The sequence below is a fragment of the Electrophorus electricus genome, chromosome 9 (assembly GCF_041902795.1).
Source record: "Electrophorus electricus isolate QZ-2024a chromosome 9, ASM4190279v1, whole genome shotgun sequence".
NCBI lineage: Eukaryota > Metazoa > Chordata > Actinopteri > Gymnotiformes > Gymnotidae > Electrophorus > Electrophorus electricus.
Window position 1 is genome coordinate 28,225,222 of NC_137505.1, and position 72,089 is coordinate 28,297,310.

The following is a 72,089-nucleotide window of genomic DNA, read 5'->3' on the forward strand; positions in this document are numbered from 1 at the left end:
CGAGCGGCACGCGGATCGAACCCACGGTTTTCACGCTATGATTTTTTAAAATGTGTTGCGCGGCGGAGAAAATGCGCGCGTCGGACGTCATTTCGGCTTAATATCTCGTGTCTCCTTGGGAGTAGAAAGTCTTTTCATGGCTCTTTGGAAAGGGCTGCATTTCCCTTGTAATCGCCTTTAAGCGGCACGCGGATCGGACCCACCGTTCTCACGCTAAGATTTTTTAAATGTGGTGCGCGGCGTAGAAAAGACGCGCGTAGGACGTATTTGCGGCTTAATATCTTTGGGCTCCTTGGGAGTAGGAAGTCTGTTCATGGCTCTTTGGAAAGGGCTGTATCTCCCCTGTAATCGCCTTCGAGCGGCACGTGGATCGGAACCATCGTTATCACGCTACGATTTTTTAATGCCGCCAGGGACGGGCCGAAAGCGTGGCAGGTGGCGTTCGTTAGGGACCGTCATGGAGGTGATGCGCACCGAGTTGCAGGCCATTTGGACCTGGCCCGGCCTAGATGTGAGCGTTCAAAGTCAGCGCGTTTGTTTAAACTTTCTCCTCCAATTCGTTGCAATTGTACAAGCGTTTCTCGCTCATCCGACTGGAGCGTAACGCTTTATCTGTTAATATCTCTGGTCTCCTTGGGAGTAGAAAGTCTGTTCATGGCTCTTTGGAAAGGGATGCATCTCCCCTGTAATCGCCTTTAAGCGGCACGCGGATCGGACCCACCGTTCTCACGCTACGATTTTTTAAACGTGGTGCGCGTCGGAGAAAATGCGCGCGTCGGACGTCATTGCGGCTTAATATCTCTTGTCTCCTTGGGAGTAGAAAGTCTGTTCATGGCTCGTTGGAAAGGGTTGCATCTCCCTTGTAATCGACTTTAAGCGGCACGCGGATTGGACCCACCGTTCTTACGATACGATTTTTTAAATGTGGTGCACGGCGTAGAAAAGACGCGCGTCGGACGTCATTTCGGCTTAATATCTCTTGTCTCCTTAGGAGTAGAAAGTCTTTTCATGGCTCTTTGGAAAGGGCTGCATCTCCCCTGTAATCGCCTTTAAGCGGCACGCGGATCGAACCCACGGTTTTCACGCTACGATTTTTTTTAAATGTGTTGCGCGGCGGAGAATAGACGCGCGCCGGACGTATTTGCGGCTTGATATCTCTTGTCTCATTGGGAGTAGAAAGTCTGTTCATGGCTCTTTGGAAAGGGCTGCATCTCCCCTGTAATCGCCTTCGAGCGGCACGCGGATCGAACCCACGGTTTTCACGCTATGATTTTTTTAAATGTGTTGCGTGTCGGAGAAAATGCGCGCGTCGGACGTCATTGCGGCTTAATATCTCTTGTCTCGTTGGGAGTAGAAAGTCTTTTCATGGCTCTTTGGAAAGGTTTGCATCTCCCCTGTAATCGCCTTTAAGCGGCACGCGGATCGGACCCACCGTTCTTACGCTACGATTTTTTAAAATGTGGTGCGCGGCGTAGAAAAGACGCGCGTAGGACGTATTTGCGGCTTAATATCTTTGGGCTCCTTGGGAGTAGGAAGTCTGTTCATGCCTCTTTGGAAAGGGCTCCATCTCCCCTGTAATCGCCTTCGAGCGGCACGCGGATCGAACCCACGGTTTTCACGCTATGATTTTTTTAAATGTGCTGCGCGGCGGAGAAAATGAGCGCGTCGGACGTCATTGCGGCTTAATATCTCTTGTCTCCTTGGGAGTAGAAAGTCTTTTCATGGTTCTTTGAAAAGGGTTGCATCTCCCCTGTAATCGCCTTTAAGCGGCACGCGGATCGGACCCATCGTTCTTACGCTACGATTTTTTAAATGTGCGCGGCGTAGAAAAGACGCGCGTAGGACTTATTTGCGGCTTAATATCTTTGGGCTCCTTGGGAGTAGAAAGTCTGTTCATGGCTCTTTGGAAAGGGCTGCATCTCCCCTGTAATCGCCTTCGCGCGGCACGCGGATCGGAACCATCGTTATCACGCTACGATTTTTTAATGCCGACAGGGACGGGCCGAAAGCTTGGCAGGTGGCGTTCGTTAGGAAAAGTCATGGACGTGATGCGGACCGAGTTGCAGGCCATTTGGACCTGGCCCGGCCTAGATGTGAGCCTTCAAAGTCAGCGCGTTTGTTTAAACTTTCTCCTCCAATTCGTTGCAATTGTACAAGCGTTTCTCGCTCATCCGACTGGAGCGTAACGCTTTATCTGTTAATATCTCTGGTCTCCTTGGGAGTAGAAAGTCTGTTCATGGCTCTTTGGAAAGGGATGCATCTCCCCTGTAATGGCCTTTAAGCGGCACGCGGATCGGACCCACCGTTCTCACGCTACGATTTTTTAAACGTGGTGCGCGTCGGAGAAAATGCGCGTAATATCTTTTGTCTCCTTGGGAGTAGAAAGTCTGTTCATGGCTCTTTGGAAAGGGCTGTATCTCCCCTGTAATCGCCTTCGAGCGGCACGCGCATCGTTATCACGCTACGATTTTTTAATGCCGCCAGGGATAGGCCGAAAGCGTGGCAGGTGGCGTTCGTTAGCGACAGTCATGGAGGTGATGCGCACCGAGTTGCACGCCATTTGGAGTTGGCCCGGCCTAGATGTGAGCGTTCAAAGTCAGCGCGTTTGTTTAAACTTTCTCCTCCAATTCGTTGCAATTGTACAAGCGTTTCTCGTTCATCCGACTGGAGCGTAACGATTTATATGTTAATATTTCTGGTCTCCTTGGGAGTAGAAAGTCTGTTCATGGCTCTTTTGAAAGGGATGCATCTCCCCTGTAATCGCCTTCGAGCGGCACGCGGATCGAACCCACGTTTTTCACGCTACGATTTTTTTTAAATGTGTTGCGCGGCGGAGAAAAGACGCGCGTCGGACGTCATTTCGGCTTAATATCTCTTGTCTCCTTGGGAGTAGAAAGTCTTTTCATGGCTCTTTGGAAAGGGCTGCATCTCCCCTGTAATCGCCTTCGAGCGGCACGCGGATCGAACCCACGGTTTTCACGCTATGATTTTTTTAAATGTGTTGCGCGTCGGAGAAAATGCGCGCGTCGGACGTCATTGCGGCTTAATATCTCTTGTCTCCTTGGGAGTAGAAAGTCTTTTCATGGCTCTTTGGAAAGGTTTGCATCTCCCCTGTAATCGCCTTTAAGCGGCACGCGAATCGGACCCACCGTTCTTACGCTACGATTTTTTTAAATGTGGTGCGCGGCGTAGAAAAGACGCTCGTAGGACTTATTTGCGGCTTAATATCTTTGGGCTCCTTGGGAGTAGAAAGTCTGTTCATGGCTCTTTGGAAAGGGCTGTATCTCCCCTGTAATCGCCTTCGAGCGGCACGCGCATCGGAACCATCGTTATCACGCTACGATTTTTTAATGCCGCCAGGGATAGGCCGAAAGCGTGGCAGGTGGCGTTCGTTAGCGACAGTCATGGAGGTGATGCGCACCGAGTTGCACGCCATTTGGAGTTGGCCCGGCCTAGATGTGAGCGTTCAAAGTCAGCGCGTTTGTTTAAACTTTCTCCTCCAATTCGTTGCAATTGTACAAGCGTTTCTCGTTCATCCGACTGGAGCGTAACGATTTATATGTTAATATTTCTGGTCTCCTTGGGAGTAGAAAGTCTGTTCATGGCTCTTTTGAAAGGGATGCATCTCCCCTGTAATCGCCTTCGAGCGGCACGCGGATCGAACCCACGTTTTTCACGCTACGATTTTTTTTAAATGTGTTGCGCGGCGGAGAAAAGACGCGCGTCGGACGTCATTTCGGCTTAATATCTCTTGTCTCCTTGGGAGTAGAAAGTCTTTTCATGGCTCTTTGGAAAGGGCTGCATCTCCCCTGTAATCGCCTTCGAGCGGCACGCGGATCGAACCCACGGTTTTCACGCTATGATTTTTTTAAATGTGTTGCGCGTCGGAGAAAATGCGCGCGTCGGACGTCATTGCGGCTTAATATCTCTTGTCTCCTTGGGAGTAGAAAGTCTTTTCATGGCTCTTTGGAAAGGTTTGCATCTCCCCTGTAATCGCCTTTAAGCGGCACGCGGATCGGACCCACCGTTCTTATGCTACGATTTTTTTAAATGTGGTGCGCGGCGTAGAAAAGACGCGCGTAGGACGTATTTGCGGCTTAATATCTTTGGGCTCCTTGGGAGTAGGAAGTCTGTTCATGCCTCTTTGGAAAGGGCTCCATCTCCCCTGTAATCGCCTTCGAGCGGCACGCGGATCGAACCCACGGTTTTCACGCTATGATTTTTTTAAATGTGTTGCGCGTCGGAGAAAATGCGCGCGTCGGACGTCATTGCGGCTTAATATCTCTTGTCTCGTTGGGAGTAGAAAGTCTTTTCATGGCTCTTTGGAAAGGTTTGCATCTCCCCTGTAATCGCCTTTAAGCGGCACGCGGATCGGACCCACCGTTCTTACGCTACGATTTTTTAAATGTGGTGCGCGGCGTAGAAAAGACGCGCGTAGGACGTATTTGCGGCTTAATATCTTTGGGCTCCTTGGGAGTAGAAAGTCTGTTCATGGCTCTTTGGAAAGGGCTGCATCTCCCCTGTAATCGCCTTCGCGCGGCACGCGGATCGGAACCATCGTTATCACGCTACGATTTTTTAATGCCGACAGGGACGGGCCGAAAGCTTGGCAGGTGGCGTTCGTTAGGAAAAGTCATGGACGTGATGCGGACCGAGTTGCAGGCCATTTGGACCTGGCCCGGCCTAGATGTGAGCCTTCAAAGTCAGCGCGTTTGTTTAAACTTTCTCCTCCAATTCGTTGCAATTGTACAAGCGTTTCTCGCTCATCCGACTGGAGCGTAACGCTTTATCTGTTAATATCTCTGGTCTCCTTGGGAGTAGAAAGTCTGTTCATGGCTCTTTGGAAAGGGATGCATCTCCCCTGTAATCGCCTTTAAGCGGCACGCGGATCGGACCCACCGTTCTCACGCTACGATTTTTTAAACGTGGTGCGCGTCGGAGAAAATGCGCGTAATATCTCTTGTCTCCTTGGGAGTAGAAAGTCTGTTCATGGCTCTTTGGAAAGGGCTGTATCTCCCCTGTAATCGCCTTCGAGCGGCACGCGCATCGGACCCATCGTTCTCACGCTACGATTTTTTAAAATCCGCCAGGGACGGAACGAACGCTTGGCAGGTGGCGTTCGTGACGGACAGTCAAGCAGTTAATGCGCACCGAGCTGCAGGCCATTTGGACCTGGCCCAGCCTAGATGTGAGTATTCAAAGTCAGCACGTTTGTTTCAAAGTTCTCCACCAATTCGTTGTAATTGCGTGTGTGCGCGTGAACACCAGGTTTGTGGAGGAGTTCGTCCTTGGACTGTACAAGGGGAGACAGTGTGTGGCCTGGCTGCGTGAGGTTGCAGTTTGCTGGGCATGAGAGATTGGCATGTGGTGCCCTGGAGGTGTGGTTGTTCCAGGACGGGCAAGGTGGGGTAGTGTGGCTGGGTGACGGTGCGCTTCACTGGGGATGTGGTTGTGAGTTGCAGGCCCATTCCTTTGAATGACAGAAAGGATCTGATTTGTTTCCAGGTTTAAACGTACTTTGCTGGGTATGACTGTGACCTCTTGGGCCAGGAAGTCTGTTTCTAGTTTTATTTAAACGGTCAAACTGCGTGAAGTGTGCCCAGGCCCAGAGCTACTTTGCTGGGCATGGCTGTGTGACCTCTTGGGCCTGGAAGTCTGGTTGTAGTATGATTTTAAAGGGTCAAATGCTCTCCATTGCGTGTCCAGGTTTAAGGCTACTTTGCTGGGCATGTGATTTGGACCCATCGGGTACGGAAGCCTTTCCGTCACGTGCTCGTTTTCCACGCCTTCAGCGCAGGTAGCCTGCGAATTTAAAACCGACGTGCATTTTATTCTTTTCCCCTTTTATCCTTTCATATCTCTCCGCTACCTTGGAGAAGAGAGACGCACGCGGGTAAATAAAATGTAAATATCTCTAAATATCTGTATAATATGTAAATAAAAGGAAGATGTGGTTGTGTAGTGTAGTCGTTTGATTATAAATAATCTCATAATAATTTTATCCACAAATTCTTATACATTTATACATGTTTATCTCTCTCTTTGTGTGTGTGTGTGTGTGTGTGTGGTTCTGTGTCACTAGTGGGGCCTGTGGCCCGATTGGAGTGTTTGCGGTGTGAGAAGGAGGAGTTGGAGAACAGTTTGTTTGAGCAGCTGAAGGAGTTGAGGTTGCAGAAGCAGAAGGAGCTGCAGGTTCTTCAGGAGATGCTGAAACACAAGCAGCAAGAGGAGACAGAGCTCCTGCAGAAACAGCAGGAGGAGGAGGAGCATAACAGGTCCATCAAGAGTAAGTACTATGGAAATGCAATAATACTAACATAACTAATAATGAATGTTAGCCTTTAGGCTCCAATAAAAGTGACACTAATATATGTATAGTACTATATATATTATATTTTATATATTCAGTAGTAATTATGTAGTATATACAATCTGTGTTATTTCCAGCAGTAATGATACTTGCTCTGGCAGATATGAAAATGGCCTGTGAACAGGAGAAGAAATCTCTGGAGGAAGAACTTGAGAAGCTCAGACTGTCACTGCAGGTAGAGATCCCTTATAGTGTCAGTACACATCCACCAGTACCTCCACCTTTCACTTATAACGTCAGTACACATTCAGTACACATTCCCACCTTTCCATTGTACTGGCTGTAGTGATGATTCGTGTGTGTGGGTTATACCAGCCCATAGAGGAGGACATTATGAGTCTGAAAGTGGCGCTGGAGATGAAGAACCAGGAGATCAAAGATCAGCACGATCTTTTGGTCAAACTATATACTCTGTATGTATACTATATACTCTGTATGTAGTACCTGGTTTAACACTATATCCTCTGTATATATACTATATACTGTTTATGTAGTACCTGGTTTAACACTATAACCTCAGCTTACTCTAGTCTGCAGATGTGAAGAAATTTAAACAGAATGTGTATCTGTGTATATGTGCGCACCTGTATGTGTCTGGTTGTAGTATTATTTAAAGGGTCAAACTGCGTGAAGTGTGCCCAGGCCCAGAGCTACTTTGATGGGCATGATTCTGTGACCTCTTGGGCCTTGAAATGTGGTGCTTTGAATGATTTAAAGAGTGAAACGGTCTGAAGTGTGCCCACGTTTAAAGCAACCTTGCTGGGCATGACTGTGTGACCTCTTGGGCCAGGAAGTCTGTTTATACTTTTAGTTAAACGGTCAAACTGCGTGAAGTGTGCCCAGGCCCAGAGCTACTTTGCTGGGCATGACTGTGTGACCTCTTGGGCCTGGAAGTCTGCTTGTAGTATGATTTTAAAGGGTCAAATGGTCTCCATTGTGTGTCCAGGTTTAAGGCTACTTTGCTGGGCATGTGATTTGGACCCATCGGGTACGGAAGCCTTTCCTTCACGTGCTCGTTTTCCACGCCTTCAGCGCAGGTAGCCTGCGAATTTAAAACCGACGTGCATTTTATTCTTTTCCCCTTTTATCCTTTCATATCTCTCCGCTACCTTGGAGAAGAGAGACGCACGCGGGTAAATAAAATGTAAATATCTCTAAATATCTGTATAATATGTAAATAAAAGGAAGATGTGGTTGTGTAGTGTAGTCGTTTGATTATAAATAATCTCATAATAATTTTATCCACAAATTCTTATACATTTATACATGTTTATCTCTCTCTTTGTGTGTGTGTGTGTGTGTGTGTGTGTGTGTGTGTGTGTGTGTGTGTGTGGTTCTGTGTCACTAGTGGGGCCTGTGGCCCGATTGGAGTGTTTGCGGTGTGAGAAGGAGGAGTTGGAGAACAGTTTGTTGGAGCAGCTGAAGGAGTTGAGGTTGCAGAAGCAGAAGGAGCTGCAGGTTCTTCAGGAAATGCTGAAACACAAGCAGCAGGAGGAGACAGAGCTCCTGCAGAAACAGCAGGAGGAGGAGGAGCATAACAGGTCCATCAAGAGTAAGTACTATGGAAATGCAATAATACTAACATAACTAATAATGAATGTTAGCCTTTAGGCTCCAATAAAAGTGATACTAATATATGTATAGTAATATATATATTATATTTTATATATTCAGTAGTAATTATGTAGTATATACAATCTGTGTTATATCCAGCAGTAATGATACTTGCTCTGGCAGATATGAAAATGGCCTCTGAACAGGAGAAGAAATCTCTGGAGGAAGAACTTGAGAAGCTCAGACTGTCACTGCAGGTAGAGATCCCTTATAGTGTCAGTACACATCCACCAGTACCTCCACCTTTCACTTATAACGTCAGTACACATTCAGTACACATTCCCACCTTTCCATTGTACTGGCTGTAGTGATGATTCGTGTGTGTGTTATACCAGCCCATAGAGGAGGACATTATGAGTCTGAAAGTGGCGCTGGAGATGAGGAACCAGGAGATCAGAGATCAGCACGATCTTTTGGTCAAACTATATACTCTGTATGTATACTATATACTCTGTATGTAGTACCTGGTTTATCACTATATCCTCTCTATATATACTATATACTGTTTATGTAGTACCTGGTTTAACACTATACCCTCAGCTTACTCTAGTCTGCAGATGTGAAGAAATTTAAACAGAATGTGTATCTGTGTATATGTGCGCACCTGTATGTGTCTGGTTGTAGTATTATTTAAAGGGTCAAATGGTCTCCATTGTGTGTCCAGGTTTAAGGCTACTTTGCTGGGCATGTGATTTGGACCCATCGGGTACGGAAGCCTTTCCGTCACGTGCTCGTTTTCCACGCCTTCAGCGCAGGTAGCCTGCGAATTTAAAACCGACGTGCATTTTATTCTTTTCCCCTTTTATCCTTTCATATCTCTCCGCTACCTTGGAGAAGAGAGACGCACGCGGGTAAATAAAATGTAAATATCTCTAAATATCTGTATAATATGTAAATAAAAGGAAGATGTGGTTGTGTAGTGTAGTCGTTTGATTATAAATAATCTCATAATAATTTTATCCACAAATTCTTATACATTTATACATGTTTATCTCTCTGTGTGTGTGTGTGTGTGTGTGTGTGTGTGGTTCTGTGTCACTAGTGGGGCCTGTGGCCCGATTGGAGTGTTTGCGGTGTGAGAAGGAGGAGTTGGATAACAGTTTGTTGGAGCAGCTGAAGGAGTTGAGGTTGCAGAAGCAGAAGGAGCTGCAGGTTCTTCAGGAGATGCTGAAACACAAGCAGCAGGAGGAGACAGAGCTCCTGCAGAAACAGCAGGAGGAGGAGGAGCATAACAGGTCCATCAAGAGTAAGTACTATGGAAATGCAATAATACTAACATAACTAATAATGAATGCTAGCCTTTAGGCTCCAATAAAAGTGATACTAATATATGTATTGTACTATATATATTATATTTTATATATTCAGTAGTAATTATGTAGTATATACAATCTATGTTATATCCAGCAGTAATGATACTTGCTCTGGCAGATATGAAAATGGCCTGTGAACAGGAGAAGAAATCTCTGGAGGAAGAACTTGAGAAGCTCAGACTGTCACTGCAGGTAGAGATCCCTTATAGTGTCAGTACACATCCACCAGTACCTCCACCTTTCACTTATAATGTCAGTACACATTCAGTACACATTCCCACCTTTCCATTGTACTGGCTGTAGTGATGATTCGTGTGTGTGGGTTATACCAGCCCATAGAGGAGGACATTATGAGTCTGAAAGTGGCGCTGGAGATGAAGAACCAGGAGATCAAAGATCAGCACGATCTTTTGGTCAAACTATATACTCTGTATGTAGTACCTGGTTTAACATTATATCCTCTGTATATATACTATATACTGTTTATGTAGTACCTGGTTTAACACTATACCCTCAGCTTACTCTAGTCTGCAGATGTGAAGAAATTAAACAGAATGTGTATCTGTGTATATGTGCGCACCTGTATGTGTCTGGTTGTAGTATTATTTAAAGGGTCAAACTGCATGAAGTGTGCCCAGGCCCAGAGCTACTTTGATGGGCATGATTCTGTGACCTCTTGGGCCTTGAAATGTGGTGCTTTGAATGATTTAAAGAGTGAAACGGTCTGAAGTGTGCCCACGTTTAAAGCAACCTTGCTGGGCATGACTGTGTGACCTCTTGGGCCAGGAAGTCTGTTTCTAGTTTTATTTAAACGGTCAAACTGCGTGAAGTGTGCCCAGGCCCAGAGCTACTTTGCTGGGCATGACTGTGTGACCTCTTGGGCCTGGAAGTCTGGTTTTAGTATGATTTTAAAGGGTCAAATGGTCTCCATTGTGTGTCCAGGTTTAAGGCTAGTTTGCTGGGCATGTGATTTGGACCCATCGGGTACGGAAGCCTTTCCCTCAAGTGCTCGTTTTATACGCCTTCAGCGCAGGTAGCCTGCGAATTTAAAACCGACGTGCATTTTATTCTTTTCCCCTTTTATCCTTTCATATCTCTCCGCTACCTTGGAGAAGAGAGACGCACGCGGGTAAATAAAATGTAAATATCTGTAAATATCTGTATAATATGTAAATAAAAGGAAGAAATGGTTGTGTAGTGTAGTCGTTTGATTATAAATAATCTCATAGTAATTTTATCCACAAATTCTTATACATTTATACATGTTTATCTCTCTCTCTGTGTGTGTGTGTGTGTGTGTGTCTGTGTGTGTGTGTGGTTCTGTGTCACTAGTTGTGCCTGTGGCCCGATTGGAGTGTTTGCGGTGTGAGAAGGAGGAGTTGGAGAACAGTTTGTTGGAGCAGCTGAAGGATGTGAGGTTGCAGAAGCAGAAGGAGCTGCAGGTTCTTCAGGAGATGCTGAAACACAAGCAGCAAAAGGAGACAGAGCTCCTGCAGAAACAGCAGGAGGAGGAGGAGCATAACAGGTCCCTCAAGGGTAAGTACTATGGAAATGCAATAATACTAACATAACTAATAATGAATGTTAGCCTTTAGGCTCCAATAAAAGTGATACTAATATATGTATAGTACTATATATATTATATTTTATATATTCAGTAGTAATTATGTAGTATATACAATCTGTGTTATGTCCAGCAGTAATGATACTTGCTCTGGCAGATATGAAAATGGCCTGTGAACAGGAGAAGAAATCTCTGGAGGAAGAACTTGAGAAGCTCAGACTGTCACTGCAGGTAGAGATCCCTTATAGTGTCAGTACACATCCACCAGTAGCTCCACCTTTCACTTATAACGTCAGTACACATTCGGTACACATTCCCACCTTTCCATTGTACTGGCTGTAGTGATGATTCGTATGTGTGTGTTATACCAGCCCATAGAGGAGGACATTGAGTCTGAAAGTGTCGCTGGAGATGAAGAACCAGGAGATCAAAGATCAGCACGAACTTTTGGTCAAACTATATACTCTGTATGTAGTACCTGGTTTAACATTATATCCTCTGTATATATACTATATACTGTTTATGTAGTACCTGGTTTAACACTATACCCTCAGCTTACTCTAGTCTGCAGATGTGAAGAAATTAAAAAGAATGTGTATATGTGCGCACCTGTATGTGTCTGGTTGTAGTATTATTTAAAGGGTCAAACTGCGTGAAGTGTGCCCAGGCCCAGAGCTACTTTGATGGGCATGACTGTGTGACCTCTTGGGCCAGGAAGTCTGTTTCTAGTTTTATTCAAATGGTCAAACTGCGTGAAGTGTGCCCAGGCCCAGAGCTACTTTGCTGTGCATGACTGTGTGACCTCTTGGCCCTGGAAGTCTGGTAGTAGTAGTATGATTTAAAGGCACAAAGTGATTGAAGTGTGCCCAGGCCCAGAGCTACTTTGCTGTGCATGACTGTGTTTGACCTCTTGGGCCTGGAAGTCTGGTAGTAGTAGTAGTATGATTTAAAGGTACAAAGTGAATGAAGTGTGCCCAGGCCCAGAGCTACTTTGCTGTGCATGACTGTGTGACCTCTTGGGCCTGGACGTCTGGTAGTAGTAGTAGTATGATTTAAAGGTACAAAGTGAATGAAGTGTGCCCAGGCCCAGAGCTACTTTGCTGTGCATGACTGTGTGACCTCTTGTGCCTGGAAGTCTGGTTGTAGTATTATTTAAAGGGTCAAACTGCGTGAAGTGTGCCCAGGCCCAGAGCTACTTTGCTGGGCATGACTGTGTGACCTCTTGGGCCTGGAAGTCTGGTTGTAGTATGATTTTAAAGGGTCAAATGGTCTCCATTGTGTGTGCAGGTTTAAGGCTACTTTGCTGGGCATGTGATTTGGACCCATCGGGTACGGAAGCCTTTCCGTCACGTGCTCGTTTTCCACGCCTTCAGCGCAGGTAGCCTGCGAATTTAAAACCGACGTGCATTTTATTCTTTTCCCCTTTTATCCTTTCATATCTCTCCGCTACCTTGGAGAAGAGAGACGCACGCGGGTAAATAAAATGTAAATATCTGTAAATATCTGTATAATATGTAAATAAAAGGAAGAAGTGGTTGTGTAGTGTAGTCGTTTGATTATAAATAATCTCATAGTAATTTTATCCACAAATTCTTATACATTTATACATGTTTATCTCTCTGTGTGTGTGTGTGTGTGTGTGTGTGTGTGTGTGTGTGTGTGGTTCTGTGTCACTAGTGGGGCCTGTGGCCCGATTGGAGTGTTTGCGGTGTGAGAAGGAGGAGTTGGAGAACAGTTTGTTTGAGCAGCTGAAGGAGTTGAGGTTGCAGAAGCAGAAGGAGCTGCAGGTTCTTCAGGAGATGCTGAAACACAAGCAGCAAGAGGAGACAGAGCTCCTGCAGAAACAGCAGGAGGAGGAGGAGCATAACAGGTCCATCAAGAGTAAGTACTATGGAAATGCAATAATACTAACATAACTAATAATGAATGTTAGCCTTTAGGCTCCAATAAAAGTGACACTAATATATGTATAGTACTATATATATTATATTTTATATATTCAGTAGTAATTATGTAGTATATACAATCTGTGTTATTTCCAGCAGTAATGATACTTGCTCTGGCAGATATGAAAATGGCCTGTGAACAGGAGAAGAAATCTCTGGAGGAAGAACTTGAGAAGCTCAGACTGTCACTGCAGGTAGAGATCCCTTATAGTGTCAGTACACATCCACCAGTACCTCCACCTTTCACTTATAACGTCAGTACACATTCAGTACACATTCCCACCTTTCCATTGTACTGGCTGTAGTGATGATTCGTGTGTGTGGGTTATACCAGCCCATAGAGGAGGACATTATGAGTCTGAAAGTGGCGCTGGAGATGAAGAACCAGGAGATCAAAGATCAGCACGATCTTTTGGTCAAACTATATACTCTGTATGTATACTATATACTCTGTATGTAGTACCTGGTTTAACACTATATCCTCTGTATATATACTATATACTGTTTATGTAGTACCTGGTTTAACACTATAACCTCAGCTTACTCTAGTCTGCAGATGTGAAGAAATTTAAACAGAATGTGTATCTGTGTATATGTGCGCACCTGTATGTGTCTGGTTGTAGTATTATTTAAAGGGTCAAACTGCGTGAAGTGTGCCCAGGCCCAGAGCTACTTTGATGGGCATGATTCTGTGACCTCTTGGGCCTTGAAATGTGGTGCTTTGAATGATTTAAAGAGTGAAACGGTCTGAAGTGTGCCCACGTTTAAAGCAACCTTGCTGGGCATGACTGTGTGACCTCTTGGGCCAGGAAGTCTGTTTATACTTTTAGTTAAACGGTCAAACTGCGTGAAGTGTGCCCAGGCCCAGAGCTACTTTGCTGGGCATGACTGTGTGACCTCTTGGGCCTGGAAGTCTGGTTGTAGTATGATTTTAAAGGGTCAAATGGTCTCCATTGTGTGTCCAGGTTTAAGGCTACTTTGCTGGGCATGTGATTTGGACCCATCGGGTACGGAAGCCTTTCCTTCACGTGCTCGTTTTCCACGCCTTCAGCGCAGGTAGCCTGCGAATTTAAAACCGACGTGCATTTTATTCTTTTCCCCTTTTATCCTTTCATATCTCTCCGCTACCTTGGAGAAGAGAGACGCACGCGGGTAAATAAAATGTAAATATCTCTAAATATCTGTATAATATGTAAATAAAAGGAAGATGTGGTTGTGTAGTGTAGTCGTTTGATTATAAATAATCTCATAATAATTTTATCCACAAATTCTTATACATTTATACATGTTTATCTCTCTCTTTGTGTGTGTGTGTGTGTGTGTGTGTGTGTGTGTGTGTGTGTGTGTGTGTGTGTGGTTCTGTGTCACTAGTGGGGCCTGTGGCCCGATTGGAGTGTTTGCGGTGTGAGAAGGAGGAGTTGGAGAACAGTTTGTTGGAGCAGCTGAAGGAGTTGAGGTTGCAGAAGCAGAAGGAGCTGCAGGTTCTTCAGGAAATGCTGAAACACAAGCAGCAGGAGGAGACAGAGCTCCTGCAGAAACAGCAGGAGGAGGAGGAGCATAACAGGTCCATCAAGAGTAAGTACTATGGAAATGCAATAATACTAACATAACTAATAATGAATGTTAGCCTTTAGGCTCCAATAAAAGTGATACTAATATATGTATAGTACTATATATATTATATTTTATATATTCAGTAGTAATTATGTAGTATATACAATCTGTGTTATATCCAGCAGTAATGATACTTGCTCTGGCAGATATGAAAATGGCCTCTGAACAGGAGAAGAAATCTCTGGAGGAAGAACTTGAGAAGCTCAGACTGTCACTGCAGGTAGAGATCCCTTATAGTGTCAGTACACATCCACCAGTACCTCCACCTTTCACTTATAACGTCAGTACACATTCAGTACACATTCCCACCTTTCCATTGTACTGGCTGTAGTGATGATTCGTGTGTGTGTTATACCAGCCCATAGAGGAGGACATTATGAGTCTGAAAGTGGCGCTGGAGATGAGGAACCAGGAGATCAGAGATCAGCACGATCTTTTGGTCAAACTATATACTCTGTATGTATACTATATACTCTGTATGTAGTACCTGGTTTATCACTATATCCTCTCTATATATACTATATACTGTTTATGTAGTACCTGGTTTAACACTATACCCTCAGCTTACTCTAGTCTGCAGATGTGAAGAAATTTAAACAGAATGTGTATCTGTGTATATGTGCGCACCTGTATGTGTCTGGTTGTAGTATTATTTAAAGGGTCAAATGGTCTCCATTGTGTGTCCAGGTTTAAGGCTACTTTGCTGGGCATGTGATTTGGACCCATCGGGTACGGAAGCCTTTCCGTCACGTGCTCGTTTTCCACGCCTTCAGCGCAGGTAGCCTGCGAATTTAAAACCGACGTGCATTTTATTCTTTTCCCCTTTTATCCTTTCATATCTCTCCGCTACCTTGGAGAAGAGAGACGCACGCGGGTAAATAAAATGTAAATATCTCTAAATATCTGTATAATATGTAAATAAAAGGAAGATGTGGTTGTGTAGTGTAGTCGTTTGATTATAAATAATCTCATAATAATTTTATCCACAAATTCTTATACATTTATACATGTTTATCTCTCTGTGTGTGTGTGTGTGTGTGTGTGTGTGTGGTTCTGTGTCACTAGTGGGGCCTGTGGCCCGATTGGAGTGTTTGCGGTGTGAGAAGGAGGAGTTGGATAACAGTTTGTTGGAGCAGCTGAAGGAGTTGAGGTTGCAGAAGCAGAAGGAGCTGCAGGTTCTTCAGGAGATGCTGAAACACAAGCAGCAGGAGGAGACAGAGCTCCTGCAGAAACAGCAGGAGGAGGAGGAGCATAACAGGTCCATCAAGAGTAAGTACTATGGAAATGCAATAATACTAACATAACTAATAATGAATGCTAGCCTTTAGGCTCCAATAAAAGTGATACTAATATATGTATTGTACTATATATATTATATTTTATATATTCAGTAGTAATTATGTAGTATATACAATCTATGTTATATCCAGCAGTAATGATACTTGCTCTGGCAGATATGAAAATGGCCTGTGAACAGGAGAAGAAATCTCTGGAGGAAGAACTTGAGAAGCTCAGACTGTCACTGCAGGTAGAGATCCCTTATAGTGTCAGTACACATCCACCAGTACCTCCACCTTTCACTTATAATGTCAGTACACATTCAGTACACATTCCCACCTTTCCATTGTACTGGCTGTAGTGATGATTCGTGTGTGTGGGTTATACCAGCCCATAGAGGAGGACATTATGAGTCTGAAAGTGGCGCTGGAGATGAAGAACCAGGAGATCAAAGATCAGCACGATCTTTTGGTCAAACTATATACTCTGTATGTAGTACCTGGTTTAACATTATATCCTCTGTATATATACTATATACTGTTTATGTAGTACCTGGTTTAACACTATACCCTCAGCTTACTCTAGTCTGCAGATGTGAAGAAATTAAACAGAATGTGTATCTGTGTATATGTGCGCACCTGTATGTGTCTGGTTGTAGTATTATTTAAAGGGTCAAACTGCATGAAGTGTGCCCAGGCCCAGAGCTACTTTGATGGGCATGATTCTGTGACCTCTTGGGCCTTGAAATGTGGTGCTTTGAATGATTTAAAGAGTGAAACGGTCTGAAGTGTGCCCACGTTTAAAGCAACCTTGCTGGGCATGACTGTGTGACCTCTTGGGCCAGGAAGTCTGTTTCTAGTTTTATTTAAACGGTCAAACTGCGTGAAGTGTGCCCAGGCCCAGAGCTACTTTGCTGGGCATGACTGTGTGACCTCTTGGGCCTGGAAGTCTGGTTTTAGTATGATTTTAAAGGGTCAAATGGTCTCCATTGTGTGTCCAGGTTTAAGGCTAGTTTGCTGGGCATGTGATTTGGACCCATCGGGTACGGAAGCCTTTCCCTCAAGTGCTCGTTTTATACGCCTTCAGCGCAGGTAGCCTGCGAATTTAAAACCGACGTGCATTTTATTCTTTTCCCCTTTTATCCTTTCATATCTCTCCGCTACCTTGGAGAAGAGAGACGCACGCGGGTAAATAAAATGTAAATATCTGTAAATATCTGTATAATATGTAAATAAAAGGAAGAAATGGTTGTGTAGTGTAGTCGTTTGATTATAAATAATCTCATAGTAATTTTATCCACAAATTCTTATACATTTATACATGTTTATCTCTCTCTCTGTGTGTGTGTGTGTGTGTGTGTCTGTGTGTGTGTGTGGTTCTGTGTCACTAGTTGTGCCTGTGGCCCGATTGGAGTGTTTGCGGTGTGAGAAGGAGGAGTTGGAGAACAGTTTGTTGGAGCAGCTGAAGGATGTGAGGTTGCAGAAGCAGAAGGAGCTGCAGGTTCTTCAGGAGATGCTGAAACACAAGCAGCAAAAGGAGACAGAGCTCCTGCAGAAACAGCAGGAGGAGGAGGAGCATAACAGGTCCCTCAAGGGTAAGTACTATGGAAATGCAATAATACTAACATAACTAATAATGAATGTTAGCCTTTAGGCTCCAATAAAAGTGATACTAATATATGTATAGTACTATATATATTATATTTTATATATTCAGTAGTAATTATGTAGTATATACAATCTGTGTTATGTCCAGCAGTAATGATACTTGCTCTGGCAGATATGAAAATGGCCTGTGAACAGGAGAAGAAATCTCTGGAGGAAGAACTTGAGAAGCTCAGACTGTCACTGCAGGTAGAGATCCCTTATAGTGTCAGTACACATCCACCAGTAGCTCCACCTTTCACTTATAACGTCAGTACACATTCGGTACACATTCCCACCTTTCCATTGTACTGGCTGTAGTGATGATTCGTATGTGTGTGTTATACCAGCCCATAGAGGAGGACATTGAGTCTGAAAGTGTCGCTGGAGATGAAGAACCAGGAGATCAAAGATCAGCACGAACTTTTGGTCAAACTATATACTCTGTATGTAGTACCTGGTTTAACATTATATCCTCTGTATATATACTATATACTGTTTATGTAGTACCTGGTTTAACACTATACCCTCAGCTTACTCTAGTCTGCAGATGTGAAGAAATTAAAAAGAATGTGTATATGTGCGCACCTGTATGTGTCTGGTTGTAGTATTATTTAAAGGGTCAAACTGCGTGAAGTGTGCCCAGGCCCAGAGCTACTTTGATGGGCATGACTGTGTGACCTCTTGGGCCAGGAAGTCTGTTTCTAGTTTTATTCAAATGGTCAAACTGCGTGAAGTGTGCCCAGGCCCAGAGCTACTTTGCTGTGCATGACTGTGTGACCTCTTGGCCCTGGAAGTCTGGTAGTAGTAGTATGATTTAAAGGCACAAAGTGATTGAAGTGTGCCCAGGCCCAGAGCTACTTTGCTGTGCATGACTGTGTTTGACCTCTTGGGCCTGGAAGTCTGGTAGTAGTAGTAGTATGATTTAAAGGTACAAAGTGAATGAAGTGTGCCCAGGCCCAGAGCTACTTTGCTGTGCATGACTGTGTGACCTCTTGGGCCTGGACGTCTGGTAGTAGTAGTAGTATGATTTAAAGGTACAAAGTGAATGAAGTGTGCCCAGGCCCAGAGCTACTTTGCTGTGCATGACTGTGTGACCTCTTGTGCCTGGAAGTCTGGTTGTAGTATTATTTAAAGGGTCAAACTGCGTGAAGTGTGCCCAGGCCCAGAGCTACTTTGCTGGGCATGACTGTGTGACCTCTTGGGCCTGGAAGTCTGGTTGTAGTATGATTTTAAAGGGTCAAATGGTCTCCATTGTGTGTGCAGGTTTAAGGCTACTTTGCTGGGCATGTGATTTGGACCCATCGGGTACGGAAGCCTTTCCGTCACGTGCTCGTTTTCCACGCCTTCAGCGCAGGTAGCCTGCGAATTTAAAACCGACGTGCATTTTATTCTTTTCTCCTTTTATCCTTTCATATCTCTCCGCTACCTTGGAGAAGAGAGACGCACGCGGGTAAATAAAATGTAAATATCTGTAAATATCTGTATAATATGTAAATAAAAGGAAGAAGTGGTTGTGTAGTGTAGTCGTTTGATTATAAATAATCTCATAGTAATTTTATCCACAAATTCTTATACATTTATACATGTTTATCTCTCTGTGTGTGTGTGTGTGTGTGTGTGTGTGTGTGTGTGTGTGGTTCTGTGTCACTAGTGGGGCCTGTGGCCCGATTGGAGTGTTTGCGGTGTGAGAAGGAGGAGTTGGAGAACAGTTTGTTTGAGCAGCTGAAGGAGTTGAGGTTGCAGAAGCAGAAGGAGCTGCAGGTTCTTCAGGAGATGCTGAAACACAAGCAGCAAGAGGAGACAGAGCTCCTGCAGAAACAGCAGGAGGAGGAGGAGCATAACAGGTCCATCAAGAGTAAGTACTATGGAAATGCAATAATACTAACATAACTAATAATGAATGTTAGCCTTTAGGCTCCAATAAAAGTGACACTAATATATGTATAGTACTATATATATTATATTTTATATATTCAGTAGTAATTATGTAGTATATACAATCTGTGTTATTTCCAGCAGTAATGATACTTGCTCTGGCAGATATGAAAATGGCCTGTGAACAGGAGAAGAAATCTCTGGAGGAAGAACTTGAGAAGCTCAGACTGTCACTGCAGGTAGAGATCCCTTATAGTGTCAGTACACATCCACCAGTACCTCCACCTTTCACTTATAACGTCAGTACACATTCAGTACACATTCCCACCTTTCCATTGTACTGGCTGTAGTGATGATTCGTGTGTGTGGGTTATACCAGCCCATAGAGGAGGACATTATGAGTCTGAAAGTGGCGCTGGAGATGAAGAACCAGGAGATCAAAGATCAGCACGATCTTTTGGTCAAACTATATACTCTGTATGTATACTATATACTCTGTATGTAGTACCTGGTTTAACACTATATCCTCTGTATATATACTATATACTGTTTATGTAGTACCTGGTTTAACACTATAACCTCAGCTTACTCTAGTCTGCAGATGTGAAGAAATTTAAACAGAATGTGTATCTGTGTATATGTGCGCACCTGTATGTGTCTGGTTGTAGTATTATTTAAAGGGTCAAACTGCGTGAAGTGTGCCCAGGCCCAGAGCTACTTTGATGGGCATGATTCTGTGACCTCTTGGGCCTTGAAATGTGGTGCTTTGAATGATTTAAAGAGTGAAACGGTCTGAAGTGTGCCCACGTTTAAAGCAACCTTGCTGGGCATGACTGTGTGACCTCTTGGGCCAGGAAGTCTGTTTATACTTTTAGTTAAACGGTCAAACTGCGTGAAGTGTGCCCAGGCCCAGAGCTACTTTGCTGGGCATGACTGTGTGACCTCTTGGGCCTGGAAGTCTGGTTGTAGTATGATTTTAAAGGGTCAAATGGTCTCCATTGTGTGTCCAGGTTTAAGGCTACTTTGCTGGGCATGTGATTTGGACCCATCGGGTACGGAAGCCTTTCCTTCACGTGCTCGTTTTCCACGCCTTCAGCGCAGGTAGCCTGCGAATTTAAAACCGACGTGCATTTTATTCTTTTCCCCTTTTATCCTTTCATATCTCTCCGCTACCTTGGAGAAGAGAGACGCACGCGGGTAAATAAAATGTAAATATCTCTAAATATCTGTATAATATGTAAATAAAAGGAAGATGTGGTTGTGTAGTGTAGTCGTTTGATTATAAATAATCTCATAATAATTTTATCCACAAATTCTTATACATTTATACATGTTTATCTCTCTCTTTGTGTGTGTGTGTGTGTGTGTGTGTCTGTGTGTGTGTGTGTGTGTGGTTCTGTGTCACTAGTGGGGCCTGTGGCCCGATTGGAGTGTTTGCGGTGTGAGAAGGAGGAGTTGGAGAACAGTTTGTTGGAGCAGCTGAAGGAGTTGAGGTTGCAGAAGCAGAAGGAGCTGCAGGTTCTTCAGGAAATGCTGAAACACAAGCAGCAGGAGGAGACAGAGCTCCTGCAGAAACAGCAGGAGGAGGAGGAGCATAACAGGTCCATCAAGAGTAAGTACTATGGAAATGCAATAATACTAACATAACTAATAATGAATGTTAGCCTTTAGGCTCCAATAAAAGTGATACTAATATATGTATAGTACTATATATATTATATTTTATATATTCAGTAGTAATTATGTAGTATATACAATCTGTGTTATATCCAGCAGTAATGATACTTGCTCTGGCAGATATGAAAATGGCCTCTGAACAGGAGAAGAAATCTCTGGAGGAAGAACTTGAGAAGCTCAGACTGTCACTGCAGGTAGAGATCCCTTATAGTGTCAGTACACATCCACCAGTACCTCCACCTTTCACTTATAACGTCAGTACACATTCAGTACACATTCCCACCTTTCCATTGTACTGGCTGTAGTGATGATTCGTGTGTGTGTTATACCAGCCCATAGAGGAGGACATTATGAGTCTGAAAGTGGCGCTGGAGATGAGGAACCAGGAGATCAGAGATCAGCACGATCTTTTGGTCAAACTATATACTCTGTATGTATACTATATACTCTGTATGTAGTACCTGGTTTATCACTATATCCTCTCTATATATACTATATACTGTTTATGTAGTACCTGGTTTAACACTATACCCTCAGCTTACTCTAGTCTGCAGATGTGAAGAAATTTAAACAGAATGTGTATCTGTGTATATGTGCGCACCTGTATGTGTCTGGTTGTAGTATTATTTAAAGGGTCAAATGGTCTCCATTGTGTGTCCAGGTTTAAGGCTACTTTGCTGGGCATGTGATTTGGACCCATCGGGTACGGAAGCCTTTCCGTCACGTGCTCGTTTTCCACGCCTTCAGCGCAGGTAGCCTGCGAATTTAAAACCAACGTGCATTTTATTCTTTTCCCCTTTTATCCTTTCATATCTCTCCGCTACCTTGGAGAAGAGAGACGCACGCGGGTAAATAAAATGTAAATATCTGTAAATATCTGTATAATATGTAAATAAAAGGAAGAAGTGGTTGTGTAGTGTAGTCGTTTCATTATAAATAATCTCATAATAATTTTATCCACAAATTCTTATACATTTATACATGTTTATCTCTCTCTTTGTGTGTGTGTGTGTGTGTGTGTGTGTCTGTGTGTGTGTGTGTGTGTGGTTCTGTGTCACTAGTGGGGCCTGTGGCCCGATTGGAGTGTTTGCGGTGTGAGAAGGAGGAGTTGGAGAACAGTTTGTTGGAGCAGCTGAAGGAGTTGAGGTTGCAGAAGCAGAAGGAGCTGCAGGTTCTTCAGGAGATGCTGAAACACAAGCAGCAGGAGGAGACAGAGCTCCTGCAGAAACAGCAGGAGGAGGAGGAGCATAATAGGTCCATCAAGAGTAAGTACTATGGAAATGCAATAATACTAACATAACTAATAATGAATGTTAGCCTTTAGGCTCCAATAAAAGTGACACTAATATATGTATAGTACTATATATATTATATTTTATATATTCAGCAGTAATTATGTAGTATATACAATCTGTGTTATATCCAGCAGTAATGATACTTGCTCTGGCAGATATGAAAATGGCCTGTGAACAGGAGAAGAAATCTCTGGAGGAAGAACTTGAGAAGCTCAAACTGTCACTGCAGGTAGAGATCCCTTATAGTGTCAGTACACATCCACCAGTACCACCACCTCTCACTTATAACGTCAGTACACATTCAGTACACATTCCCACCTTTCCATTGTACTGGCTGTAGTGATGATTCGTGTCTGTGTTATACCAGCCCATAGAGGAGGACATTATGAGTCTGAAAGTGGCGCTGGAGATGAAGAACCAGGAGATCAAAGATCAGCACGATCTTTTGGTCAAACTATATACTCTGTATGTATACTATATACTCTGTATGTAGTACCTTGTTTAACACTATATCCTCTTTATATATACTATATACTGTTTATGTAGCTCCTGGTTTAACACTATACCCTCAGCTTACTCTAGTCTGCAGATGTGAAGAAATTAAACAGAATGTGTATCTGTGTATATGTGCGCACCTGTATGTGTCTGGTTGTAGTATTATTTAAAGGGTCAAACTGAATGAAGTGTGCCCAGGCCCAGAGCTACTTTGATGGGCATGATTCTGTGACCTCTTGGGCCTTGAAATGTGGTGCTTTGAATGATTTAAAGAGTGAAACGGTCTGAAGTGTGCCCACGTTTAAAGCATCCTTGCTGGGCATGACTGTGTGACCTCTTGGGCCAGGAAGTCTGTTTCTACTTTTATTTAAACGGTCAAACTGCGTGAAGTGTGCCCATGCCCAGAGCTACTTTGCTGGGCATGACTGTGTGACCTCTTGGGCCTGGAAGTCTGGTTGTAGTATGATTTTAAAGGGTCAAATGGTCTCCATTGTGTGTCCAGGTTTAAGGCTACTTTGCTGGGCATGTGATTTGGACCCATCGGGTACGGAAGCCTTTCCGTCACGTGCTCGTTTTCCACGCCTTCAGCGCAGGTAGCCTGCGAATTTAAAACCGACGTGCATTTTATTCTTTTCCCCTTTTATCCTTTCATATCTCTCCGCTACCTTGGAGAAGAGAGACGCACGCGGGTAAATAAAATGTAAATATCTGTATAATATGTAAATAAAAGTAAGAAGTGGTTGTGTAGTGTAGTCGTTTGATTATAAATAATCTCATAATAATTTTATCCACAAATTCTCTATTTTATCGTTTTTTCCTGATCAATAATAGAAAAAAAGAAAAAAAAGATGAACAGCACCCTCTAGCGATGAACCTCAATTATTTCAAGATATCTGTAAAACATGGCTAGGTTAAGTCGGCGTTAGAACAAAAAATGCTCAGATTAACTTGTGTCTCATGGCACGCAGCTGAGTTTAAAATTAAACACAATGAAATCAAATTAAATTGACCCAGCTGCAACAGGCTCAGCAACCACATTTTATTTCACTGATTGGTCAGTTAGCCAGGCTATACAAAACAGGCTATTGTTAGAAATTCTGCACATGTGCTTCGCTTAGCTTCACATCTCACACTGCTTATAATTATAAGATAACGTATCCACGTTCGTAATAACGTGGTGAAATCTGCCAAAAATGGTGAGACTGAGCATAATAAGTAATAAGACAATCTGAGCACTTAGTCCACATATTTCTAAATGAGAAGAAAAAGTTCCTCCAAACAATATAAGGCACACAATTCTATATGGGAAAACAGTTACAGTTGTCATTAAGAGAAGCACTACTCATTACACAGATGTCAATAACCGTCCTAATATTAATAGTTCAACAGTCTTCCTCTGTCTATTATACGCACTGTACACATGTTAAATATCTGCCTTGAAATGACAATGAAATGACTTCCGGGCGCACTGAAAATTGTTATATACACACACAGACACCCCCATACCAACATAAGCATAGTGCAACTCTTTGTTTACGCACCAGAGATTGAGTGGGCAAGTGCGTGTATATGCGAGTTTAAATTATTATACACAAATGTAAGTAGTAGGCTATTTATGTGAAAATGTTTCATATGTATGTACAAGTAGTGTTTCCCTGATTTCTCCCTAAATGGCCCCTCATAGTTCAGCAGTAATGAGGCTAGTTAGATTTTGCTCAGAATTAAGTACACTTTGGGATGTTATACGTATCACAGTCTCCGGTGAGCCGTACATGGTTGATCAATCCAGGTTGAGGTAGAGTCACTGCATTAATGACACGTCTGTTTGCATTGCCAGTTGTTGCTATGGCAGCAATGAAATTAGGAAATTCAAAGAAAAACAACTCATCTACGCTCTTGGAACTTTAGAACCCCATATGTCCTGTGGCCCGATGTCACACGTGAGGGGAATCCCATGAACACCTTTACAGATCAGTCTGTGGAAAGACACTGAAGAAGACAGAGGAAAAATGAGGCGTTTCTGGAGATGGTGTGCTGGACGCATCGAGGACGAATACACAGACACAAAGGATGTGGAGGGTAAATGTAAATATAATGCCACTCACACCTGCGGTTGCTGGTGCTGGCACTCATACCTGTGGTTAAAATTCCTTTTTTGTCTTTAGCGCTGCATTGTCGCCTCTATCTCCCAATAATTCATACTCGAGGCTTTAGAAATCTAAGTTTTTGGGGGGTATATGCCATTTCCTGTTATTTGTGCAGAATACACACACTTTCACTTTGGAATCCACAAAGTTTTATAAATGAGGTCCCTGAATAACATCTATCTATTTCTACACTATATGGCTTGCTAATTTGTGTGTGTGTGTGTGTGTGTCTGTGTGTGTGTGTGTGTGGTTCTGTGTCACTAGTGGGGCTTGTGGCCCAATTGGAGTGTTTGCGGTGTGAGAAGGAGGAGTTGGAGAACAGTTTGTTGGAGCAGCTGAAGGAGTTGAGGTTGCAGAAGCAGAAGGAGCTGCAGGTTCTTCAGTAGATGCTGAAACACAAGCAGCAGGAGGAGACAGAGCTAACATAACTAATAACTAATAATGAATGTTAGCCTTTAGGCTCCAATCAAAGTGATACTAATATATGTATAGTACTATATATATTATATTTTATATATTCAGTAGTAATTATGTAGTATATACAATCTGTGTTATATCCAGCAGTAATGATACTTGCTCTGGCAGATATGAAAATGGCCTGTGAACAGGAGAAGAAATCTCTGGAGGAAGAACTTGAGAAGCTCAGACTGTCACTGCAGGTAGAGATCCCTTATAGTGTCAGTACACATCCACCAGTAGCTCCACCTTTCACTTATAACGTCAGTACACATTCAGTACACATTCCCACCTTTCCATTGTACTGGCTGTAGTGATGATTCGAGTGTGTGTTATACCAGCCCATAGAGGAGGACATTATGAGTCTGAAAGTGGCGCTGGAGATGAAGAACCAGGAGATCAAAGATCAGCACGATCTTTTGGTCAAACTATATAGTCTGTATGTAGTACCTGGTTTAACATTATATCCTCTGTATATATACTATATACTGTTTATGTAGTACCTGGTTTAACACTATACCCTCAGCTTACTCTAGTCTGCAGATGTGAAGAAATTAAACAGAATGTGTATCTGTGTATATGTGCGCACCTGTATGTGTCTGGTTGTAGTATTATTTAAAGGGTCAAACTGCATGAAGTGTGCCCAGGCCCAGAGCTACTTTGATGGGCATGATTCTGTGACCTCTTGGGCCTTGAAATGTGGTGCTTTGAATGATTTAAAGAGTGAAATGGTCTGAAGTGTGCCCACGTTTAAAGCATCCTTGCTGGGCATGACTGTGTGACCTCTTGGGCCAGGAAGTCTGTTTCTACTTTTATTTAAACGGTCAAACTGTGTGAAGTGTGCCCAGGCCCAGAGGTACTTTGCTGGGCATGACTGTGTGACCTCTTGGGCCTGGAAGTCTGCTTGTAGTATGATTTTAAAGGGTCAAATGGTCTCCATTGTGTGTCCAGGTTTAAGGCTACTTTGCTGGGCATGTGATTTGGACCCATCGGGTACGGAAGCCTTTCCGTCACGTGCTCGTTTTCCACGCCTTCAGCGCAGGTAGCCTGCGAATTTAAAACCGACGTGCATTTTATTCTTTTCCCCTTTTATCCTTTCATATCTCTCCGCTACCTTGGAGAAGAGAGACGCACGCGGGTAAATAAAATGTAAATATCTCTAAATATCTGTATAATATGTAAATAAAAGGAAGATGTGGTTGTGTAGTGTAGTCGTTTGATTATAAATAATCTCATAATAATTTTATCCACAAATTCTTATACATTTATACATGTTTATCTCTCTCTTTGTGTGTCTGTGTGTGTGTGTGTGTGTGGTTCTGTGTCACTAGTGGGGCCTGTGGCCCGATTGGAGTGTTTGCGGTGTGAGAAGGAGGAGTTGGAGAACAGTTTGTTGGAGCAGCTGAAGGAGTTGAGGTTGCAGAAGCAGAAGGAGCTGCAGGTTCTTCAGGAGATGCTGAAACACAAGCAGCAGGAGGAGACAGAGCTCCTGCAGAAACAGCAGGAGGAGGAGGAGCATAACAGGTCCATCAAGAGTAAGTACTATGGAAATGCAATAATACTAACATAACTAATAATGAATGCTAGCCTTTAGGCTCCAATAAAAGTGACACTAATATATGTATAGTACTATATATATTATATTTTATATATTCAGCAGTAATTATGTAGTATATACAATCTGTGTTATATCCAGCAGTAATGATACTTGCTCTGGCAGATATGAAAATGGCCTGTGAACAGGAGAAGAAATCTCTGGAGGAAGAACTTGAGAAGCTCAAACTGTCACTGCAGGTAGAGATCCCTTATAGTGTCAGTACACATCCACCAGTACCACCACCTCTCACTTATAACGTCAGTACACATTCAGTACACATTCCCACCTTTCCATTGTACTGGCTGTAGTGATGATTCGTGTGTGTGTTATACCAGCCCATAGAGGAGGACATTATGAGTCTGAAAGTGGCGCTGGAGATGAAGAACCAGGAGATCAAAGATCAGCACGATCTTTTGGTCAAACTATATACTCTGTATGTATACTATATCGAACCCACGGTTTTCACGCTACGATTTTTTTAAATGTGGTGAGCTGCGGAGAAAAGACGCGGTCCGGACGTATTTGTGGCTTAATATCTCTTGTCTCCTTGGGAGTAGGAAGTCTGTTCATGGCTCTTTGGAAAGGGCTGCATCTCCCCTCTAATCGCCTTCGAGCGGCACGCGGATCGAACCCACGGTTTTCACGCTATGACTTTTTTAAATGTGCTGCGCGGCGGAGAAAATGCGCGCGTCGGACGTCATTGCGGCTTAATATCTCTTGTCTCCTTGGGAGTAGGAAGTCTGTTCATGCCTCTTTGGAAAGGGCTGCATCTCCCCTGTAATCGCCTTCGAGCGGCACGCGGATCGAACCCACGGTTTTCACGCTATGATTTTTTTAAATGTGGTGCGCGGCGGAGGAAATGCGCGCGTCGGACGTCATTTCGGCTTAATATCTCTTGTCTCCTTGGGAGTAGAAAGTCTTTTCATGGCTCTTTGGAAAGGGCTGCATCTCCCCTGTAATCGCCTTCGCGCGGCACGCGGATCGGAACCATCGTTATCACGCTACGATTTTTTAATGCCGACAGGGACGGGCCGAAAGCATGGCAGGTGGCGTTCGTTAGGGACAGTCATGGAGGTGATGCGCGCCGAGTTGCAGGCCATTTGGACCTGGCCCGGCCTAGATGTGAGCGTTCAAATCAGCTCGTTTGTTTAAACTTTCTCCTCCAATTCGTTGCAATTGTACAAGCGTTTCTCGCTCATCCGACTGGAGCGTAACGCTTTTTCTGTTAATATCTCTGGTCTCCTTGGGAGTAGAAAGTCTGTTCATGGCTCTTTGGAAAGGGCTGCATCTCCCCTGTAATCGCCTTTAAGCGGCACGCGGATCGGACCCACCGTTCTCACGCTACGATTTTTTAAATGTGGTGCGCGGCGCAATAAATGCGCGCGTCGGACGTCATTGCGGCTTAATATCCCTTGTCTCGTTGGGAGTAGGAAGTCTGTTCATGGCTCTTTGGAAAGGGCTGCATCTCCCCTGTAATCGCCTTCGAGCGGCACGCGGATCAAACCCACGGTTTTCACGCTATGATTTTTTTAAATGTGGTGCGCGGCGGAGAAAATGCGCGTGTCGGACGTCATTTCGGCTTAATATCTCTTGTCTCCTTGAGAGTAGAAAGTCTTTTCATGGCTCTTTGGAAAGGGTTGCGTCTCCCCTGTAATCGCCTTCGCGCGGCACGCGGATCGGAACCATCGTTATCACGCTACGATTTTTTAATGCCGACAGGGACGGGCCGAAAGCGTGGCAGGTGGCGTTCGTTAGGGACAGTCATGGAGGTGATGCGCGCCGAGTTGCAGGCCATTTGGACCTGGCCCGGCCTAGATGTGAGCGTTCAAAGTCAGCGCGTTTGTTTAAACTTTCTCCTCCAATTCGTTGCAATTGTACAAGCGTTTCTCGCTCATCCGACTGGAGCGTAACGCTTTTTCGGTTAATATCTCTGGTCTCCTTGGGAGTAGAAAGTCTGTTTATGGCTCTTTGGAAAGGGCTGCATCTCCCCTGTAATCGCCTTTAAGCGGCACGCGGATCGGACCCACCGTTCTCACGCTACGATTTTTTAAATGTGGTGCGCGGCGCAATAAATGCGCGCGTCGGACGTCATTGCGGCTTAATATCTCTTGTCTCGTTGGGAGTAGGAAGTCTGTTCATGGCTCTTTGGAAAGGGCTGCATCTCCCCTGTAATCGCCTTCGAGCGGCACGCGGATCAAACCCACGGTTTTCACGCTATGATTTTTTAAAATGTGTTGCGCGGCGGAGAAAATGCGCGCGTCGGACGTCATTTCGGCTTAATATCTCTTGTCTCCTTGGGAGTAGAAAGTCTTTTCATGGCTCTTTGGAAAGGGCTGCATTTCCCTTGTAATGGCATTTAAGCGGCACGCAGATCGGACCCACCGTTCTCACGCTAAGATTTTTTAAATGTGGTGCGCGGCGGAGAAAATGCGCGCGTCGGACATCATTGCGGCTTAATATCTCTTGTCTCGTTGGGAGTAGGAAGTCTGTTCATGGCTCTTTGGAAAGGGCTGCATCTCCCCTGTAATCGCCTTCGAGCGGCACGCGGATCGAACCCACGGTTTTCACGCTATGATTTTTTTAAATGTGGTGCGCGGCGGAGAAAATGCGCGTGTCGGACGTCATTTCGGCTTAATATCTCTTGTCTCCTTGAGAGTAGAAAGTCTTTTCATGGCTCTTTGGAAAGGGTTGCGTCTCCCCTGTAATCGCCTTTAAGCGGCACGCGGATCGGACCCACCGTTCTTACGCTACGATTTTTTAAATGTGGTGCGCGGCGTAGAAAAGACGCGCGTAGGACGTATTTGCGGCTTAATATCTTTGGGCTCCTTGGGAGTAGAAAGTCTGTTCATGGCTCTTTGGAAAGGGCTGCATCTCCCCTGTAATCGCCTTCGCGCGGCACGCGGATCGGAACCATCGTTATCACGCTACGATTTTTTAATGCCGACAGGGACGGGCCGAAAGCATGGCAGGTGGCGTTCGTTAGGGACAGTCATGGAGGTGATGCGCGCCGAGTTGCAGGCCATTTGGACCTGGCCCGGCCTAGATGTGAGCGTTCAAAGTCAGCGCGTTTGTTTAAACTTTCTCCTCCAATTCGTTGCAATTGTACAAGCGTTTCTCGCTCATCCGACTGGAGCGTAACGCTTTTTCTGTTAATATCTCTGGTCTCCTTGGGAGTAGAAAGTCTGTTCATGGCTCTTTGGAAAGGGCTGCATCTCCCCTGTAATCGCCTTTAAGCGGCACGCGGATCGGACCCACCGTTCTCACGCTACGATTTTTTAAATGTGGTGCGCGGCGCAATAAATGCGCGCGTCGGACGTCATTGCGGCTTAATATCTCTTGTCTCGTTGGGAGTAGGAAGTCTGTTCATGGCTCTTTGGAAAGGGCTGCATCTCCCCTGTAATCGCCTTCGAGCGGCACGCGGATCAAACCCACGGTTTTCACGCTATGATTTTTTTAAATGTGTTGCGCGGCGGAGAAAAGACGCGCGCCGGACGTATTTGCGGCTTAATATCTCTTGTCTCATTGGGTGTAGAAAGTCTGTTCATGGCTCTTTGGAAAGGGCTGCATCTCCCCTGTAATCGCCTTCGAGCGGCACGCGGATCGAACCCACGGTTTTCACGCTATGATTTTTTTAAATGTGGTGCGCGGCGGAGGAAATGCGCGCTTCGGACGTCATTTCGGCTTAATATCTCTTGTCTCCTTGGGAGTAGAAAGTCTTTTCATGGCTCTTTGGAAAGGGCTGCATCTCCGCTGTAATCGCCTTCGAGCGGCACGCGGATCGGAACCATCGTTATCACTCTACGATTTTTTAATGCCGCCAGGGACGGGCCGAAAGCGTGGCAGGTGGCGTTCGTTAGGGACAGTCATGGAGGTGATGCGCACCGAGCTGCAGGCCGTTTGGACCTGGCCCAGCCTAGATGTGAGTATTCAAATCAGCACGTTTGTTTCAAAGTTCTCCACCAATTCGTTGTAATTGCGTGTGTGTGCGTGAACACCAGGTTTGTGGAGGAGTTCGTCCCTGGACGGTACAAGGGGAGACAGTGTGTGGCCTGGCTGCGTGAGGTTGCAGTTTGCTGCGCATGAGAGATTGGCATGTGGTGCCCTGGAGGTGTGGTTGTTCCAGGACGGGCAAGGTGGCGTAGTGTGGCTGGGTGACGGTGCGCTTCACTGGGGATGTGGTTGTGAGTTGCAGGCCCATTCGTTTGAATGACAGAAAGGATCTGATTTGTTTCCAGGTTTAAACGTACTTTGCAGGGTATGACTGTGACCTCTTGGGCCAGGAAGTCTGTTTCTAGTTTTATTTAAACGGTCAAACTGCGTGAAGTGTGCCCAGGCCCAGAGCTACTTTGCTGGGCATGGCTGTGTGACCTCTTGGGCCAGGAAGTCTGTTTCTAGTTTTATTTAAACGGTCAAACTGCGTGAAGTGTGCCCAGGCCCAGAGCTACTTTGCTGGGCATGACTGTGTGACCTCTTGGGCCTGGAAGTCTGGTTGTAGTATGATTTTAAAGGGTCAAATGGTCTCCATTGTGTGTCCAGGTTTAAGGCTACTTTGCTGGGCATGTGATTTGGACCCATTGGGTACGGAAGCCTTTCCGTCACGTGCTCGTTTTCCACGCCTTCAGCGCAGGTAGCCTGCGAATTTAAAACCGACGTGCATTTTATTCTTTTCCCCTTTTATCCCTTCATATCTCTCCGCTACCTTGGAGAAGAGAGACGCACGCGGGTAAATAAAATGTAAATATCTGTAAATATCTGTATAACATCTAAATAAAAGGAAGAAGTGGTTGTGTAGTGTAGTCGTTTGATTATGAATAATCTCATAATAATTTTATCCACAAATTCTTATACATTTATGCATGTTTATCTCTCTCTTTGTGTGTGTGTGTGTGTGTGTGTGTGTGTGTGTGTGTGTGTGTGTGTGTGTGTGTGTGTGGTTCTGTGTCACTAGTGGGGCCTGTGGCCCGATTGGAGTGTTTGCGGTGTGAGAAGGAGGAGTTGGAGAACAGTTTGTTGGAGCAGCTGAAGGAGTTGAGGTTGCAGAAGCAGAAGGAGCTGCAGGTTCTTCAGGAAATGCTGAAACACAAGCAGCAGGAGGAGACAGAGCTCCTGCAGAAACAGCAGGAGGAGGAGGAGCATAACAGGTCCATCAAGAGTAAGTACTATGGAAATGCTATAATACTTACATAACTAATAATGAATGTTAGCCTTTAGGCTCCAATAAAAGTGATACTAATATATGTATAGTACTATATATATTATATTTTATATATTCAGTAGTAATTATGTAGTATATACAATCTGTGTTATATCCAGCAGTAATGATACTTGCTCTGGAAGATATGAAAATGGCCTGTGAACAGGAGAAGAAATCTCTGGAGGAAGAACTTGAGAAGCTCAGACTGTCACTGCAGGTAGAGATCCCTTATAGTGTCAGTACACATCCACCAGTACCTCCACCTTTCACTTATAACGTCAGTACACATTCCCACCTTTCCATTGTACTGGCTGTAGTGATGATTCGTTTCTGTGTTATACCAGCCCATAGAGGAGGACATTATGAGTCTGAAAGTGGCGCTGGAGATGAAGAACCAGGAGATCAAAGATCAGCACGATCTTTTGGTCAAACTATATACTCTGTATGTATACTATATCGAACCCACGGTTTTCACGCTACGATTTTTTTAAATGTGGTGAGCTGCTGAGAAAAGACGCGCGCCGGACGTATTTGCGGCTTAATATCTCTTGTCTCATTGGGAGTAGAAAGTCTGTTCATGGCTCTTTGGAAAGGGCTGCATCTCCCCTCTAATCGCCTTCGAGCTTCAAGCGGATTGGACCCACGGTTATCACGCTACGATTTTTTAAAGCCGCCAGGTACGGGCCGAAAGCGTGGCAGGTGGCGTTCGTTAGGGACAGTCATGGAGGTGATGCGCACCGAGTTGCACGCCATTTGGACTTGGCCAGACCTAGATGTGAGTGTTCAAAGTCAGCGCGTTTGTTTAAACTTTCTCCTCCATTTCGTTGCAACTGCTCAAGCGTTTCTCGCTCATCCGACTGGAGCGTAACGCTTTATTTGTTAATATCTCTTGTCTCCTTGGGAGTAGAAAGTCTTTTCATGGCTCTTTGGAAAGGGTTGCATCTCCCCTGTAATCGCCTTTAAGCGGCACGCGGATCGGACCCACGGTTTTCACGCTATGATTTTTTTAAATGTGGTGCGCGGCGGAGAAAATGCGCGTGTCGGACGTCATTTCGGCTTAATATCTCTTGTCTCCTTGAGAGTAGGAAGTCTGTTCATGGCTCTTTGGAAAGGGCTGCATCTCCCCTGTAATCGCCTTCGCGCGGCACGCGGATCGGAACCATCGTTATCACGCTACGATTTTTTAATGCCTCTAGGGACGGGCCGAAAGCGTGGCAGGTGTCGTTCGTTAGGGACAGTCATGGAGGTGATGCGCACCGAGTTGCAGGCCATTTGGACCTGGACCGGCCTAGATGTGAGCGTTCAAATTCAGCGCGTTTGTTTAAACTTTCTCCTCCAATTCGTTGCAATTGTACAAGCGTTTCTCGCTCATCCGACTGGAGCGTAACGCTTTATATGTTAATATTTCTGGTCTCCTTGGGAGTAGAAAGTCTGTTCATGGCTCTTTGGAAAGGGCTGCATCTCCCCTGTAATCGCCTTCGAGAGGCACGCGGATCGAACCCACGGTTTTCACGCTATGATTTTTTTAAATTTGGTGCGCGGCGGAGAAAATGCGCGCGTCGGACGTCATTGCGGCTTAATATCTCTTGTCTCCTTGGGAGTAGGAAGTCTGTTCATGCCTCTTTGGAAAGGGCTGCATCTCCCCTGTAATCGCCTTCGAGCGGGACGCGGATCGAACCCACGGTTTTCACGCTATGATTTTTTTAAATGTGGTGCGCGGCGGAGAAAATGCGCGTGTCGGACGTCATTTCGGCTTAATATCTCTTGTCTCCTTGAGAGTAGAAAGTCTTTTCATGGCTCTTTGGAAAGGGTTGCGTCTCCCCTGTAATCGCCTTCGCGCGGCACGCGGATCGGAACCATCGTTATCACGCTACGATTTTTTAATGCCGACAGGGACGGGCCGAAAGCGTGGCAGGTGGCGGTCGTTAGGGACAGTCATGGAGGTGATGCGCGCCGAGTTGCAGGCCATTTGGACCTGGCCCGGCCTAGATGTGAGCGTTCAAAGTCAGCGCGTTTGTTTAAACTTTCTCCTCCAATTCGTTGCAATTGTACAAGCGTTTCTCGCTCATCCGACTGGAGCGTAACGCTTTTTCTGTTAATATCTCTGGTCTCCTTGGGAGTAGAAAGTCTGTTCATGGCTCTTTGGAAAGGGCTGCATCTCCCCTGTAATCGCCTTCGAGCGGCACGCGGATCGAACCCACGGTTTTCACGCTATGATTTTTTTAAATGTGTTGCGCGTCGGAGAAAATGCGCGCGTCGGACGTCATTGCGGCTTAATATCTCTTGTCTCCTTGGGAGTAGAAAGTCTTTTCATGGCTCTTTGGAAAGGGCTGCATCTCTGCTGTAATCGCCTTCGAGCGGCACGCGGATCGAACCCACGGTTTTCACGCTATGATTTTTTTAAATGTGGTGAGCGGCGGAGAAAATGCGCGCGTCGGACGTCATTTCGGCTTAATATCTATTGTCTCCTTGGGAGTAGAAAGTCTTTTCATGGCTCTTTGGAAAGGTTTGCATCTCCCTTGTAATCGCCTTTAAGCGGCACGCGGATTGGACCCACCGTTCTTCCGATACGATTTTTTAAATGTGGTGCGCGGCGTAGAAAAGACGCGCGTAGGACGTATTTGCGGCTTAATATCTTTGGGCTCCTTGGGAGTAGGAAGTCTGTTCATGCCTCTTTGGAAAGGGCTGCATCTCCCCTGTAATCGCCTTCGAGCGGCACGCGGATCGAACCCACGGTTTTCACGCTATGATTTTTTTAAATGTGGTGCGCGGCGGAGGAAATGCGCGCGTCGGACGTCATTTCGGCTTAATATCTCTTGTCTCCTTGGGAGTAGAAAGTCTTTTCATGGCTCTTTGGAAAGGGCTGCATCTCCCCTGTAATCGCCTTCGAGCGGCACGCGGATCGAACCCACGGTTTTCACGCTATGATTTTTTTAAATGTGTTGCGCGTCGGAGAAAATGCGCGCGTCGGACGTCATTGCGGCTTAATATCTCTTGTCTCCTTGGGAGTAGAAAGTCTTTTCATGGCTCTTTGGAAAGGGCTGCATCTCCGCTGTAATCGCCTTCGAGCGGCACGCGGATCGAACCCACGGTTTTCACGCTATGATTTTTTTAAATGTGGTGCGCGTCGGAGAAAATGCGCGCGTCGGACGTCATTTCGGCTTAATATCTATTGTCTCCTTGGGAGTAGAAAGTCTTTTCATGGCTCTTTGGAAAGGTTTGCATCTCCCTTGTAATCGCCTTTAAGCGGCACGCGGATTGGACCCACCGTTCTTCCGATACGATTTTTTAAATGTGGTGCGCGGCGTAGAAAAGACGCGCGTAGGACGTATTTGCGGCTTAATATCTTTGGGCTCCTTGGGAGTAGGAAGTCTGTTCATGCCTCTTTGGAAAGGGCTGCATCTCCCCTGTAATCGCCTTCGAGCGGCACGTGGATCGAACCCACGGTTTTCACGCTATGATTTTTTTAAATGTGCTGCGCGGCGGAGAAAATGCGCGCGTCGGACGTCATTGCGGCTTAATATCTCTTGTCTCCTTGGGAGTAGAAAGTCTTTTCATGGTTCTTTGGAAAGGGCTGCATCTCCCCTGTAATCGCCTTCGCGCGGCACGCGGATCGGAACCATCCTTATCACGCTACGATTTTTTAATGCCGACAGGGACGGGCCGAAAGCTTGGCAGGTGGCGTTCGTTAGGAAAAGTCATGGACGTGATGCGGACCGAGTTTCAGGCCATTTGGACCTGGCCCGGCCTAGATGTGAGCCTTCAAAGTCAGCGCGTTTGTTTAAACTTTCTCCTCCAATTCGTTGCAATTGTACAAGCGTTTCTCGCTCATCCGACTGGAGCGTAACGCTTTATCTGTTAATATCTCTGGTCTCCTTGGGAGTAGAAAGTCTGTTCATGGCTCTTTGGAAAGGGATGCATCTCCCCTGTAATCGCCTTTAAGCGGCACGCGGATCGGACCCACCGTTCTCACGCTACGATTTTTTAAACGTGGTGCGCGTCGGAGAAAATGCGCGTAATATCTCTTGTCTCCTTGGGAGTAGAAAGTCTGTTCATGGCTCTTTGGAAAGGGCTGTATCTCCCCTGTAATCGCCTTCGAGCGGCACGCGCATCGGAACCATCGTTATCACGCTACGATTTTTTAATGCCGCCAGGGACGGGCCGAAAGCGTGGCAGGTGGCGTTCGTTAGGGACAGTCATGGAGGTGATGCGCACCGAGTTGCACGCCATTTGGAGTTGGCCCGGCCTAGATGTGAGCGTTCAAAGTCAGCGCGTTTGTTTAAACTTTCTCCTCCAATTCGTTGCAATTGTACAAGCGTTTCTCGTTCATCCGACTGGAGCGTAACGCTTTATATGTTAATATTTCTGGTCTCCTTGGGAGTAGAAAGTCCGTTCATGGCTCTTTTGAAAGGGATGCATCTCCCCTGTAATCGCCTTCGAGCGGCACGCGGATCGAACCCACGTTTTTCACGCTACGATTTTTTTTAAATGTGTTGCGCGGCAGAGAAAAGACGCGCGCCGGACGTATTTGCGGCTTAATATCTCTTGTCTCATTGGGTGTAGAAAGTCTGTTCATGGCTCTTTGGAAAGGGCTGCATCTCCCCTGTAATCGCCTTCGAGCGGCACGCGGATCGAACCCACGGTTTTCAAGCTATGATTTTTTTAAATGTGGTGCGCGGCGGAGGAAATGCGCGCGTCGGACGTCATTTCGGCTTAATATCTCTTGTCTCCTTGGGAGTAGAAAGTCTTTTCATGGCTCTTTGGAAAGGGCTGCATCTCCGCTGTAATCGCCTTCGAGCGGCACGCGGATCGAACCCACGGTTTTCACGCTATGATTTTTTTAAATGTGGTGAGCGGCGGAGAAAATGCGCGCGTCGGACGTCATTTCGGCTTAATATCTATTGTCTCCTTGGGAGTAGAAAGTCTTTTCATGGCTCTTTGGAAAGGTTTGCATCTCCCTTGTAATCGCCTTTAAGCGGCACGCGGATTGGACCCACCGTTCTTCCGATACGATTTTTTAAATGTGGTGCGCGGCGTAGAAAAGACGCGCGTAGGACGTATTTGCGGCTTAATATCTTTGGGCTCCTTGGGAGTAGGAAGTCTGTTCATGCCTCTTTGGAAAGGGCTGCATCTCCCCTGTAATCGCCTTCGAGCGGCACGCGGATCGAACCCACGGTTTTCACGCTATGATTTTTTTAAATGTGGTGCGCGGCGGAGGAAATGCGCGCGTCGGACGTCATTTCGGCTTAATATCTCTTGTCTCCTTGGGAGTAGAAAGTCTGTTCATGGCTCTTTGGAAAGGGCTGCATCTCCCCTGTAATCGCCTTTAAGCGGCACGCGGATCGAACCCACGGTTTTCACGCTACGATTTTTTTTAAATGTGTTGCGCGGCGGAGAATAGACGCGCGCCGGACGTATTTGCGGCTTGATATCTCTTGTCTCATTGGGAGTAGAAAGTCTGTTCATGGCTCTTTGGAAAGGGCTGCATCTCCCCTGTAATCGCCTTCGAGCGGCACGCGGATCGAACCCACGGTTTTCACGCTACGATTTTTTTTAAATGTGTTGCGCGGCTGAGAAAAGACGCGCGCCGGACGTATTTGCGGCTTAATATCTCTTGTCTCATTGGGTGTAGAAAGTCTGTTCATGGCTCTTTGGAAAGGGCTGCATCTCCCCTGTAATCGCCTTCGAGCGGCACGCGGATCGAACCCACGGTTTTCATGCTATGATTTTTTTAAATGTGGTGCGCGGCGGATGAAATGCGCGCGTCGGACGTCATTTCGGCTTAATATCTCTTGTCTCCTTGGGAGTAGAAAGTCTTTTCATGGCTCTTTGGAAAGGGCTGCATCTCCGCTGTAATCGCCTTCGAGCGGCACGCGGATCGAACCCACGGTTTTCACGCTATGATTTTTTTAAATGTGGTGCGCGGCGGAGAAAATGCGCGCGTCGGACGTCATTTCGGCTTAATATCTATTGTCTCCTTGGGAGTAGAAAGTCTTTTCATGGCTCTTTGGAAAGGTTTGCATCTCCCTTGTAATCGCCTTTAAGCGGCACGCGGATTGGACCCACCGTTCTTCCGATACGATTTTTTAAATGTTTTGCGCGGCGTAGAAAAGACGCGCGTAGGACGTATTTGCGGCTTAATATCTTTGGGCTCCTTGGGAGTAGGAAGTCTGTTCATGCCTCTTTGGAAAGGGCTGCATCTCCCCTGTAATCGCCTTCGAGCGGCACGTGGATCGAACCCACGGTTTTCACGCTATGATTTTTTTAAATGTGCTGCGCGGCGGAGAAAATGCGCGCGTCGGACGTCATTGCGGCTTAATATCTCTTGTCTCCTTGGGAGTAGAAAGTCTTTTCATGGTTCTTTGGAAAGGGCTGCATCTCCCCTGTAATCGCCTTCGCGCGGCACGCGGATCGGAACCATCCTTATCACGCTACGATTTTTTAATGCCGACAGGGACGGGCCGAAAGCTTGGCAGGTGGCGTTCGTTAGGAAAAGTCATGGACGTGATGCGGACCGAGTTGCAGGCCATTTGGACCTGGCCCGGCCTAGATGTGAGCCTTCAAAGTCAGCGCGTTTGTTTAAACTTTCTCCTCCAATTCGTTGCAATTGTACAAGCGTTTCTCGCTCATCCGACTGGAGCGTAACGCTTTATCTGTTAATATCTCTGGTCTCCTTGGGAGTAGAAAGTCTGTTCATGGCTCTTTGGAAAGGGATGCATCTCCCCTGTAATCGCCTTTAAGCGGCACGCGGATCGGACCCACCGTTCTCACGCTACGATTTTTTAAACGTGGTGCGCGTCGGAGAAAATGCGCGTAATATCTCTTGTCTCCTTGGGAGTAGAAAGTCTGTTCATGGCTCTTTGGAAAGGGCTGTATCTCCCCTGTAATCGCCTTCGAGCGGCACGCGCATCGGAACCATCGTTATCACGCTACGATTTTTTAATGCCGCCAGGGACGGGCCGAAAGCGTGGCAGGTGGCGTTCGTTAGGGACAGTCATGGAGGTGATGCGCACCGAGTTGCACGCCATTTGGAGTTGGCCCGGCCTAGATGTGAGCGTTCAAAGTCAGCGCGTTTGTTTAAACTTTCTCCTCCAATTCGTTGCAATTGTACAAGCGTTTCTCGTTCATCCGACTGGAGCGTAACGCTTTATATGTTAATATTTCTGGTCTCCTTGGGAGTAGAAAGTCCGTTCATGGCTCTTTTGAAAGGGATGCATCTCCCCTGTAATCGCCTTCGAGCGGCACGCGGATCGAACCCACGTTTTTCACGCTACGATTTTTTTTAAATGTGTTGCGCGGCAGAGAAAAGACGCGCGCCGGACGTATTTGCGGCTTAATATCTCTTGTCTCATTGGGTGTAGAAAGTCTGTTCATGGCTCTTTGGAAAGGGCTGCATCTCCCCTGTAATCGCCTTCGAGCGGCACGCGGATCGAACCCACGGTTTTCAAGCTATGATTTTTTTAAATGTGGTGCGCGGCGGATGAAATGCGCGCGTCGGACGTCATTTCGGCTTAATATCTCTTGTCTCCTTGGGAGTAGAAAGTCTTTTCATGGCTCTTTGGAAAGGGCTGCATCTCCGCTGTAATCGCCTTCGAGCGGCACGCGGATCGAACCCACGGTTTTCACGCTATGATTTTTTTAAATGTGGTGCGCGGCGGAGAAAATGCGCGCGTCGGACGTCATTTCGGCTTAATATCTATTGTCTCCTTGGGAGTAGAAAGTCTTTTCATGGCTCTTTGGAAAGGTTTGCATCTCCCTTGTAATCGCCTTTAAGCGGCACGCGGATTGGACCCACCGTTCTTCCGATACGATTTTTTAAATGTTTTGCGCGGCGTAGAAAAGACGCGCGTAGGACGTATTTGCGGCTTAATATCTTTGGGCTCCTTGGGAGTAGGAAGTCTGTTCATGCCTCTTTGGAAAGGGCTGCATCTCCCCTGTAATCGCCTTCGAGCGGCACGTGGATCGAACCCACGGTTTTCACGCTATGATTTTTTTAAATGTGCTGCGCGGCGGAGAAAATGCGCGCGTCGGACGTCATTGCGGCTTAATATCTCTTGTCTCCTTGGGAGTAGAAAGTCTTTTCATGGTTCTTTGGAAAGGGCTGCATCTCCCCTGTAATCGCCTTCGCGCGGCACGCGGATCGGAACCATCCTTATCACGCTACGATTTTTTAATGCCGACAGGGACGGGCCGAAAGCTTGGCAGGTGGCGTTCGTTAGGAAAAGTCATGGACGTGATGCGGACCGAGTTGCAGGCCATTTGGACCTGGCCCGGCCTAGATGTGAGCCTTCAAAGTCAGCGCGTTTGTTTAAACTTTCTCCTCCAATTCGTTGCAATTGTACAAGCGTTTCTCGCTCATCCGACTGGAGCGTAACGCTTTATCTGTTAATATCTCTGGTCTCCTTGGGAGTAGAAAGTCTGTTCATGGCTCTTTGGAAAGGGATGCATCTCCCCTGTAATCGCCTTTAAGCGGCACGCGGATCGGACCCACCGTTCTCACGCTACGATTTTTTAAACGTGGTGCGCGTCGGAGAAAATGCGCGTAATATCTCTTGTCTCCTTGGGAGTAGAAAGTCTGTTCATGGCTCTTTGGAAAGGGCTGTATCTCCCCTGTAATCGCCTTCGAGCGGCACGCGCATCGGAACCATCGTTATCACGCTACGATTTTTTAATGCCGCCAGGGACGGGCCGAAAGCGTGGCAGGTGGCGTTCGTTAGGGACAGTCATGGAGGTGATGCGCACCGAGTTGCACGCCATTTGGAGTTGGCCCGGCCTAGATGTGAGCGTTCAAAGTCAGCGCGTTTGTTTAAACTTTCTCCTCCAATTCGTTGCAATTGTACAAGCGTTTCTCGTTCATCCGACTGGAGCGTAACGCTTTATATGTTAATATTTCTGGTCTCCTTGGGAGTAGAAAGTCCGTTCATGGCTCTTTTGAAAGGGATGCATCTCCCCTGTAATCGCCTTCGAGCGGCACGCGGATCGAACCCACGTTTTTCACGCTACGATTTTTTTTAAATGTGTTGCGCGGCAGAGAAAAGACGCGCGCCGGACGTATTTGCGGCTTAATATCTCTTGTCTCATTGGGTGTAGAAAGTCTGTTCATGGCTCTTTGGAAAGGGCTGCATCTCCCCTGTAATCGCCTTCGAGCGGCACGCGGATCGAACCCACGGTTTTCAAGCTATGATTTTTTTAAATGTGGTGCGCGGCGGAGGAAATGCGCGCGTCGGACGTCATTTCGGCTTAATATCTCTTGTCTCCTTGGGAGTAGAAAGTCTTTTCATGGCTCTTTGGAAAGGGCTGCATCTCCGCTGTAATCGCCTTCGAGCGGCACGCGGATCGAACCCACGGTTTTCACGCTATGATTTTTTTAAATGTGGTGAGCGGCGGAGAAAATGCGCGCGTCGGACGTCATTTCGGCTTAATATCTATTGTCTCCTTGGGAGTAGAAAGTCTTTTCATGGCTCTTTGGAAAGGTTTGCATCTCCCTTGTAATCGCCTTTAAGCGGCACGCGGATTGGACCCACCGTTCTTCCGATACGATTTTTTAAATGTGGTGCGCGGCGTAGAAAAGACGCGCGTAGGACGTATTTGCGGCTTAATATCTTTGGGCTCCTTGGGAGTAGGAAGTCTGTTCATGCCTCTTTGGAAAGGGCTGCATCTCCCCTGTAATCGCCTTCGAGCTGCACGCGGATCGAACCCACGGTTTTCACGCTATGATTTTTTTAACTGTGGTGCGCGGCGGAGGAAATGCGCGCGTCGGACGTCATTTCGGCTTAATATCTCTTGTCTCCTTGGGAGTAGAAAGTCTTTTCATGGCTCTTTGGAAAGGGTTGCGTCTCCCCTGTAATCGCCTTCGCGCGGCACGCGGATCGGAACCATCGTTATCACGCTACGATTTTTTAATGCCGACAGGGACGGGCCGAAAGCGTGGCAGGTGGCGTTCGTTAGGGACAGTCATGGAGGTGATGCGCGCCGAGTTGCAGGCCATTTGGACCTGGCCCGGCCTAGATGTGAGCGTTCAAAGTCAGCGCGTTTCTTTAAACTTTCTCCTCCAATTCGTTGCAATTGTACAAGCGTTTCTCGCTCATCCGACTGGAGCGTAACGCTTTTTCTGTTAATATCTCTGGTCTCCTTGGGAGTAGAAAGTCTGTTCATGGCTCTTTGGAAAGGGCTGCATCTCCCCTGTAATCGCCTTTAAGCGGCACGCGGATCGGACCCACCGTTCTCACGCTACGATTTTTTAAATGTGGTGCGCGGCGCAATAAATGCGCGCGTCGGACGTCATTGCGGCTTAATATCTCTTGTCTCGTTGGGAGTAGGAAGTCTGTTCATGGCTCTTTGGAAAGGGCTGCATCTCCCCTGTAATCGCCTTCAAGCGGCACGCGGATCAAACCCACGGTTTTCACGCTATGATTTTTTAAAATGTGTTGCGCGGCGGAGAAAATGCGCGCGTCGGACGTCATTTCGGCTTAATATCTCTTGTCTCCTTGGGAGTAGGAAGTCTGTTCATGGCTCTTTGGAAAGGGTTGCATCTCCCCTGTAATCGCCTTTAAGCGGCACGCGGATCGGACCCACCGTTCTTACGCTACGATTTTTTAAATGTGGTGCGCGGCGTAGAAAAGACGCGCGTAGGACGTATTTGCGGCTTAATATCTTTGGGCTCCTTGGGAGTAGGAAGTCTTTTCATGCCTCTTTGGAAAGGGCTGCATCTCCCCTGTAATCGCCTTCGAGCGGCACGCGGATCGAACCCACGGTTTTCACGCTATGATTTTTTTAAATGTGGTGCGCGGCGGAGAAAATGCGCGTGTCGGACGTCATTTCGGCTTAATATCTCTTGTCTCCTTGAGAGTAGAAAGTCTTTTCATGGCTCTTTGGAAAGGGTTGCGTCTCCCCTGTAATCGCCTTTAAGCGGCACGCGGATCGGACCCACCGTTCTTACGCTACGATTTTTTAAATGTGGTGCGCGGCGTAGAAAAGACGCGCGTAGGACGTATTTGCGGCTTAATATCTTTGGGCTCCTTGGGAGTAGAAAGTCTGTTCATGGCTCTTTGGAAAGGGCTGCATCTCCCCTGTAATCGCCTTCGCGCGGCACGCGGATCGGAACCATCGTTATCACGCTACGATTTTTTAATGCCGACAGGGACGGGCCGAAAGCATGGCAGGTGGCGTTCGTTAGGGACAGTCATGGAGGTGATGCGCGCCGAGTTGCAGGCCATTTGGACCTGGCCCGGCCTAGATGTGAGCGTTCAAAGTCAGCGCGTTTGTTTAAACTTTCTCCTCCAATTCGTTGCAATTGTACAAGCGTTTCTCGCTCATCCGACTGGAGCGTAACGCTTTTTCTGTTAATATCTCTGGTCTCCTTGGGAGTAGAAAGTCTGTTCATGGCTCTTTGGAAAGGGCTGCATCTCCCCTGTAATCGCCTTTAAGCGGCACGCGGATCGGACCCACCGTTCTCACGCTACGATTTTTTAAATGTGGTGCGCGGCGCAATAAATGCGCGCGTCGGACGTCATTGCGGCTTAATATCTCTTGTCTCGTTGGGAGTAGGAAGTCTGTTCATGGCTCTTTGGAAAGGGCTGCATCTCCCCTGTAATCGCCTTCGAGCGGCACGCGGATCAAACCCACGGTTTTCACGCTATGATTTTTTTAAATGTGTTGCGCGGCGGAGAAAAGACGCGCGCCGGACGTATTTGCGGCTTAATATCTCTTGTCTCATTGGGTGTAGAAAGTCTGTTCATGGCTCTTTGGAAAGGGCTGCATCTCCCCTGTAATCGCCTTCGAGCGGCACGCGGATCGAACCCACGGTTTTCACGCTATGATTTTTTTAAATGTGGTGCGCGGCGGAGGAAATGCGCGCTTCGGACGTCATTTCGGCTTAATATCTCTTGTCTCCTTGGGAGTAGAAAGTCTTTTCATGGCTCTTTGGAAAGGGCTGCATCTCCGCTGTAATCGCCTTCGAGCGGCACGCGGATCGGAACCATCGTTATCACGCTACGATTTTTTAATGCCGCCAGGGACGGGCCGAAAGCGTGGCAGGTGGCGTTCGTTAGGGACAGTCATGGAGGTGATGCGCACCGAGCTGCAGGCCGTTTGGACCTGGCCCAGCCTAGATGTGAGTATTCAAATCAGCACGTTTGTTTCAAAGTTCTCCACCAATTCGTTGTAATTGCGTGTGTGTGCGTGAACACCAGGTTTGTGGAGGAGTTCGTCCCTGGACGGTACAAGGGGAGACAGTGTGTGGCCTGGCTGCGTGAGGTTGCAGTTTGCTGCGCATGAGAGATTGGCATGTGGTGCCCTGGAGGTGTGGTTGTTCCAGGACGGGCAAGGTGGCGTAGTGTGGCTGGGTGACGGTGCGCTTCACTGGGGATGTGGTTGTGAGTTGCAGGCCCATTCGTTTGAATGACAGAAAGGATCTGATTTGTTTCCAGGTTTAAACGTACTTTGCAGGGTATGACTGTGACCTCTTGGGCCAGGAAGTCTGTTTCTAGTTTTATTTAAACGGTCAAACTGCGTGAAGTGTGCCCAGGCCCAGAGCTACTTTGCTGGGCATGACTGTGTGACCTCTTGGGCCTGGAAGTCTGGTTGTAGTATGATTTTAAAGGGTCAAATGGTCTCCATTGTGTGTCCAGGTTTAAGGCTACTTTGCTGGGCATGTGATTTGGACCCATTGGGTACGGAAGCCTTTCCGTCACGTGCTCGTTTTCCACGCCTTCAGCGCAGGTAGCCTGCGAATTTAAAACCGACGTGCATTTTATTCTTTTCCCCTTTTATCCCTTCATATCTCTCCGCTACCTTGGAGAAGAGAGACGCACGCGGGTAAATAAAATGTAAATATCTGTAAATATCTGTATAACATCTAAATAAAAGGAAGAAGTGGTTGTGTAGTGTAGTCGTTTGATTATGAATAATCTCATAATAATTTTATCCACAAATTCTTATACATTTATGCATGTTTATCTCTCTCTTTGTGTGTGTGTGTGTGTGTGTGTGTGTGTGTGTGTGTGTGTGTGTGTGTGTGTGTGTGTGTGTGTGTGTGTTTCTGTGTCACTAGTGGGGTCTGTGGCCCGATTGGAGTGTTTGCGGTTTGAGAAGGAGGAGTTGGAGAACAGTTTGTTGGAGCAGCTGAACGAGTTGAGGTTGCAGAAGCAGAAGGAGCTGCAGGTTCTTCAGGAGATGCTGAAACACAAGCAGCAGGAGGAGACAGAGCTCCTGCAGAAACAGCAGGAGGAGGAGGAGCATAACAGGTCCATCAAGAGTAAGTACTATGGAAATGCTATAATACTTACATAACTAATAATGAATGTTAGCCTTTAGGCTCCAATAAAAGTGATACTAATATATGTATATTACTATATATATTATATTTTATATATTCAGTAGTAATTATGTAGTATATACAATCTGTGTTATATCCAGCAGTAATGATACTTGCTCTGGAAGATATGAAAATGGCCTGTGAACAGGAGAAGAAATCTCTGGAGGAAGAACTTGAGAAGCTCAGACTGTCACTGCAGGTAGAGATCCCTTATAGTGTCAGTACACATCCACCAGTACCTCCACCTTTCACTTATAACGTCAGTACACATTCAGTACACATTCCCACCTTTCCATTGTACTGGCTGTAGTGATGATTCGTGTGTGTGTTATACCAGCCCATAGAGGAGGACATTATGAGTCTGAAAGTGGCGCTGGAGATGAAGAACCAGGAGATCAAAGATCAGCACGATCTTTTGGTCAAACTATATACTCTGTATGTATACTATATACTCTGTATGTAGTACCTGGTTTAACACTATATCCTCTGTATATATACACTATATACTGTTTATGTAGTACCTGGTTTAACACTATACCCTCAGCTTACTCTAGTGTGCAGATGTGAAGAAATTAAACAGAATGTGTATCTGTGTATATGTGCGCACCTGTATGCGTCTGGTTGTAGTATTATTTAAAGGGTCAAACTGCGTGAAGTGTGCACAGGCCCAGAGCTACTTTGATGGGCATGATTCTGTGACCTCTTGGGCCTTGAAATGTGGTGCTTTGAATGATTTAAAGAGTGAAACGGTCTGAAGTGTGCCCACGTTTAAAGCAACCTTGCTGGGCATGACTGTGTGACCTCTTGGGCCAGGAAGTCTGTTTCTAGTTTTATTTAAACGGTCAAACTGCGTGAAGTGTGTATAGGCCCAGAGTTACTTTTCTGGGCATGACTGTGTGACCTCTTGGGCCTGGAGGTCTGGTGTTTCCATTATATAAAAGGTGAAATGGCCTGAAGTGTACACAGGCCCAGAGCTACTTTGATGGGCATGATTCTGTGACCTCCTGGGCTTTGAGTTCTGTTTCTAGTTTTGGTTAAAGGGTCAAATTGCATGGTCTGCCCAGGCCCATAGCGACTTTGCTGGGCATGACTCTGTGACCTCTTCGGCTTGGAAGTCTGGTTGTAGTATTATTTAAAGGCACAAAGTACATGAAGTGTGCCCTGGCCCAGCACTACTTTGCTGTGCATGACTGTGTGACCTCTTGTGCCTGGAAGTCTGGTTGTAGTATTATTTAAAGGGTCAAACTGCATGAAGTGTGCCCAGGCCCAGAGCTACTTTGCTGGGCATGACTGTGTGACCTCTTGTGCCTGGAAGTCTGGTTGTAGTATTATTTAAAGGGTCAAACTGCATGAAGTGTGCCCAGGCCCAGAGCTACTTTGCTGGGCATGATTCTGTGACCTCTTGGGCCTTTTTTAAATGTGGTGCGCGGCGTAGAAAAGACGCGCGTAGGACGTATTTGCGGCTTAATATCTTTGGGCTCTTTGGGAGTAGGAAGTCTGTTCATGCCTCTTTGGAAAGGGCTGCATCTCCCCTGTAATCGCCTTCGAGCGGCACGCGGATCGAAGCCACGGTTTTCACGCTATGATTTTTTTAAATGTGGTGCGCGGCGGAGGAAATGCGCGCTTCGGACGTCATTGCGGCTTAATATCTCTTGTCTCCTTGGGAGTAGAAAGTCTTTTCATGGTTCTTTGGAAAGGGCTGCATCTCCCCTGTAATCGCCTTTAAGCGGCACGCGGATTGGACCCACCGTTCTTCCGATACGATTTTTTAAATGTGGTGCGCGGCGTAGAAAAGACGCGCGTAGGACGTATTTGCGGCTTTATATCTTTGGGCTCCTTGGGAGTAGGAAGTCTGTTCATGGCTCTTTGGAAAGGGCTGCATCTCCCCTGTAATCGCCTTCGAGCGGCACGCGGATCAAACCCACGGTTTTCACGCTATGATTTTTTTAAATGTGGTGCGCGGCGGAGAAAATGCGCGTGTCGGACGTCATTTCGGCTTAATATCTCTTGTCTCCTTGAGAGTAGAAAGTCTTTTCATGGCTCTTTGGAAAGGGTTGCGTCTCCCCTGTAATCGGCTTCGCGCGGCACGCGGATCGGAACCATCGTTATCACGCTACGATTTTTTAATGCCGACAGGGACGGGCCGAAAGCGTGGCAGGTGGCGTTCGTTAGGGACAGTCATGGAGGTGATGCACACCGAGTTGCACGCCATTTGGAGTTGGCCCGGCCTAGATGTGAGCGTTCAAAGTCAGCGCGTTTGTTTAAACTTTCTCCTCCAATTCGTTGCAATTGTACAAGCGTTTCTCGTTCATCCGACTGGAGCGTAACGCTTTATATGTTAATATTTCTGGTCTCCTTGGGAGTAGAAAGTCTGTTCATGGCTCTTTTGAAAGGGATGCATCTCCCCTGTAATCGCCTTCGAGCGGCACGCGGATCGAACCCACGTTTTTCACGCTACGATTTTTTTTAAATGTGTTGCGCGGCGGAGAAAAGACGCGCGCCGGACGTATTTGCGGCTTAATATCTCTTGTCTCATTAGGTGTAGAAAGTCTGTTCATGGCTCTTTGGAAAGGGCTGCATCTCCGATGTAATCGCCTTCGAGCGGCACGCGGATCGAACCCACGGTTTTCACGCTATAATTTTTTTAAATGTGGTGCGCGGCGGAGAAAATGCGCGGGTCGGACGTCATTTCGGCTTAATATCTATTGTCTCCTTGGGAGTAGAAAGTCTTTTCATGGCTCTTTGGAAAGGTTTGCATCTCCCTTGTAATCGTCTTTAAGCGGCACGCGGATTGGACCCACCGTTCTTCCGATACGATTTTTTAAATGTGGTGCGCGGCTTAGAAAAGACGCGCGTAGGACGTATTTGCGGCTTAATATCTTTTGGCTCCTTGGGAGTAGAAAGTCTGTTCATGCCTCTTTGGAAAGGGCTGCATCTCCCCTGTAATCGCCTTCGAGCGGCACGCGGATCGAACCCACGGTTTTCACGCTATGATTTTTTTAAATGTGGTGCGCGGCGGAGAAAATGCGCGTGTCGGACGTCATTTCGGCTTAATATCTCTTGTCTCCTTGAGAGTCGAAAGTCTTTTCATGGCTCTTTGGAAAGGGTTGCGTCTCCCCTGTAATCGCCTTTAAGCGGCACGCGGATCGGACCCACCGTTCTTACGCTACGATTTTTTAAATGTGGTGCGCGGCGTAGAAAAGACGCGCGTGGGACGTATTTGCGGCTTAATATCTCTTGTCTCCTTGGGAGTAGAAAGTCTGTTCATGGCTCTTTGGAAAGGGCTGCATCTCCCCTGTAATCGCCTTCGCGCGGCACGCGGATCGGAACCATCGTTATCACGCTACGATTTTTTAATGCCGACAGGGATAGGCCGAAAGCGTGGCAGGTGGCGTTCGTTAGGGACAGTCATGGAGGTGATGCGCGCCGAGTTGCAGGCCATTTGGACCTGGCCCGGCCTAGATGTGAGCGTTCAAAGTCAGCGCGTTTGTTTAAACTTTCTCCTCCAATTCGTTGCAATTGTACAAGCGTTTCTCGCTCATCCGACTGGAGCGTAACGCCTTTTCTGTTAATATCTCTGGTCTCCTTGGGAGTAGAAAGTCTATTCATGGCTCTTTGGAAAGGGCTGCATCTCCCCTGTAATCGCCTTTAATCGGCACGCGGATCGAACCCACGGTTTTCACGCTACGATTTTTTTTAAGTGTGTTGCGCGGCGGAGAAAAGACGCGCGCTAGACGTATTTGCGGCTTAATATCTCTTGTCTCATTGGGAGTAGAAAGTCTGTTCATGGCTCTTTGGAAAGGGCTGCATCTCCCCTGTAATCGCCTTCGAGCGGCACGCGGATGGAACCCACGGTTTTCACGCTATGATTTTTTTAAATGTGGTGCGCGGCGGAGAAAATGCGCGCGTCGGACGTCATTGCGGCTTAATATCTCTTGTCTCCTTGGGAGTAGGAAGTCTGTTCATGCCTCTTTGGAAAGGGCTGCATCTCCCCTGCAATCGCCTTCGAGCGGCACGCGGATCGAACCCACGGTTTTCACGCTATGATTTTTTTAAATGTGGTGCGCGGCGGAGGAAATGCGCGCGTCGGACGTCATTTCGGCTTAATATCTCTTGTCTCCTTGGGAGTAGAAAGTCTTTTCATGGCTCTTTGGAAAGGGCTGCATCTCCCCTGTAATCGCCTTTAAGCGGCACGCGGATCGAACCCACGGTTTTCACGCTACGATTTTTTTTAAATGTGTTGCGCGGCGGAGAATAGACGCGCGCCGGACGTATTTGCGGCTTGATATCTCTTGTATCATTGGGAGTAGAAAGTCTGTTCATGGCTCTTTGGAAAGGGCTGCATCTCCCCTGTAATCGCCTTCGAGCGGCACGCGGATCGAACCCACGGTTTTCACGCTATGATTTTTTTAAATGTGTTGCGCGTCGGAGAAAATGCGCGCGTCGGACGTCATTGCGGCTTAATATCTCTTGTCTCCTTGGGAGTAGAAAGTCTTTTCATGGCTCTTTGGAAAGGTTTGCATCTCCCCTGTAATCGCCTTTAAGCGGCACGCGGATCGGACCCACCGTTCTTACGCTACGATTTTTTAAATGTGGTGCGCGGCGTAGAAAAGACGCGCGTAGGACGTGTTTGCGGCTTAATATCTTTGGGCTCCTTGGGAGTAGGAAGTCTCTTCATGCCTCTTTGGAAAGGGCTGCATCTCCCCTGTAATCGCCTTCGAGCGGCACGCGGATCGAACCCACGGTTTTCACGCTATGATTTTTTTAAATGTGCTGCGCGTCGGAGAAAATGCGCGCGTCGGACGTCATTGCGGCTTAATATCTATTGTCTCCTTGGGAGTAGGAAGTCTGTTCATGGCTCTTTGGAAAGGGCTGCATCTCCCCTGTAATCGCCTTCGAGCGGCACGCGCATCGGAACCATCGTTATCACGCTACGATTTTTTAATGCCGCCAGGGACGGGCCGAAAGCGTGGCAGGTGGCGTTCGTTAGGGACAGTCATGGAGGTGATGCGCACCGAGTTGCACGCCATTTGGAGTTGGCCCGGCCTAGATGTGAGCGTTCAAAGTCAGCGCGTTTGTTTAAACTTTCTCCTCCAATTCGTTGCAATTGTACAAGCGTTTCTCGTTCATCCGACTGGAGCGTAACGCTTTATATGTTAATATTTCTGGTCTCCTTGGGAGTAGAAAGTCTGTTCATGGCTCTTTTGAAAGGGATGCATCTCCCCTGTAATCGCCTTCGAGCGGCACGCGGATCGAACCCACGTTTTTCACGCTACGATTTTTTTTAAATGTGTTGCGCGGCGGAGAAAAGACGCGCGCCGGACGTATTTGCGGCTTAATATCTCTTGTCTCATTGGGTGTAGAAAGTCTGTTCATGGCTCTTTGGAAAGGGCTGCATCTCCCCTGTAATCGCCTTCGAGCGGCACGCGGATCGAAGCCACGGTTTTCACGCTATGATTTTTTTAAATGTGGTGCGCGGCGGAGGAAATGCGCGCTTCGGACGTCATTTCGGCTTAATATCTCTTGTCTCCTTGGGAGTAGAAAGTCTTTTCATGGCTCTTTGGAAAGGGCTGCATCTCCGCTGTAATCGCCTTCGAGCGGCACGCGGATCGGAACCATCGTTATCACGCTACGATTTTTTAATGCCGCCAGGGACGGGCCGAAAGCGTGGCAGGTGGCGTTCGTTAGGGACAGTCATGGAGGTGATGCGCACCGAGCTGCAGGCCGTTTGGACCTGGCCCAGCCTAGATGTGAGTATTCAAATCAGCACGTTTGTTTCAAAGTTCTCCACCAATTCGTTGTAATTGCGTGTGTGTGCGTGAACACCAGGTTTGTGGAGGAGTTCGTCCCTGGACGGTACAAGGGGAGACAGTGTGTGGCCTGGCTGCGTGAGGTTGCAGTTTGCTGGGCATGAGAGATTGGCATGTGGTGCCCTGGAGGTGTGGTTGTTCCAGGACGGGCAAGGTGGCGTAGTGTGGCTGGGTGACGGTGCGCTTCACTGGGGATGTGGTTGTGAGTTGCAGGCCCATTCGTTTGAATGACAGAAAGGATCTGATTTGTTTCCAGGTTTAAACGTACTTTGCAGGGTATGACTGTGACCTCTTGGGCCAGGAAGTCTGTTTCTAGTTTTATTTAAACGGTCAAACTGCGTGAAGTGTGCCCAGGCCCAGAGCTACTTTGCTGGGCATGACTGTGTGACCTCTTGGGCCTGGAAGTCTGGTTGTAGTATGATTTTAAAGGGTCAAATGGTCTCCATTGTGTGTCCAGGTTTAAGGCTACTTTGCTGGGCATGTGATTTGGACCCATTGGGTACGGAAGCCTTTCCGTCACGTGCTCGTTTTCCACGCCTTCAGCGCAGGTAGCCTGCGAATTTAAAACCGACGTGCATTTTATTCTTTTCCCCTTTTATCCCTTCATATCTCTCCGCTACCTTGGAGAAGAGAGACGCACGCGGGTAAATAAAATGTAAATATCTGTAAATATCTGTATAACATGTAAATAAAAGGAAGAAGTGGTTGTGTAGTGTAGTCGTTTGATTATGAATAATCTCATAATAATTTTATCCACAAATTCTTATACATTTATGCATGTTTATCTCTCTCTTTGTGTGTGTGTGTGTGTGTGTGTGTGTGTGTGTGTGTGTGTGTGTGTGTGTGTGTGTGTGTGGTTCTGTGTCACTAGTGGGGTCTGTGGCCCGATTGGAGTGTTTGCGGTTTGAGAAGGAGGAGTTGGAGAACAGTTTGTTGGAGCAGCTGAACGAGTTGAGGTTGCAGAAGCAGAAGGAGCTGCAGGTTCTTCAGGAGATGCTGAAACACAAGCAGCAGGAGGAGACAGAGCTCCTGCAGAAACAGCAGGAGGAGGAGGAGCATAACAGGTCCATCAAGAGTAAGTACTATGGAAATGCTATAATACTTACATAACTAATAATGAATGTTAGCCTTTAGGCTCCAATAAAAGTGATACTAATATATGTATAGTACTATATATATTATATTTTATATATTCAGTAGTAATTATGTAGTATATACAATCTGTGTTATATCCAGCAGTAATGATACTTGCTCTGGAAGATATGAAAATGGCCTGTGAACAGGAGAAGAAATCTCTGGAGGAAGAACTTGAGAAGCTCAGACTGTCACTGCAGGTAGAGATCCCTTATAGTGTCAGTACACATCCACCAGTACCTCCACCTTTCACTTATAACGTCAGTACACATTCAGTACACATTCCCACCTTTCCATTGTACTGGCTGTAGTGATGATTCGTGTGTGTGTTATACCAGCCCATAGAGGAGGACATTATGAGTCTGAAAGTGGCGCTGGAGATGAAGAACCAGGAGATCAAAGATCAGCACGATCTTTTGGTCAAACTATATACTCTGTATGTATACTATATACTCTGTATGTAGTACCTGGTTTAACACTATATCCTCTGTATATATACACTATATACTGTTTATGTAGTACCTGGTTTAACACTATATCCTCAGCTTACTCTAGTGTGCAGATGTGAAGAAATTAAACAGAATGTGTATCTGTGTATATGTGCGCACCTGTATGCGTCTGGTTGTAGTATTATTTAAAGGGTCAAACTGCGTGAAGTGTGCACAGGCCCAGAGCTACTTTGATGGGCATGATTCTGTGACCTCTTGGGCCTTGAAATGTGGTGCTTTGAATGATTTAAAGAGTGAAACGGTCTGAAGTGTGCCCACGTTTAAAGCAACCTTGCTGGGCATGACTGTGTGACCTCTTGGGCCAGGAAGTCTGTTTCTAGTTTTATTTAAACGGTCAAACTGCTTGAAGTGTGCCCAGGCCCAGAGCTACTTTGCTGGGCATGAATGTGTGACCTCTTGGGCCTGGAAGTCTGGTTGTAGTATGATTTTAAAGGGTCAAATGGTCTCCATTGTGTGTCCAGGTTTAAGGCTACTTTGCTGGGCATGTGATTTGGACCCATCGGGTACGGAAGCCTTTCCGTCACGTGCTCGTTTTCCACGCCTTCAGCGCAGGTAGCCTGCGAATTTAAAACCGACGTGCATTTTATTCTTTTCCCCTTTTATCCCTTCATATCTCTCCGCTACCTTGGAGAAGAGAGATGCACGCGGGTAAATAAAATGTAAATATCTCTAAATATCTGTATAATATGTAAATAAAAGGAAGAAGTGGTTGTGTAGTGTAGTCGTTTCATTATAAATAATCTCATAATAATTTTATCCACAAATTCTTATACATTTATACATGTTTATCTCTCTGTGTGTGTGTGTGTGTGTGTGTGTGTCTGTGTGTGTGTGTGTTTGTGTGTGTGTGTGTGGTTCTGTGTCACTAGTGGGGCCTGTGGCCCGATTGGAGTGTTTGCGGTGTGAGAAGGAGGAGTTGGAGAACAGTTTGTTTGAGCAGCTGAAGGAGTTGAGGTTGCAGAAGCAGAAGGAGCTGCAGGTTCTTCAGGAGATGCTGAAACACAAGCAGCAGGAGGAGACAGAGCTCCTGCAGAAACAGCAGGAGGAGGAGGAGCATAACAGGTCCATCAAGAGTAAGTACTATGGAAATGCAATAATACTAACATAACTAATAATGAATGTTAGCCTTTAGGCTCCAATAAAAGTGACACTAATATATGTATAGGACTATATATATTATATTTTATATATTCAGCAGTAATTATGTAGTATATACAATCTGTGTTATATCCAGCAGTAATGATACTTGCTCTGGCAGATATGAAAATGGCCTGTGAACAGGAGAAGAAATCTCTGGAGGAAGAACTTGAGAAGCTCAAACTGTCACTGCAGGTAGAGATCCCTTATAGTATCAGTACACATCCACCAGTACCACCACCTCTCACTTATAACGTCAGTACACATTCAGTACACATTCCCACCTTTCCATTGTACTGGCTGTAGTGATGATTCGTGTCTGTGTTATACCAGCCCATAGAGGAGGACATTATGAGTCTGAAAGTGGCGCTGGAGATGAAGAACCAGGAGATCAAAGATCAGCACGATCTTTTGGTCAAACTATATACTCTGTATGTATACTATATCGAACCCACGGTTTTCACGCTACGATTTTTTTAAATGTGGTGAGCTGCTGAGAAAAGACGCGCGCCGGACGTATTTGCGGCTTAATATCTCTTGTCTCATTGGGAGTAGAAAGTCTGTTCATGGCTCTTTGGAAAGGGCTGCATCTCCCCTCTAATCGCCTTCGAGCTTCAAGCGGATTGGACCCACGGTTATCACGCTACGATTTTTTAAAGCCGCCAGGTACGGGCCGAAAGCGTGGCAGGTGGCGTTCGTTAGGGACAGTCATGGAGGTGATGCGCACCGAGTTGCACGCCATTTGGACTTGGCCAGACCTAGATGTGAGTGTTCAAAGTCAGCGCGTTTGTTTAAACTTTCTCCTCCATTTCGTTGCAACTGCTCAAGCGTTTCTCGCTCATCCGACTGGAGCGTAACGCTTTATTTGTTAATATCTCTTGTCTCCTTGGGAGTAGAAAGTCTTTTCATGGCTCTTTGGAAAGGGTTGCATCTCCCCTGTAATCGCCTTTAAGCGGCACGCGGATCGGACCCACGGTTTTCACGCTATGATTTTTTTAAATGTGGTGCGCGGCGGAGAAAATGCGCGTGTCGGACGTCATTTCGGCTTAATATCTCTTGTCTCCTTGAGAGTAGGAAGTCTGTTCATGGCTCTTTGGAAAGGGCTGCATCTCCCCTGTAATCGCCTTCGCGCGGCACGCGGATCGGAACCATCGTTATCACGCTACGATTTTTTAATGCCTCTAGGGACGGGCCGAAAGCGTGGCAGGTGTCGTTCGTTAGGGACAGTCATGGAGGTGATGCGCACCGAGTTGCAGGCCATTTGGACCTGGACCGGCCTAGATGTGAGCGTTCAAATTCAGCGCGTTTGTTTAAACTTTCTCCTCCAATTCGTTGCATTTGTACAAGCGTTTCTCGCTCATCCGACTGGAGCGTAACGCTTTATATGTTAATATTTCTGGTCTCCTTGGGAGTAGAAAGTCTGTTCATGGCTCTTTTGAAAGGGATGCATCTCCCCTGTAATCGCCTTCGAGCGGCACGCGGATCGAACCCACGGTTTTCACGCTACGATTTTTTTTAAATGTGTTGCGCGGCGGAGAAAAGACGCGCGCCGGACGTATTTGCGGCTTAATATCTCTTGTCTCATTGGGAGTAGAAAGTCTGTTCATGGCTCTTTGGAAAGGGCTGCATCTCCCCTGTAATCGCCTTCGAGAGGCACGCGGATCGAACCCACGGTTTTCACGCTATGATTTTTTTAAATTTGGTGCGCGGCGGAGAAAATGCGCGCGTCGGACGTCATTGCGGCTTAATATCTCTTGTCTCCTTGGGAGTAGGAAGTCTGTTCATGCCTCTTTGGAAAGGGCTGCATCTCCCCTGTAATCGCCTTCGAGCGGCACGCGGATCGAACCCACGGTTTTCACGCTATGATTTTTTTAAATGTGGTGCGCGGCGGAGAAAATGCGCGTGTCGGACGTCATTTCGGCTTAATATCTCTTGTCTCCTTGAGAGTAGAAAGTCATTTCATGGCTCTTTGGAAAGGGTTGCGTCTCCCCTGTAATCGCCTTCGCGCGGCACGTGGATCGGAACCATCGTTATCACGCTACGATTTTTTAATGCCGACAGGGACGGGCCGAAAGCGTGGCAGGTGGCGTTCGTTAGGGACAGTCATGGAGGTGATGCGCGCCGAGTTGCAGGCCATTTGGACCTGGCCCGGCCTAGATGTGAGCGTTCAAAGTCAGCGCGTTTGTTTAAACTTTCTCCTCCAATTCGTTGCAATTGTACAAGCGTTTCTCGCTCATCCGACTGGAGCGTAACGCTTTTTCTGTTAATATCTCTGGTCTCCTTGGGAGTAGAAAGTCTGTTCATGGCTCTTTGGAAAGGGCTGCATCTCCCCTGTAATCGCCTTTAAGCGGCACGCGGATCGGACCCACCGTTCTCACGCTACGATTTTTTAAATGTGGTGCGCGGCGCAATAAATGCGCGCGTCGGACGTCATTGCGGCTTAATATCTCTTGTCTCGTTGGGAGTAGGAAGTCTGTTCATGGCTCTTTGGAAAGGGCTGCATCTCCCCTGTAATCGCCTTCGAGCGGCACGCGGATCAAACCCACGGTTTTCACGCTATGATTTTTTAAAATGTGTTGCGCGGCGGAGAAAATGCGCGCGTCGGACGTCATTTCGGCTTAATATCTCTTGTCTCCTTGGGAGTAGGAAGTCTGTTCATGGCTCTTTGGAAAGGGTTGCATCTCCCCTGTAATCGCCTTTAAGCGGCACGCGGATCGGACCCACCGTTCTTACGCTACGATTTTTTAAATGTGGTGCGCGGCGTAGAAAAGACGCGCGTAGGACGTATTTGCGGCTTAATATCTTTGGGCTCCTTGGGAGTAGGAAGTCTTTTCATGCCTCTTTGGAAAGGGCTGCATCTCCCCTGTAATCGCCTTCGAGCGGCACGCGGATCGAAACCACGGTTTTCACGCTATGATTTTTTTAAATGTGGTGCGCGGCGGAGAAAATGCGCGTGTCGGACGTCATTTCGGCTTAATATCTCTTGTCTCCTTGAGAGTAGAAAGTCTTTTCATGGCTCTTTGGAAAGGGTTGCGTCTCCCCTGTAATCGCCTTTAAGCGGCACGCGGATCGGACCCACCGTTCTTACGCTACGATTTTTTAAATGTGGTGCGCGGCGTAGAAAAGACGCGCGTAGGACGTATTTGCGGCTTAATATCTTTGGGCTCCTTGGGAGTAGAAAGTCTGTTCATGGCTCTTTGGAAAGGGCTGCATCTCCCCTGTAATCGCCTTCGTGCGGCACGCGGATCGGAACCATCGTTATCACGCTACGATTTTTTAATGCCGACAGGGACGGGCCGAAAGCATGGCAGGTGGCGTTCGTTAGGGACAGTCATGGAGGTGATGCGCGCCGAGTTGCAGGCCATTTGGACCTGGCCCGGCCTAGATGTGAGCGTTCAAAGTCAGCGCGTTTGTTTAAACTTTCTCCTCCAATTCGTTGCAATTGTACAAGCGTTTCTCGCTCATCCGACTGGAGCGTAACGCTTTTTCTGTTAATATCTCTGGTCTCCTTGGGAGTAGAAAGTCTGTTCATGGCTCTTTGGAAAGGGCTGCATCTCCCCTGTAATCGCCTTTAAGCGGCACGCGGATCGGACCCACCGTTCTCACGCTACGATTTTTTAAATGTGGTGCGCGGCGCAATAAATGCGCGCGTCGGACGTCATTGCGGCTTAATATCCCTTGTCTCGTTGGGAGTAGGAAGTCTGTTCATGGCTCTTTGGAAAGGGCTGCATCTCCCCTGTAATCACCTTCGAGCGGCACGCGGATCAAACCCACGGTTTTCACGCTATGATTTTTTTAAATGTGGTGCGCGGCGGAGAAAATGCGCGTGTCGGACGTCATTTCGGCTTAATATCTCTTGTCTCCTTGAGAGTAGAAAGTCTTTTCATGGCTCTTTGGAAAGGGTTGCGTCTCCCCTGTAATCGCCTTCGCGCGGCACGCGGATCGGAACCATCGTTATCACGCTACGATTTTTTAATGCCGACAGGGACGGGCCGAAAGCGTGGCAGGTGGCGTTCGTTAGGGACAGTCATGGAGGTGATGCGCGCCGAGTTGCAGGCCATTTGGACCTGGCCCGGCCTAGATGTGAGCGTTCAAAGTCAGCGCGTTTGTTTAAACTTTCTCCTCCAATTCGTTGCAATTGTACAAGCGTTTCTCGCTCATCCGACTGGAGCGTAACGCTTTTTCGGTTAATATCTCTGGTCTCCTTGGGAGTAGAAAGTCTGTTTATGGCTCTTTGGAAAGGGCTGCATCTCCCCTGTAATCGCCTTTAAGCGGCACGCGGATCGGACCCACCGTTCTCACGCTACGATTTTTTAAATGTGGTGCGCGGCGCAATAAATGCGCGCGTCGGACGTCATTGCGGCTTAATATCTCTTGTCTCGTTGGGAGTAGGAAGTCTGTTCATGGCTCTTTGGAAAGGGCTGCATCTCCCCTGTAATCGCCTTCGAGCGGCACGCGGATCAAACCCACGGTTTTCACGCTATGATTTTTTAAAATGTGTTGCGCGGCGGAGAAAATGCGCGCGTCGGACGTCATTTCGGCTTAATATCTCTTGTCTCCTTGGGAGTAGAAAGTCTTTTCATGGCTCTTTGGAAAGGGCTGCATTTCCCTTGTAATGGCATTTAAGCGGCACGCAGATCGGACCCACCGTTCTCACGCTAAGATTTTTTAAATGTGGTGCGCGGCGGAGAAAATGCGCGCGTCGGACATCATTGCGGCTTAATATCTCTTGTCTCGTTGGGAGTAGGAAGTCTGTTCATGGCTCTTTGGAAAGGGCTGCATCTCCCCTGTAATCGCCTTCGAGCGGCACGCGGATCGAACCCACGGTTTTCACGCTATGATTTTTTTAAATGTGGTGCGCGGCGGAGAAAATGCGCGTGTCGGACGTCATTTCGGCTTAATATCTCTTGTCTCCTTGAGAGTAGAAAGTCTTTTCATGGCTCTTTGGAAAGGGTTGCGTCTCCCCTGTAATCGCCTTTAAGCGGCACGCGGATCGGACCCACCGTTCTTACGCTACGATTTTTTAAATGTGGTGCGCGGCGTAGAAAAGACGCGCGTAGGACGTATTTGCGGCTTAATATCTTTGGGCTCCTTGGGAGTAGAAAGTCTGTTCATGGCTCTTTGGAAAGGGCTGCATCTCCCCTGTAATCGCCTTCGCGCGGCACGCGGATCGGAACCATCGTTATCACGCTACGATTTTTTAATGCCGACAGGGACGGGCCGAAAGCATGGCAGGTGGCGTTCGTTAGGGACAGTCATGGAGGTGATGCGCGCCGAGTTGCAGGCCATTTGGACCTGGCCCGGCCTAGATGTGAGCGTTCAAAGTCAGCGCGTTTGTTTAAACTTTCTCCTCCAATTCGTTGCAATTGTACAAGCGTTTCTCGCTCATCCGACTGGAGCGTAATGCTTTTTCTGTTAATATCTCTGGTCTCCTTGGGAGTAGAAAGTCTGTTCATGGCTCTTTGGAAAGGGCTGCATCTCCCCTGTAATCGCCTTTAAGCGGCACGCGGATCGGACCCACCGTTCTCACGCTACGATTTTTTAAATGTGGTGCGCGGCGCAATAAATGCGCGCGTCGGACGTCATTGCGGCTTAATATCTCTTGTCTCGTTGGGAGTAGGAAGTCTGTTCATGGCTCTTTGGAAAGGGCTGCATCTCCCCTGTAATCGCCTTCGAGCGGCACGCGGATCAAACCCACGGTTTTCACGCTATGATTTTTTTAAATGTGTTGCGCGGCGGAGAAAAGACGCGCGCCGGACGTATTTGCGGCTTAATATCTCTTGTCTCATTGGGTGTAGAAAGTCTGTTCATGGCTCTTTGGAAAGGGCTGCATCTCCCCTGTAATCGCCTTCGAGCGGCACGCGGATCGAACCCACGGTTTTCACGCTATGATTTTTTTAAATGTGGTGCGCGGCGGAGGAAATGCGCGCTTCGGACGTCATTTCGGCTTAATATCTCTTGTCTCCTTGGGAGTAGAAAGTCTTTTCATGGCTCTTTGGAAAGGGCTGCATCTCCGCTGTAATCGCCTTCGAGCGGCACGCGGATCGGAACCATCGTTATCACTCTACGATTTTTTAATGCCGCCAGGGACGGGCCGAAAGCGTGGCAGGTGGCGTTCGTTAGGGACAGTCATGGAGGTGATGCGCACCGAGCTGCAGGCCGTTTGGACCTGGCCCAGCCTAGATGTGAGTATTCAAATCAGCACGTTTGTTTCAAAGTTCTCCACCAATTCGTTGTAATTGCGTGTGTGTGCGTGAACACCAGGTTTGTGGAGGAGTTCGTCCCTGGACGGTACAAGGGGAGACAGTGTGTGGCCTGGCTGCGTGAGGTTGCAGTTTGCTGCGCATGAGAGATTGGCATGTGGTGCCCTGGAGGTGTGGTTGTTCCAGGACGGGCAAGGTGGCGTAGTGTGGCTGGGTGACGGTGCGCTTCACTGGGGATGTGGTTGTGAGTTGCAGGCCCATTCGTTTGAATGACAGAAAGGATCTGATTTGTTTCCAGGTTTAAACGTACTTTGCAGGGTATGACTGTGACCTCTTGGGCCAGGAAGTCTGTTTCTAGTTTTATTTAAACGGTCAAACTGCGTGAAGTGTGCCCAGGCCCAGAGCTACTTTGCTGGGCATGACTGTGTGACCTCTTGGGCCTGGAAGTCTGGTTGTAGTATGATTTTAAAGGGTCAAATGGTCTCCATTGTGTGTCCAGGTTTAAGGCTACTTTGCTGGGCATGTGATTTGGACCCATTGGGTACGGAAGCCTTTCCGTCACGTGCTCGTTTTCCACGCCTTCAGCGCAGGTAGCCTGCGAATTTAAAACCGACGTGCATTTTATTCTTTTCCCCTTTTATCCCTTCATATCTCTCCGCTACCTTGGAGAAGAGAGACGCACGCGGGTAAATAAAATGTAAATATCTGTAAATATCTGTATAACATCTAAATAAAAGGAAGAAGTGGTTGTGTAGTGTAGTCGTTTGATTATGAATAATCTCATAATAATTTTATCCACAAATTCTTATACATTTATGCATGTTTATCTCTCTCTTTGTGTGTGTGTGTGTGTGTGTGTGTGTGTGTGTGTGTGTGTGTGTGTGTGTGTGTGTGTGTGGTTCTGTGTCACTAGTGGGGTCTGTGGCCCGATTGGAGTGTTTGCGGTTTGAGAAGGAGGAGTTGGAGAACAGTTTGTTGGAGCAGCTGAACGAGTTGAGGTTGCAGAAGCAGAAGGAGCTGCAGGTTCTTCAGGAGATGCTGAAACACAAGCAGCAGGAGGAGACAGAGCTCCTGCAGAAACAGCAGGAGGAGGAGGAGCATAACAGGTCCATCAAGAGTAAGTACTATGGAAATGCTATAATACTTACATAACTAATAATGAATGTTAGCCTTTAGGCTCCAATAAAAGTGATACTAATATATGTATAGTACTATATATATTATATTTTATATATTCAGTAGTAATTATGTAGTATATACAATCTGTGTTATATCCAGCAGTAATGATACTTGCTCTGGAAGATATGAAAATGGCCTGTGAACAGGAGAAGAAATCTCTGGAGGAAGAACTTGAGAAGCTCAGACTGTCACTGCAGGTAGAGATCCCTTATAGTGTCAGTACACATCCACCAGTACCTCCACCTTTCACTTATAACGTCAGTACACATTCAGTACACATTCCCACCTTTCCATTGTACTGGCTGTAGTGATGATTCGTGTGTGTGTTATACCAGCCCATAGAGGAGGACATTATGAGTCTGAAAGTGGCGCTGGAGATGAAGAACCAGGAGATCAAAGATCAGCACGATCTTTTGGTCAAACTATATACTCTGTATGTATACTATATACTCTGTATGTAGTACCTGGTTTAACACTATATCCTCTGTATATATACACTATATACTGTTTATGTAGTACCTGGTTTAACACTATACCCTCAGCTTACTCTAGTGTGCAGATGTGAAGAAATTAAACAGAATGTGTATCTGTGTATATGTGCGCACCTGTATGCGTCTGGTTGTAGTATTATTTAAAGGGTCAAACTGCGTGAAGTGTGCACAGGCCCAGAGCTACTTTGATGGGCATGATTCTGTGACCTCTTGGGCCTTGAAATGTGGTGCTTTGAATGATTTAAAGAGTGAAACGGTCTGAAGTGTGCCCACGTTTAAAGCAACCTTGCTGGGCATGACTGTGTGACCTCTTGGGCCAGGAAGTCTGTTTCTAGTTTTATTTAAACGGTCAAACTGCTTGAAGTGTGCCCAGGCCCAGAGCTACTTTGCTGGGCATGAATGTGTGACCTCTTGGGCCTGGAAGTCTGGTTGTAGTATGATTTTAAAGGGTCAAATGGTCTCCATTGTGTGTCCAGGTTTAAGGCTACTTTGCTGGGCATGTGATTTGGACCCATCGGGTACGGAAGCCTTTCCGTCACGTGCTCGTTTTCCACGCCTTCAGCGCAGGTAGCCTGCGAATTTAAAACCGACGTGCATTTTATTCTTTTCCCCTTTTATCCCTTCATATCTCTCCGCTACCTTGGAGAAGAGAGATGCACGCGGGTAAATAAAATGTAAATATCTCTAAATATCTGTATAATATGTAAATAAAAGGAAGAAGTGGTTGTGTAGTGTAGTCGTTTCATTATAAATAATCTCATAATAATTTTATCCACAAATTCTTATACATTTATACATGTTTATCTCTCTGTGTGTGTGTGTGTGTGTGTGTGTCTGTCTGTGTGTGTGTGTGTGTGTGTGTGTGTGGTTCTGTGTCACTAGTGGGGCCTGTGGCCCGATTGGAGTGTTTGCGGTGTGAGAAGGAGGAGTTGGAGAACAGTTTGTTTGAGCAGCTGAAGGAGTTGAGGTTGCAGAAGCAGAAGGAGCTGCAGGTTCTTCAGGAGATGCTGAAACACAAGCAGCAGGAGGAGACAGAGCTCCTGCAGAAACAGCAGGAGGAGGAGGAGCATAACAGGTCCATCAAGAGTAAGTACTATGGAAATGCAATAATACTAACATAACTAATAATGAATGTTAGCCTTTAGGCTCCAATAAAAGTGACACTAATATATGTATAGGACTATATATATTATATTTTATATATTCAGCAGTAATTATGTAGTATATACAATCTGTGTTATATCCAGCAGTAATGATACTTGCTCTGGCAGATATGAAAATGGCCTGTGAACAGGAGAAGAAATCTCTGGAGGAAGAACTTGAGAAGCTCAAACTGTCACTGCAGGTAGAGATCCCTTATAGTATCAGTACACATCCACCAGTACCACCACCTCTCACTTATAACGTCAGTACACATTCCCACCTTTCCATTGTACTGGCTGTAGTGATGATTCGTTTCTGTGTTATACCAGCCCATAGAGGAGGACATTATGAGTCTGAAAGTGGCGCTGGAGATGAAGAACCAGGAGATCAAAGATCAGCACGATCTTTTGGTCAAACTATATACTCTGTATGTATACTATATCGAACCCACGGTTTTCACGCTACGATTTTTTTAAATGTGGTGAGCTGCTGAGAAAAGACGCGCGCCGGACGTATTTGCGGCTTAATATCTCTTGTCTCATTGGGAGTAGAAAGTCTGTTCATGGCTCTTTGGAAAGGGCTGCATCTCCCCTCTAATCGCCTTCGAGCTTCAAGCGGATTGGACCCACGGTTATCACGCTACGATTTTTTAAAGCCGCCAGGTACGGGCCGAAAGCGTGGCAGGTGGCGTTCGTTAGGGACAGTCATGGAGGTGATGCGCACCGAGTTGCACGCCATTTGGACTTGGCCAGACCTAGATGTGAGTGTTCAAAGTCAGCGCGTTTGTTTAAACTTTCTCCTCCATTTCGTTGCAACTGCTCAAGCGTTTCTCGCTCATCCGACTGGAGCGTAACGCTTTATTTGTTAATATCTCTTGTCTCCTTGGGAGTAGAAAGTCTTTTCATGGCTCTTTGGAAAGGGTTGCATCTCCCCTGTAATCGCCTTTAAGCGGCACGCGGATCGGACCCACGGTTTTCACGCTATGATTTTTTTAAATGTGGTGCGCGGCGGAGAAAATGCGCGTGTCGGACGTCATTTCGGCTTAATATCTCTTGTCTCCTTGAGAGTAGGAAGTCTGTTCATGGCTCTTTGGAAAGGGCTCCATCTCCCCTGTAATCGCCTTCGCGCGGCACGCGGATCGGAACCATCGTTATCACGCTACGATTTTTTAATGCCTCTAGGGACGGGCCGAAAGCGTGGCAGGTGTCGTTCGTTAGGGACAGTCATGGAGGTGATGCGCACCGAGTTGCAGGCCATTTGGACCTGGACCGGCCTAGATGTGAGCGTTCAAATTCAGCGCGTTTGTTTAAACTTTCTCCTCCAATTCGTTGCAATTGTACAAGCGTTTCTCGCTCATCCGACTGGAGCGTAACGCTTTATATGTTAATATTTCTGGTCTCCTTGGGAGTAGAAAGTCTGTTCATGGCTCTTTTGAAAGGGATGCATCTCCCCTGTAATCGCCTTCGAGCGGCACGCGGATCGAACCCACGGTTTTCACGCTACGATTTTTTTTAAATGTGTTGCGCGGCGGAGAAAAGACGCGCGCCGGACGTATTTGCGGCTTAATATCTCTTGTCTCATTGGGAGTAGAAAGTCTGTTCATGGCTCTTTGGAAAGGGCTGCATCTCCCCTGTAATCGCCTTCGAGAGGCACGCGGATCGAACCCACGGTTTTCACGCTATGATTTTTTTAAATTTGGTGCGCGGCGGAGAAAATGCGCGCGTCGGACGTCATTGCGGCTTAATATCTCTTGTCTCCTTGGGAGTAGGAAGTCTGTTCATGCCTCTTTGGAAAGGGCTGCATCTCCCCTGTAATCGCCTTCGAGCGGGACGCGGATCGAACCCACGGTTTTCACGCTATGATTTTTTTAAATGTGGTGCGCGGCGGAGAAAATGCGCGTGTCGGACGTCATTTCGGCTTAATATCTCTTGTCTCCTTGAGAGTAGAAAGTCTTTTCATGGCTCTTTGGAAAGGGTTGCGTCTCCCCTGTAATCGCCTTCGCGCGGCACGCGGATCGGAACCATCGTTATCACGCTACGATTTTTTAATGCCGACAGGGACGGGCCGAAAGCGTGGCAGGTGGCGGTCGTTAGGGACAGTCATGGAGGTGATGCGCGCCGAGTTTCAGGCCATTTGGACCTGGCCCGGCCTAGATGTGAGCGTTCAAAGTCAGCGCGTTTGTTTAAACTTTCTCCTCCAATTCGTTGCAATTGTACAAGCGTTTCTCGCTCATCCGACTGGAGCGTAACGCTTTTTCTGTTAATATCTCTGGTCTCCTTGGGAGTAGAAAGTCTGTTCATGGCTCTTTGGAAAGGGCTGCATCTCCCCTGTAATGGCCTTCGAGCGGCACGCGGATCAAACCCACGGTTTTCACGCTATGATTTTTTTAAATGTGTTGCGCGGCGGAGAAAAGACGCGCGCCGGACGTATTTGCGGCTTAATATCTCTTGTCTCATTGGGTGTAGAAAGTCTGTTCATGGCTCTTTGGAAAGGGCTGCATCTCCCCTGTAATCGCCTTCGAGCGGCACGCGGATCGAACCCACGGTTTTCACGCTATGATTTTTTTAAATGTGTTGCGCGGCAGAGAAAAGACGCGCGCCGGACGTATTTGCGGCTTAATATCTCTTGTCTCATTGGGTGTAGAAAGTCTGTTCATGGCTCTTTGGAAAGGGCTGCATCTCCCCTGTAATCGCCTTCGAGCGGCACGCGGATCGAACCCACGGTTTTCAAGCTATGATTTTTTTAAATGTGGTGCGCGGCGGAGGAAATGCGCGCGTCGGACGTCATTTCGGCTTAATATCTCTTGTCTCCTTGGGAGTAGAAAGTCTTTTCATGGCTCTTTGGAAAGGGCTGCATCTCCGCTGTAATCGCCTTCGAGCGGCACGCGGATCGAACCCACGGTTTTCACGCTATGATTTTTTTAAATGTGGTGAGCGGCGGAGAAAATGCGCGCGTCGGACGTCATTTCGGCTTAATATCTATTGTCTCCTTGGGAGTAGAAAGTCTTTTCATGGCTCTTTGGAAAGGTTTGCATCTCCCTTGTAATCGCCTTTAAGCGGCACGCGGATTGGACCCACCGTTCTTCCGATACGATTTTTTAAATGTGGTGCGCGGCGTAGAAAAGACGCGCGTAGGACGTATTTGCGGCTTAATATCTTTGGGCTCCTTGGGAGTAGGAAGTCTGTTCATGCCTCTTTGGAAAGGGCTGCATCTCCCCTGTAATCGCCTTCGAGCGGCACGCGGATCGAACCCACGGTTTTCACGCTATGATTTTTTTAAATGTGGTGCGCGGCGGAGGAAATGCGCGCGTCGGACGTCATTTCGGCTTAATATCTCTTGTCTCCTTGGGAGTAGAAAGTCTGTTCATGGCTCTTTGGAAAGGGCTGCATCTCCCCTGTAATCGCCTTTAAGCGGCACGCGGATCGAACCCACGGTTTTCACGCTACGATTTTTTTTAAATGTGTTGCGCGGCGGAGAATAGACGCGCGCCGGACGTATTTGCGGCTTGATATCTCTTGTCTCATTGGGAGTAGAAAGTCTGTTCATGGCTCTTTGGAAAGGGCTGCATCTCCCCTGTAATCGCCTTCGAGCGGCACGCGGATCGAACCCACGGTTTTCACGCTACGATTTTTTTTAAATGTGTTGCGCGGCTGAGAAAAGACGCGCGCCGGACGTATTTGCGGCTTAATATCTCTTGTCTCATTGGGTGTAGAAAGTCTGTTCATGGCTCTTTGGAAAGGGCTGCATCTCCCCTGTAATCGCCTTCGAGCGGCACGCGGATCGAACCCACGGTTTTCATGCTATGATTTTTTTAAATGTGGTGCGCGGCGGATGAAATGCGCGCGTCGGACGTCATTTCGGCTTAATATCTCTTGTCTCCTTGGGAGTAGAAAGTCTTTTCATGGCTCTTTGGAAAGGGCTGCATCTCCGCTGTAATCGCCTTCGAGCGGCACGCGGATCGAACCCACGGTTTTCACGCTATGATTTTTTTAAATGTGGTGCGCGGCGGAGAAAATGCGCGCGTCGGACGTCATTTCGGCTTAATATCTATTGTCTCCTTGGGAGTAGAAAGTCTTTTCATGGCTCTTTGGAAAGGTTTGCATCTCCCTTGTAATCGCCTTTAAGCGGCACGCGGATTGGACCCACCGTTCTTCCGATACGATTTTTTAAATGTTTTGCGCGGCGTAGAAAAGACGCGCGTAGGACGTATTTGCGGCTTAATATCTTTGGGCTCCTTGGGAGTAGGAAGTCTGTTCATGCCTCTTTGGAAAGGGCTGCATCTCCCCTGTAATCGCCTTCGAGCGGCACGTGGATCGAACCCACGGTTTTCACGCTATGATTTTTTTAAATGTGCTGCGCGGCGGAGAAAATGCGCGCGTCGGACGTCATTGCGGCTTAATATCTCTTGTCTCCTTGGGAGTAGAAAGTCTTTTCATGGTTCTTTGGAAAGGGCTGCATCTCCCCTGTAATCGCCTTCGCGCGGCACGCGGATCGGAACCATCCTTATCACGCTACGATTTTTTAATGCCGACAGGGACGGGCCGAAAGCTTGGCAGGTGGCGTTCGTTAGGAAAAGTCATGGACGTGATGCGGACCGAGTTGCAGGCCATTTGGACCTGGCCCGGCCTAGATGTGAGCCTTCAAAGTCAGCGCGTTTGTTTAAACTTTCTCCTCCAATTCGTTGCAATTGTACAAGCGTTTCTCGCTCATCCGACTGGAGCGTAACGCTTTATCTGTTAATATCTCTGGTCTCCTTGGGAGTAGAAAGTCTGTTCATGGCTCTTTGGAAAGGGATGCATCTCCCCTGTAATCGCCTTTAAGCGGCACGCGGATCGGACCCACCGTTCTCACGCTACGATTTTTTAAACGTGGTGCGCGTCGGAGAAAATGCGCGTAATATCTCTTGTCTCCTTGGGAGTAGAAAGTCTGTTCATGGCTCTTTGGAAAGGGCTGTATCTCCCCTGTAATCGCCTTCGAGCGGCACGCGCATCGGAACCATCGTTATCACGCTACGATTTTTTAATGCCGCCAGGGACGGGCCGAAAGCGTGGCAGGTGGCGTTCGTTAGGGACAGTCATGGAGGTGATGCGCACCGAGTTGCACGCCATTTGGAGTTGGCCCGGCCTAGATGTGAGCGTTCAAAGTCAGCGCGTTTGTTTAAACTTTCTCCTCCAATTCGTTGCAATTGTACAAGCGTTTCTCGTTCATCCGACTGGAGCGTAACGCTTTATATGTTAATATTTCTGGTCTCCTTGGGAGTAGAAAGTCCGTTCATGGCTCTTTTGAAAGGGATGCATCTCCCCTGTAATCGCCTTCGAGCGGCACGCGGATCGAACCCACGTTTTTCACGCTACGATTTTTTTTAAATGTGTTGCGCGGCAGAGAAAAGACGCGCGCCGGACGTATTTGCGGCTTAATATCTCTTGTCTCATTGGGTGTAGAAAGTCTGTTCATGGCTCTTTGGAAAGGGCTGCATCTCCCCTGTAATCGCCTTCGAGCGGCACGCGGATCGAACCCACGGTTTTCAAGCTATGATTTTTTTAAATGTGGTGCGCGGCGGAGGAAATGCGCGCGTCGGACGTCATTTCGGCTTAATATCTCTTGTCTCCTTGGGAGTAGAAAGTCTTTTCATGGCTCTTTGGAAAGGGCTGCATCTCCGCTGTAATCGCCTTCGAGCGGCACGCGGATCGAACCCACGGTTTTCACGCTATGATTTTTTTAAATGTGGTGCGCGGCGGAGAAAATGCGCGCGTCGGACGTCATTTCGGCTTAATATCTATTGTCTCCTTGGGAGTAGAAAGTCTTTTCATGGCTCTTTGGAAAGGTTTGCATCTCCCTTGTAATCGCCTTTAAGCGGCACGCGGATTGGACCCACCGTTCTTCCGATACGATTTTTTAAATGTTTTGCGCGGCGTAGAAAAGACGCGCGTAGGACGTATTTGCGGCTTAATATCTTTGGGCTCCTTGGGAGTAGGAAGTCTGTTCATGCCTCTTTGGAAAGGGCTGCATCTCCCCTGTAATCGCCTTCGAGCGGCACGTGGATCGAACCCACGGTTTTCACGCTATGATTTTTTTAAATGTGCTGCGCGGCGGAGAAAATGCGCGCGTCGGACGTCATTGCGGCTTAATATCTCTTGTCTCCTTGGGAGTAGAAAGTCTTTTCATGGTTCTTTGGAAAGGGCTGCATCTCCCCTGTAATCGCCTTCGCGCGGCACGCGGATCGGAACCATCCTTATCACGCTACGATTTTTTAATGCCGACAGGGACGGGCCGAAAGCTTGGCAGGTGGCGTTCGTTAGGAAAAGTCATGGACGTGATGCGGACCGAGTTGCAGGCCATTTGGACCTGGCCCGGCCTAGATGTGAGCCTTCAAAGTCAGCGCGTTTGTTTAAACTTTCTCCTCCAATTCGTTGCAATTGTACAAGCGTTTCTCGCTCATCCGACTGGAGCGTAACGCTTTATCTGTTAATATCTCTGGTCTCCTTGGGAGTAGAAAGTCTGTTCATGGCTCTTTGGAAAGGGATGCATCTCCCCTGTAATCGCCTTTAAGCGGCACGCGGATCGGACCCACCGTTCTCACGCTACGATTTTTTAAACGTGGTGCGCGTCGGAGAAAATGCGCGTAATATCTCTTGTCTCCTTGGGAGTAGAAAGTCTGTTCATGGCTCTTTGGAAAGGGCTGTATCTCCCCTGTAATCGCCTTCGAGCGGCACGCGCATCGGAACCATCGTTATCACGCTACGATTTTTTAATGCCGCCAGGGACGGGCCGAAAGCGTGGCAGGTGGCGTTCGTTAGGGACAGTCATGGAGGTGATGCGCACCGAGTTGCACGCCATTTGGAGTTGGCCCGGCCTAGATGTGAGCGTTCAAAGTCAGCGCGTTTGTTTAAACTTTCTCCTCCAATTCGTTGCAATTGTACAAGCGTTTCTCGTTCATCCGACTGGAGCGTAACGCTTTATATGTTAATATTTCTGGTCTCCTTGGGAGTAGAAAGTCCGTTCATGGCTCTTTTGAAAGGGATGCATCTCCCCTGTAATCGCCTTCGAGCGGCACGCGGATCGAACCCACGTTTTTCACGCTACGATTTTTTTTAAATGTGTTGCGCGGCAGAGAAAAGACGCGCGCCGGACGTATTTGCGGCTTAATATCTCTTGTCTCATTGGGTGTAGAAAGTCTGTTCATGGCTCTTTGGAAAGGGCTGCATCTCCCCTGTAATCGCCTTCGAGCGGCACGCGGATCGAACCCACGGTTTTCAAGCTATGATTTTTTTAAATGTGGTGCGCGGCGGAGGAAATGCGCGCGTCGGACGTCATTTCGGCTTAATATCTCTTGTCTCCTTGGGAGTAGAAAGTCTTTTCATGGCTCTTTGGAAAGGGCTGCATCTCCGCTGTAATCGCCTTCGAGCGGCACGTGGATCGAACCCACGGTTTTCACGCTATGATTTTTTTAAATGTGGTGAGCGGCGGAGAAAATGCGCGCGTCGGACGTCATTTCGGCTTAATATCTATTGTCTCCTTGGGAGTAGAAAGTCTTTTCATGGCTCTTTGGAAAGGTTTGCATCTCCCTTGTAATCGCCTTTAAGCGGCACGCGGATTGGACCCACCGTTCTTCCGATACGATTTTTTAAATGTGGTGCGCGGCGTAGAAAAGACGCGCGTAGGACGTATTTGCGGCTTAATATCTTTGGGCTCCTTGGGAGTAGGAAGTCTGTTCATGCCTCTTTGGAAAGGGCTGCATCTCCCCTGTAATCGCCTTCGAGCTGCACGCGGATCGAACCCACGGTTTTCACGCTATGATTTTTTTAAATGTGGTGCGCGGCGGAGGAAATGCGCGCGTCGGACGTCATTTCGGCTTAATATCTCTTGTCTCCTTGGGAGTAGAAAGTCTTTTCATGGCTCTTTGGAAAGGGTTGCGTCTCCCCTGTAATCGCCTTCGCGCGGCACGCGGATCGGAACCATCGTTATCACGCTACGATTTTTTAATGCCGACAGGGACGGGCCGAAAGCGTGGCAGGTGGCGTTCGTTAGGGACAGTCATGGAGGTGATGCGCGCCGAGTTGCAGGCCATTTGGACCTGGCCCGGCCTAGATGTGAGCGTTCAAAGTCAGCGCGTTTCTTTAAACTTTCTCCTCCAATTCGTTGCAATTGTACAAGCGTTTCTCGCTCATCCGACTGGAGCGTAACGCTTTTTCTGTTAATATCTCTGGTCTCCTTGGGAGTAGAAAGTCTGTTCATGGCTCTTTGGAAAGGGCTGCATCTCCCCTGTAATCGCCTTTAAGCGGCACGCGGATCGGACCCACCGTTCTCACGCTACGATTTTTTAAATGTGGTGCGCGGCGCAATAAATGCGCGCGTCGGACGTCATTGCGGCTTAATATCTCTTGTCTCGTTGGGAGTAGGAAGTCTGTTCATGGCTCTTTGGAAAGGGCTGCATCTCCCCTGTAATCGCCTTCGAGCGGCACGCGGATCAAACCCACGGTTTTCACGCTATGATTTTTTAAAATGTGTTGCGCGGCGGAGAAAATGCGCGCGTCGGACGTCATTTCGGCTTAATATCTCTTGTCTCCTTGGGAGTAGGAAGTCTGTTCATGGCTCTTTGGAAAGGGTTGCATCTCCCCTGTAATCGCCTTTAAGCGGCACGCGGATCGGACCCACCGTTCTTACGCTACGATTTTTTAAATGTGGTGCGCGGCGTAGAAAAGACGCGCGTAGGACGTATTTGCGGCTTAATATCTTTGGGCTCCTTGGGAGTAGGAAGTCTTTTCATGCCTCTTTGGAAAGGGCTGCATCTCCCCTGTAATCGCCTTCGAGCGGCACGCGGATCGAACCCACGGTTTTCACGCTATGATTTTTTTAAATGTGGTGCGCGGCGGAGAAAATGCGCGTGTCGGACGTCATTTCGGCTTAATATCTCTTGTCTCCTTGAGAGTAGAAAGTCTTTTCATGGCTCTTTGGAAAGGGTTGCGTCTCCCCTGTAATCGCCTTTAAGCGGCACGCGGATCGGACCCACCGTTCTTACGCTACGATTTTTTAAATGTGGTGCGCGGCGTAGAAAAGACGCGCGTAGGACGTATTTGCGGCTTAATA